General features: G+C 44.9%; 2 protein-coding genes and 1 non-coding gene across 3 annotated transcripts in view; 1 reads left to right on the plus strand and 2 right to left on the minus strand.

The window, feature by feature from the left end:
• The window catches only part of fam83c (family with sequence similarity 83 member C), a 14,870-nt gene extending 7,388 nt beyond the window's left edge, over nucleotides 1–7,482 (minus strand). Inside the window, exons 1-4 of the mRNA XM_076746212.1 lie at nucleotides 7,237–7,482; nucleotides 6,392–7,025; nucleotides 3,272–3,439; nucleotides 1,756–1,880 (exon numbers count right to left, since the gene is read on the minus strand). Coding sequence (XP_076602327.1) covers nucleotides 1,756–1,880; nucleotides 3,272–3,439; nucleotides 6,392–6,895 — 797 coding nt within the window. The 5' untranslated portion in view covers nucleotides 6,896–7,025; nucleotides 7,237–7,482. The remainder of the gene's footprint in view (nucleotides 1–1,755; nucleotides 1,881–3,271; nucleotides 3,440–6,391; nucleotides 7,026–7,236) is intronic.
• Nucleotides 7,483–24,060: 16,578 nt separating this feature from the next.
• uqcc1 (ubiquinol-cytochrome c reductase complex assembly factor 1) lies at nucleotides 24,061–38,588 on the minus strand. Its single transcript, XM_076746237.1, has 9 exons — nucleotides 38,376–38,588; nucleotides 37,226–37,333; nucleotides 35,445–35,552; nucleotides 32,598–32,670; nucleotides 31,857–31,914; nucleotides 31,607–31,715; nucleotides 28,476–28,553; nucleotides 27,801–27,914; nucleotides 24,061–25,036 (listed from the first exon to the last, which is right to left on the minus strand). The coding sequence occupies exons 1-9, from the start codon at nucleotides 38,448–38,450 to the stop codon at nucleotides 24,902–24,904; spliced, it is 858 nt and encodes a 285-aa protein (XP_076602352.1). The 5' UTR covers nucleotides 38,451–38,588; the 3' UTR covers nucleotides 24,061–24,901.
• A 3,085-nt stretch (nucleotides 38,589–41,673) lies between these two features.
• trnat-cgu (transfer RNA threonine (anticodon CGU)) lies at nucleotides 41,674–41,745 on the plus strand. Its single transcript has one exon. It is a non-coding gene; the product is annotated as a tRNA-Thr (tRNA).
• Nucleotides 41,746–72,089: the final 30,344 nt, after the last annotated feature.

A 72,089-nucleotide genomic window follows, 5' to 3' on the forward strand; every position in this document is an offset into this window, starting at 1 on the left:
CGAGTCCATCTGCAGCTGGTCGATGTGCTTCTTTAAAAATGTTGTATTTTACTTGATTTTATGCATCCTATGAACTCTATTTTGAACTTCATTGTATTACTAGTTCAGTGGTTTCATTTTCCATCTCATGTGATGCATTCTTTTTATTTTTACTGTCACTGTTTTTATGTTCATTCTGTGTTTTCTATGTGAAGCGCTGCTTGCGTGTGATATATTATTATTATTATTATTTTTATTCCATGTCTGCATGTGCAGGACAAAGCCTTCAGACGGGGACAGTGTAGTAACTGATGAGAGGAGACGGCGATGCATCCTGATTCTGCCTGAAACTGAGACACAAACGAGCCTCAGAGTGTCAGAGCTCTGAGTGTTTCCCTCACATCCTCACACTTTCCCCGTTCTCTGAAATCACTCAGGACATCGTTCGTTACTCGCCGGTCAGCAGCAGTAACCACAGATGGGCTCCACAAATCTCCACCAGAAGTTCACACATGAGAGAAGAGCTGACCCGAAAGCGTCAACTGGTAAATGTGGTGTGTGAGGAGGAAGTTAAAAAAAACACCAAGAGTCTCCTGTTAAAGAGAATTTAAGGTTTGTTCAGTGAGACGCTGCAGCTCTGTGACACCAAGATGTGAAATCCCACAGTACTATGAGTCTAACAGCTTCACCGGTACATTACGTTCACGCTGACACCCACACACACACACACACACACACACACACACACACACACACACACACACACGTGTACACACTTCTCTCTGTGGGAATAAAGAGGATGAATAACCAACAGTTAACAGCAGAACATCATGTTTTCCTCACATCTTCATCTCACGACTGGATTAAAGGTGCAGCAGTCACCTGATCAGCTGATGGACAAACTCTCTGGATAATCAGAGACACAACGTGAGGACAAAGACGAACCTCGAGGACACGAGAGGCTGCAGGAGAAGTAGGAGCTGAATGAAATGAAGTCATGACGGACTCCCTGCGGTTCAGACAGATCGGTCGTGTGTGTGTGGCTGTAATTGCAGGTATTACTCAGGTAGTTTCCTACAGTCAGAAACAGCAGCTGAGTCACGTCACTGCACATCACGAGCGCCGTCACGCAGCTTTTCCACACACAGACTCCGTGTGGACCCGAGCTCAGCTTCCTCCTGTGACCACTGATAGTCCCTTTTATCAGGGAGGATGCAAAGCAAAGCGTCCGCTGTCCTGAGACGCCTGTCCTCATGCTCGTACACGTTCACTCAGCAGGCTGAGCGGCTCACTCTGAAGAGCCCGCCTGAACTTCGTCCTCCAGCTAACATCAAGATTACTGCAGCACCATGCAAATTACCAAGGCCACGACACGCCATGACACAGCTCCAGTGTGCCCTTTAAAGGGGCGGTCCACAGACTCAGTGGACGTCCATAAAACTGTGGGACTTACAAGAGACAGACTGTGTGGATGGATCAAAGTCTGATCATATCAAGAGTCACTTCAGAGGGCTGCTATGCCAAAGTCCCACAACCCAGCACTGTTCCTGAAGGCCTCACGCAGCGTCCGGAGGGTTAGTGACAAACTAATGTCTGCGCACTCGTCCACCGCCCGATAGCTCCATAACGTGCAGATATCCTTTATGATATTACATCTTCTTTACTCTGTTATGTATTTTTGCGACTGTGTCATAGTACAAAACACTGGATTTATTATCCGTGTGTGTGTGTGTGTGTGTGTGTGTGTGTGTGTGTGTGTGTGTGTGTGTTCCTAACCTGTACGACCCGGCGATGACCTCTTCACAGTCGATGATCATGAACTTCTCGAGGACCTGACCGGTGAACTTCTTGCCGCTCTTGGTGCAGTACGTGTCCCCGCACACACTGCGAATACGCATGTTCTGCACACAAACACACACACGTCAGAAACACAGACACACACGTCAGAAACACAAACACACACACACACACACACACACACACACACACACACACACAGAGGCTCACACAACAGACACAGTGTTTCAGCTGTGACCAACACCAACTCTCATGTGCAGGATTCGAACATTTACAGCCGACAACATCCGAATCATCAGAGTTCACTTTTGTTTTGGTTTCAGTCTCATGTTTGACTCTAAAGTCTGAACTCCTCGGTCGAAGCTGTCTGCACACTGTATGTAGGTCAGGCCAGCATTTACCTCCAAACAGGGAGCTCACAGAGTTTTGAGAAATGAATTGCTAAATGTTATTTTAAAATGCAAATGAGCTCCATGCATAACGAGTTCCACATGATTATTCAACATGGAAGCGACAGCAGAAACAGTAAAATATGGAGGTGGGAAGTGAGAGTGAAGGTCAGCTCAGCAGATGGATTTTAGCTGTTTTCTACTCACTTAAAATGCTAAAATGCTCATTTTCAGCAAAGCTTTCTCTTATGCAACCACGCTGCTTGTTCCCTTGCTTTCAGCTCATTTCGCCGCACAACTAAAACCAACTTAAGACCTGCATGTGACGGATGACTCATCCCCGACAGACACTCCAGAAAATGAATTTCTTGGTGGTGTTTCTCCACAGAGCAGCTTTCATCTCTTACGCCTCACAGCTAGTGTTTGTTCTTCACTACAGTGCAAGAAAAATAAAAAGTAAAGGCTGAAATGAAACCAGCCAAAGTCAACGACGGAGCAGGCAAACGAGGACGCCCACCTTTAACACACATCAGCCTGCGTGCATGTGACAGCCTCAAACTCCTCTGGACTAACACTCCGACGTGACTGAGCATGGAGCCTGACACACTGCTGCTATGCACACACACACACACACACACACACACACACACACACACACACACACACTGAGTTTAACCTCTGTTTACTTAAGCTAACAGGCTATCATGGGCTGAAGTGGGCAATAAAGTATAATGACAACACGAAGAGTCTGCAGCCATGCCAGCGGCTCTGTGAGCGCTTTTGGCTAAATGCTAACATTAGCATGCTAACATGCTAATGTTTATGAGGTATCATGTTCGTCATCTTAGTTTGCTGTTTTAGGATGCTCACAAGTGATATTTAGACTCAAACTGAAGTGTTTTGAATTAAAGAGGAAGCAGAAAACTTTGTTAAACTGATGAAGAACAACATTCTGCTTTGAACGATTTTTCCACAGAAAGAGTTCAGTGAACGTGACATCTGCTCCGGCTCCATCGTTTAAAATTCCAGAATCTGTGAATCTGTTATTGTCTTGTTTCTGTTGGACACCAGATGAGCGTCCGTCTGTCCGTCTGTGCAGTACTTACACTCAGGTGTGAGTTCTGAATGTCGAGCGCTGAGCACATTTCGGTGAAGCAGTTGAGGTTTTTCTCGTCCAGCAGGATGTAGACGGGGATCCGCCGCTTGTTGGACGCCTCCATCAGGTCGCACAGCAGGTCCACGTCCGTGAACACGTCCATCACCAGCGCGATCACCTGGAGAGACGTTAGCAGGCAGCGTGTGATGAAGACTTCTCAGCTAAAACTTCACCTTCTGTCCTTCAGGACTCATCAGCAGTTTTAATCATTTTTTCATCAAAACTGTAGAACATTTTCTGGATTTGCTGCTTTTCTCTGATCAATATCTGCTGTTTTTTTGTGTTTGAGTTCATTCAATAACATTTCAATCAAATGTCTGTAACACCAGACCAGCATTCACGTAACAGTTGGGGTTTTAATTGTGCTCTGTAAAATTTATGTAACCAAGGTTTTACGACTCAATAATTCAGAAACAGAAGATAATTACAGCTTCAGCACACACCACGGCCGGATCAACCTGTTCTGGGGTACGGGGGGAACTTTCTGTTGGCATGCTAACGCCTCCGAGATCCAATAAAACACACACACGACACGCTACAGATGACAGTTCTTGATGCTTTCACCTCACACACAGCAAAGAACGGCATGAAAACATCTGCTGATTTCCAGATGTGACCGAGCAGGTGATGCTTTCCTTTAATGGAACACGTCTGCACGTCCGTCGATCAGAAACACTGAACAGAACTCTTCACATGAAGACAAACGAACCATATGTTAATACACACACCAGGAATGTGTTTGACAGCACAGGGCAGCGTGCAGACACACACACACACACACACACACACACACACACACACACACAGGAGCAGACATTTTCATGTTCAGACACGAACAGGTAACACACACTTACAGTGAGTGAAGGCACTTCAGACACAGATTTCTACCCTCAGTTCCCTTCAAACTGAAGAAAAGCAGCAGAAAACAAACGTTGATCAGAGCACCAATCAGCTGAAGGCAGCTGATGACTCCAGGAACACCCCTGCAGACGTGTCCAGAGGCAGAAATGTGCTTTCACGGGCAACTGGTGATGAACATGAGCATGAAATACACATTTGTTCATCGAGTTAGTGGAGTCCTGCGTCATTTGAGCTACAGGATGATGGTTTCTCCTCTTCTTCAGTTCAGCTGACTGTGCGTCTCCTCTGCCCTTAAAGGCACCGTGAAGTGAATCTAAGATCAGTGGAATCAACCAATGTGAAACTCGTTTTCTCATCTGCATCCACTGACATCTGAGCCGAACCTGCTGACTCTGCACAAACCTGAGAGACAGAGGTCGACGTCGCTGCCGTGCGGACAGAAAAGAGCGTCACGACCTCTTGCACTTCTAGGTTTTTCAGATTATTTCATGCAGGGATCGAACAGGTTCAGATTTCTCTCGCTGCCTGAATTCTTTTTGTTCGCAGCAGACTGACTGATCCTGCATATAAAACGAGTCTATTTACACACAGAGGAGAAGGAAGTGTCTGAGGAGAGGTGACTCATACAGCGTGTGCTGGACTGTCTGCCAATGAGCCGACTGGGCTTCTTATTTAGCTCTTATGTGGTCAGTTCAGTGACGATCACACAACGTGGAAACATTCAGACTTTAAAGTCACAAATCAGGAACCAGCAGCTGCACGACAGAGCCGATAACTGGCAAATAACCTGAAATTTACTAAAGATTTGCTGCTTTCATTTTATTTTTACAGCATCTAAATGTCCGTCGTGCCCTTTGACGGGTGACTGAACGGGCCTGAGGGGTCCAGACCCTGAGGGGTCCGGGCAGGGGGTCCCTGCTGGATCACAGCTTCTGTTTAAAGTATCTGCTGACCTTTAGAGCAGAGCTGTCAATCAAATGACCACAGAGACGCAAAATGACCACAGAGACGCAAAACAACAGCAAAGACACAAACAGACTCAGTAAAGTCATGAAGACACAGAAGAACAGACTCTGAACCCTGATTGGCTCTCCGTGCTGAGGCCTGTGTTGTGAACTGGTTAAATGAATGCTGTCCATCATTTAAGGACCACGAAGACACAAAACAACTCACAGCTGCAAAATGACCACAAAGGTCAAAAAGATCCACACAGACAGACACAGGACACTGTCTCATAATGCGCCCGCGGTCCCGTCGAGCTTCCGGCTGGTGATTAGTGAAACGTTTCCGATCTGAACTGAGGTCAGCTGTTCAATGAGTGACAGAGCAGCCTGGCGCTCAGAGGGAGATAAGAGCTGATCAAACATGACGGCAGCCCGGAGGACGGTTCAGGCCTGCTGAGGCGGGGACGGCTGCAGGGACAAATGGACGCTCTGAGGACTGTCTTCATGCTTTAACCTGCACTGAGGCTGTTTGCACTCATTTCAGGCTTCACGTCTATGACACAACAGTCCCAAACTGTCCTGCGGCTTGTGTTTGTCTTCTCATCAGATCGTCACTCGTGTGTGAAACACTTTGAAAGATGCACAAACACACTGACTCTCTCTGCACATCACACTCCTCTCCGCACTCATACCGGATCACGATTGATGTCATGATGTCACAAAATCATCTGTATGAACATGAGCTGCACTGAGCTCAGAGGAACTTTCCTCCTTCAGCAGATGAACATTGATTGTGCACAAACATCCTGGTGAACACCAACCGTCACAATGAAACACAAATAACTTGTTTGAATGTTCGGGGGCTTTAACTGTGAGGCTTCTGATCAATAGTGTCGCTGTGATTGATAAATATTGGTGAAAGGTTCATTGAGTTTGGATTAAAAACATTTTTTTCCAGCAGATTTCAAAAACAAATCAAGTTTTGGCAAAGTCGCCCACAGGTGGAGGTGAGACAGAAGGTCCATCAGACACATCAGCTGATGGTGTTCAGTCTTCAGGTTAATGACGTGAGTCCATATGCTTGACCTCTTTTCTACCTTTGACTGACTGATTGATCAGCGTGAGGACAGGTGTCATCGATGTGTCTCACTTTAAGCAGGTGAACCTCTAACAGCCAATCAAGGACCCTGAAATCAGTTATTAGAAGTTTCTGGGACCTGGTGAAGACTAAGACCCGCATGAACCACCTCACAGTGTCCTCTTACCTTTTTGGCTTTGTTGATCAGGGACCGGATGAGGTCTTTGACGTTATGAGACTTGTCCCTCTGGAAGTAGATCTGCGTCTCCGACGGTCCGTATCTCGACGGGGAGTCCGGCCAGCCGAGCTCCAGCATCGGCGGCTCCTCGTCGGACATCATCGGGAAGTAAGTCCCGGAGGTGAGCTCGGACACGTCGTCCGCGTCCCCGAAGTCGCTGGTCCCGGTGCCGTTGCTCTCGGAGCTGCACGCCTTGGCCGCATGCTGGGTGATGTAGCGGACCTCCAGCGGGGACAGAAAGTTGAGCTCCCGCTCCTCCACCAGGACCCTGCGGTACTCCTTCTCTCCGTGCTCCAGCAGCGCGTCCGTCGCCAGCCGGGCCGCCTCGTTGTGGCTCAGCTCCAGCGTGGAGACCTGCCGCCACGGGTTCTTCACCTCCTCCAGGCGGGAGGCGAGCTTGCCCAGCGGCTTCCTGCCGGACGTGGCCGGCCGCAGGCCCTCCGAGCTGATCATGGTGCTGGCGTCGTCAGCAGTCCCGGGATTAATCTGGCAAATCCCCGGTTTGATAAAACCCTCCGGCAAAATAATCCCCACAGTCCTCTGCAGCAACTATTTCCTTCTGTTCTGTTTTATAGACACATTTCTGCAAAGAAAGAGAATTTTATAGCAACACAAAGTGTGTTTGATCAGAGTCCACAGAGCCGATTGATCTACAGATCAATACCGTCCAATCAGGTCAAACCTCCGCTGTAAAAACACCTCATGCAGGGACACCGAGGGACACCGAGGGACACCGAGGGACACTTTCAAACCCAAAGACAATGTTCCAAAGCTCCGCAGTCACATAAACTCACACACTCCCCGAAGTCCTCCTCAGACCGAGATCCGAGCCGTGTCTCGGTCCTCCGGGTCTCTGATCGCGATAATAATCCAAATGTCCAGGAGCTGGTTCCCCTCCGAGGCGGTGAAATGGTCTTCGCTTCTCTAATTCCCCGTCATGTCAGACAGGATGTGAGTCCCAGGAGCCGCCACCTCTTCTCTCTGCTGTGTGTGTGTGCGTGCGTGCGTGTGTGTGAGGTGTGTGTTCTCCGCTCACCTGTTGCTACCTGTCCTGTCATTGGTCTCCAACGTGGACAAGCTCCTCCCTCCTCCTCTTCCTCCTCTTGTTGTTTCTCCGTTGTCAAGCCAACCAGTTCACAACACATGCGCTACTTCTGGTTGGAAGTTTCAAAATAAAGTCACAGTCATGGCGTTCACACGGTCATTTCCAAACATTTTATTTGTAAGGTTCATGTAAATTTGTACTAATTACAACGATATAAAAAGTCCCATAATGCTAATTATGTATGGAAATTCATGCCAAGTATAAATATGTAAGAGTGCAAATCTTGGTAACGCGGTTATTAGTTAGTTGTTGTTGTTGTTGTTGTTGTTGTATTTGGGTAAACGATCCAAAGAGACAAGAAATCAGAAAATCTAACAGGGTCAAAGCTGAAGTGACAAAAAGGATAAGAATACATATTTCATGTCAAAGCAGAGGGTTTATCCGCTTAACACAAATAAATACAGAGATCTCAGCACCCATCGAAGACAACAAAATAAATAAAACTGTCACATGTAGAAACAGGCTACTGGGTGTTTTATGATTTATGATATTAGATACAGGTAATGTGGGTATGTGTGTGTATATTTGCTTGTTTGGTGCCATGATAGCGATTCTTTTGTGCTTTTATTTTGAAAGCAGAACTGCCTTGCTGTTGTCTCCGGCTTTAGCAGGTTTGTCTTTTCTCTCTCTAAAATCATAAAATCATAAAATTGACTCAGGTTGGTTTGACTTGAGTTAAACTGAGGCTAAAGTGAATCTGGAATCTAAATGAGCAGAGATGGAACATAAATAAGTCCTTTTTTCCTTCCTTCCTCTCTTATAAACTCAAGCTTCACTGGCTTCATGAGGTGTTTCACCAAATCAGCATGTAGAATAAAATTTGAGATGAGGTCTACATGTCAGCTCTTCTGCAGGAAGGTTTTCCAGCAGTCTGTCTCTTCCTCTCTGCTCACACCATGCATGAAATGGAAAACTCTCCGTCTCCTCCCCCGAGACGCTCCGTCTCTGTGGTACCGAGTTACATGTAGGCTACAACCCCAATTCACCTAAAAGCTCGCCGTTGTCCCAGAGCGTTCCCTCCTACCTCAAGCATGACAAAGATCACGTATAATAATGTGAAGGATGGTCAGAAGCACTTTAAAATACAACACAAGCAGGTTTATTGATTATAGATAAAAACCGTGACGTCAGTGAGATAAGGAGCCATTACAACAGCTTTATTAATGACGTCCAATCAAACGTGTGGGTTGAGCTTTATGTAATAAATCTTATGAAACATTGATTATTCATGTTACAGGCTAATATTCCATGCTGTTGCCAAGTTTTCATCTGGAAACTGATCTCTGCAAATTCTTGGCAGCACGTCCTGTAGTTGTTGTCTGGACTGACAGACTGATGTTATTACGCAAAGACACACTGTTAGCATGATGTTAGCATGGCTAACTGCCAACCACATGGAGCTGACTCGTGTTTTTTGAGGTGAGCGGATAGATTCAGCAGGATACCATCAAAGACTTCCAGAGCTTTGTTTGACATCCTGGTCCAACTGTTGGGTGAAATCATTCCGAGGTGACCTTTACTGAACGATTCAGTCTGAGACGAGGGTCACGGAGGTCAGAGCAGAGGATCTGAACCCACAGCGATGGTGGGAGACGACATGTGATGTACAGTCAGCAGGATGCATTAAACGCTGATATCATGTTAAGGTTTTTTCCTCATGCTGATAACATCAACAGCCACCTGATGAGGGCGATCAGAGGTGTGTGTGCTGACAGATAAAACGGCTGCGCAGACAAAAGCAGGAGTCGGCTGTGTTTAAAGACATTTAATCTGCGACCAGTAATCATTAACGGTCATTATTCTCCTCAAAAATAGGGTGGAACTGCTGCGCTAAGTGGTTGGTAAACAGCATGTGGCCGCTCACGTATGTGTTCATTAAGTCTTTCATCATTTCAGGTTATGGCTTGGTGAAACAAAGCAGGAAGTGAAGTGGCCTGTTTCATTATTAATTCATTTATGAGGGAATGTCCTCTAGCAGTGAGAATCCGCTGAACGAGCTCACAACCTGAAACACTGTCTAGCAAATCAAGACCACGGGCATTTCGGACAAAAGATGTTACACTAAAAATGTCCAGTTCACACCTTCAGCATCCGCTGAGCAGCATTTCACTGCTGTGTATGAACCTGGATGCTATCAGGGCTCACGCTAACGTTAGCAGCTCTCAGGAAGTTTACACTCTCCAGCTAACGTTAGGCCACCTGAGATAGCGTTAGCTTCGGTTCCTCGTCCTCAAAGCTGTTTCCCAATGAAGCACAGATCATTAATGGAACCACAGGCTAGTTCAAGTATTTAAGCTGAGCAGCTAAATGCTATGCTATGTCTTTATTTACTGATTTTACCTGTTAGCTTTAGCCACAGTCATGATACCATGTATGCAGCCATAGATTTAGATGCTTTTACAGGTTTCTTGTTTAAAAAAAAGTTAGCATTTTCAACTCCTGACGCTAACATTAGGTCATATTTTAGCAACAGTTGTCATTTCCAGTGATAAACTCTGTGGGTGCAGCTGGAAATGAGAAGCTGCTTCTGTTTTTTTTCTGAAACCAAAGACCCTCTGTTTCGAAAAGCTGTCTTCTGCGTGAGGATGAAAAGCCTCAAAAAGAAACGAGTTCGGACAACTGAACGCTGTCTCCAGTTTCACCATCATGTGAACCAGAGCAGGAACGTAGCTACAAATCTGTGTCCTCTCTGGAAGACTGTTGGGAAAGTTTGGGGCCAGTTTAATAAAGCGTTAGCGTCTTATGTGCACTTTGAATTTCCTGTATCGCAGAGAAACAGAGAGCATTTGAAGGAGACAGAGACGGATTCATCATCTCTGCCTCTGCTCCCCTGGGCAACAGGACAAATTAATAGATGAACGGAGGACGTTTCTGATCTCGTCTGTCCTAAATGGTTTTCTGTGTTAATGGGGAGGGCCAGGGTCAAACAGTCACAGTATCTGACAAATGACTCAACTTTTCCACAACCGAAACATTCTGGCTAATAAACAGGCTTTCTGTAGGCGTGGCTTCACTTCTCAAGTGGAAGAAGAAGTTTCATGATGTCTGTAATCGCCTGTAAACATCCGCAAGGAGTTAATGCGAACGTGTGACTTCATATTTACCCAACAGGGTGAGGTGTAAGTTACCGAGGCCGAACGCCTGCGATGGAGCAGCTCCTGTTTGACATCATCGCTCTGCGGTATTTGAATAAGTAAATACTGCACGCCGCTTTGTGCAGAGCAACACTCACACTTATTGTAAAGGGATTTCATTTACATACAGTCTACGCAGGTCATGAGATCTGTGGAAGAGCAATGCAGTCACACTGGACGGGCAGGTTAGCATGTGCTAAATAAATGAAGCTTAAGATAAGGCAGTGCTAGTAGCTGTAGCCAAACCTTTCGTTGGCATTCTGCCTGCAAATATAGGCCACTGTTAGATTTAAGTGTCACATAACGAGGCCGTATGAAGCGGCGTCAGCTCTGACGTGCTCCTGCAAACACTGTGTTAAGAGTTGTATTTGTAGGACTATATTTGAGTGTTTTCTTAACATTTTCAGTGCAAACAAACGGTTGCTGTTGTCTGAGCTCCACACTAATCCAAAGTCTGCATGCTTCTGTGTATCGATGTCTCTTCTTTGCTGTGTTTTTGTCCTTGGTAAAGATCATGGAAGCAGTTTAGAAAAACTTCATGATCTGCTAAAATCATGGACGATGCTACTTCCTCAGTTAGCAAAATCTGCCTTCTAAAAATGAACATATGTCCTGCATTTCTTTCCTTATTTCAGGATATACCTGCAGGAAAACTTCTTCCAGAGACTAAAAAAGTGTTGTGTGACAATCCAAAACATCTCTCAGCCTTCATCCCTTTCTGTCTGATTGGGGCGATGCTGAGTTTAAAACTGGAGGAGTGAATGGGGGCTTTTGTACACGAACGCTGAGGAAGACTGTGGAAAACTGGTGGTTTACACAAAGAGAGGAAGCTCACCTGGATGTAGTCATCATGACGTCTCTCAAAGGTTTCTGAAGAGCCACTGTGAAGCTCAGTGAAAATCAAAAATGGACGAAGAGGGCTGAATGATGCCTGGTTAATTAAGCCTCGCAGAGAGCTGTCACTCAAATCCATAACGATGCTTAACGTCAAGTCTTACTACAATTTAAATGAGCGAGTACCAGGCTGTAAACATGTTTATTTCTGCTGTAAAGTTGGACATTTTAATATGGGGGTCTATGGGGACTGACTCACTTTTGGAACCAACCTCAAGCATCCATTCGAGGAACTGCAGATTTTCACACCTCTGAATGTTGTGGGAGAAGCTTGATTTCTTCTGTCTATGATTTCTGGTGCCTGATTGTCCCCAGAGGACGAATTAGAAGCAGGGATGGATCTGAATGAGGAGGATGGGAACGTTTATGAACACGCACAGAAGTGATCTATAAATACACGTCTAATACTATACGCACACACAGCGTTTAACACGAGCAATGTTACACAAGTTTGACAGCAGAACACCAGAAGCGTGACCTGAGTGTAACAGATGTAAAGGAAAACTGTGTCAAGATTAAAGGGGAAGACGAGCTCACAGACGAGCAAACGGCTCAGTGCTCTGGACTGAAAGAGAACAAATGGAGCAAATATTAAAGAATTAAAGAAGAAGATAAGTCACATCTGGAGAACAGATCATCACCTGCTCTGGTCACACTCTGAACTGTGTGTATTGACGTCAGCTGTTTGTACAGAAGCAAAACACAAACTCAGTTATGAACCCAAAGCTAACAGAAAGACAACAAGACGAGCCAGTGTCCTTATTAGGCACGACTTCCTGTTTGCAGGTGTAAAAACTACATTTTCGTGGTCACATGTTTCAGGTTAGTCAGCTGTCATCCTGCTGTGATGAAGCAAGTAATTATCATGTGACCAACTGTTAAGATAATATGCTGGCTGAAACCAGTGAGTCATGCCTCACTGTACAGCTGGGAGAAGCAGTATTCAGATCCCTTAATGAAGTAAAAGTACTAATACATTCATATAAATGTACCACATTACAAGTCCATTCAAAATCCCTCTTCAGTAAAAGTACAGATGTATTTTCACTGCTGTTCAGTCAAAATATCAAAGTGAAAGTACTCATTCTGCTGTGAATTACTTTAGTTAGGTAGTTTAGTCCAGGGGTTCCCAACCTGGGGGTTGGGGGCTCCAAAAGGTTCGTGAGGATTTTTGTTTTATGTAAAGTCTTAATTTTAAAAGTAATTTGTGACTGTAGATGGAATAAAAAGTACAATATTTTCCTCCAAATTGTTGTGGAGTAGAAGTATAAAGTGGCATAAAATGGACATAATCAAAACATTCAAATAGAAAAGACCTCAAACTTACACTTACAAGTACAGAATGAAGTACATTTACTTTAGTAGTTATGTACTTTGTTTTACTTTGCACCAGTGGAGAACGAGCACACAGGATTTCACCACCATGCTGGAAAACAGGCAGAAATGTGAGGGAGAGATATTGAGAACACAGAGTGAGAAATAGAAAACTCCCGAGGCAGAAAAAAGCCAAAAATACTGCGACGCAGGTGACGAACGAGTAAAATGAAAGCAAGTGAGAGCAAGTTTATGCTGAAGGCAGTAATAAAAGCAGCGGCAGAGGAGTGGACGGACTCGTTTCACGCTGGCGGCCTGAAGGGAAGCTTGTGTTCTGCCTCTCTGCACGTCGATGGCTGTAAACACTGTCGTACAGCGGCCGTTCAGTGTTTGTGTGCAGCTGAAAGAGTTCAATACAAACTCAAAGCCTCAAGCTGTGGCTGAAAGCATGTTGGGTGTGTGATATTTGCTCATCACGACGGAGCCTGAGGGTGTAAAGTACACTTTGTAGGCTTTGGTGAAGCTTGTTTTTAGTCTGGAAGAACTTTAAAGCTCCATTAATTCTTTGTTTTCTTCTTTAAGCTTTTTGGCGTCTTTGGGAACAAACGGTCAACACAATGCTGAGATGTTATCACCTTTGCTGTGTTGTTAGCAAACAGCATGTACACGTTTAGCAGACGTACACAAACGTGAGCATGAGTTTGGAGACGTGTTTCTGAGCTGCTGAACGCTCCTTTGCGTCAGCGTCTCAACAGCAGGTTGATCAGTGCAGCTTTAAGCATGATATCGCCACACTGTAGGCCAAAGTATTTGGACACCGAAGACCAAAACCACGGCACTGATCTACTCCTGTTGACAGCTGGAAGCCTCGTCATCAAAATCAATTGCCGCCATTATAAAAGTGACCTGTATGTTATTAAATGATTGCATAAGAAACAGACATTACAAAATAATCACTGCATGTTTCACTGGACAGACTCCAGCTGAAAGCCGGTAAACGATCGTACAGGAAGGAGTTCGTCTCCCTGCTGGTCGCAGTCCTTTGATATTCGTTCTGTCTCCACTTTAAGCAAACACAGGAGCAGCTCTGTGCAGCAAATAAATGATTAGAGTCTGAGTCTAGTGTTTGAGTGGCTCCATCACTGGACCAGATTTACTGCATTGTTCTGTAAACCATCAGAACTGACTGAAGGATTTCCAGTTGTGCAGAAACCTCATTCCAGGCTTTTGGCTGCAGACAGGACTTACTCATAAACACACAGCAGCGTTGTGTAAGTGCAGATCAGTCAGATAAGCTCGGTGATGGACATCTTACGCAAGCCGCTCCATGTTTGTGATGTTGTTGGAACATCTTTTTGTTCTCTGGGCCAGCGGCTGTCACACCTGGCCTGTGTGCTGCAGGTGTACGCAGTCAGCCACCTGCCGATGATTTCTACCAAACTACTGAGACGGAGCTCACAGTCACAGCTTAATGTGCTTTGAACGTCGCGAGGATTAGAAACCATGCTGCTCCTCTTGTTAAACACACAGTGTGTAATCCCTGCTGGGGGTCTCTCAGTCAAATCAATGGAAACAAAGGATGGAGTCTGATGGTGTGGTGGAGCAGCGTGGGATCATGGGAGTTGTCGTCTGCACTGTTCAGCCACCACCACTGCAGGTGACAGTTTACAACCCGACCAAATGTTCACAGACGAGTTAATGCATCAGAGTTTTATTCAGTGATGTTCAGTCACAATCTCTGACTGCCGTCGTCTTCCTCTGACCAATCAGCTGCTGTTTCCTGTGTTTCCCCTGACATCATAATGACGCAACCACATGAAACTTACCTTGAATGAAAATACAGTTTTCTCTGGGTTTGAACATTGTTGGAAACATGTGGGATAATGTCAGTACAACTCCACAGCACAGATCTGGTCATTTTTAGACATTTTAATGCAGAAATGGGACATATTTTACCTTCAAGCTGAGGAAACTCTGCCCTGCTAACACCCACAGCAACACCCACTTTGGGAAATCAATCAAATACTTCAAATGCCGACTGTTAATCTCCACGCCGAACTCTAAAAACAGACCGTGTGCAGTCATCACAGTGGTCTCTGTCTGCTACCCGACCTCGCTCATTCACTGAAAACCTGAATCCATAAACTTTATTTAGTTTAGTTATCGTTCATTTCATGCAAAAGCTTAAGTTATATGAGATTTAAATATATTTTGAGAGTGACTGTCAAACAAGCACCATCTTACATTTCTCTGCTGTGGAGGCGCTCATGTGTTTTCTGCTCAGCTCAACTTTTTCCTTTCGCTTCATGTGAACGTTCATGTCACCTTGTATTAAACTCAGTTCAGGAGCTGCTGCATCAGCAGCTTTCCTCTGTCTGCACAGTCCCAGCAGCTGTGTGTGTGAGTGTGTGCGTGTGTGTGTGCATATAAATGGCAGAAGATGAGAGAAGTGATGTAAAATGGGAGAGGAAAATGGGTTACAGTCGGGTTATTATTAGTGTCAGTTAAGACCTGTTTGTCCTCAGAAGTACAGGAAAATCTTCAGTTACCTCCAGTTTAAGAGTTTAGATCAGGTTTAGCTTTTGGTTCAGAGCTGTGTGAGCTTCAGCTCGACCCCGACACACGCAAAGGAAGAGGAAAGATGCCTCTTTGCTGTCTTATTCATTGGTTATGATGCTGGGAGGGAAGAAACACAGCGTTTGTTTTAAAGGGTTACAAAGAAAGAGGTCTCGATCGCACCAGCCGCCCCCAATTAACTGGTCTTCAATCTGAAATGTGTCCCCGAAAGTAGCCTAAGTGACACCCACCCACCCACTCACACACACGTGCGCGCTCACACACACACACACACACACACACACACACACACACACACACACACACAGACAAACACTTATGCAAAATGCCTGTTTCCCTTTCATGAACACACAAACACAATGTACCCATTTAGCAGCAGAGTAGAGTTACACTGAACAGAAGGCGGAGAGAGTGGGAAGAGAGGCATTATGTGTGTGTGTGCGTGTGTGTGCGTGTGTGTGTGTGTGTGTGTGTGTGTGTGTGTGTATGTGTGTGTCTGTTGTTGGACTGGAGGTATGCAGATCTGTGCACACCTTAGCACAACAACAAACACAAAGACGTCACGGTGAAGTCAGTGGAGTGGGTTACATAAGGAGCGCGGACTCGCTCGTATTGGGCTGAATCAGTGTGAACATGAGACGCCGGCTGCGCTGTGAATGGCTGCATTTCATAAAGGAAACACTGATCTCTGCTCTTTGTTGGCTGGAAACAGGAAACAATTGTGACTGTGAAGGCAGCAGAGAGGAAGAGGCTGCGTTTCTGACTGAAGATGATAGACGTCGATTAAACGAGGCTGATCAATGAGAAGCGTCTGGTGGACACGGGAGGTCATGACAGTCAGTGATGACAGAAACATGGAGGACAAGACAGAAACCAAAGTAAACGTGCAGGGTCGGCCTCAATCCCTCAAACAATAGATGAGACAAAAGCCAAAGGAGAACAGTAATAAGTGTGTGTGGGATTTCAGTCCAAACAGGAACTCTTTCACATAAATAACGAACAGCTGCAGCTCCGTTATTATTGACCCCCAGAGGTTTCCAGTAGGCTGTAATGAATGTTACCAGTCTCTTATTTGTGCACGGAAGTTGCACGAGGAAATATTCTTATTGACAGTAATTGCATGGCAGCGCTGCAGCAGGGGGAGGGAGGACTGCACCAACTGTTGGGAACAGCTATTAACACCCACAGTGTTCATTCACACTGAGCAGCGAGCTTCATGTGTCGCTTTATCCCACAACAGCATCCACAGCCGCTTTCCAGTCTTCATGCTAAGCTAAGCTAAGCTGCTGCTAGCTGTAGCTTCATATCAGCCGAGTTATTATTGTGAGCATTTCCCCAAATGTCAAACTGGTCCCTGTGGGTTTTGGTGGGGTGACAGTACATCACGTGTAAAATGAAATGGTCTGAGTGGAGCCGTTCAGTTTGGAGTTAATATCTTGAGCTCGAGCACAGACTTTCACAGTCGCTCTCCACCCACAGCTCCGACACTCTGACAGAACGGCATTGATGAAGTGGCGCCGGTTAGCAGCGAAAGGTTGCAGCTCAAACCGCAGTGTGAGACTGGCGTATTGTCAAAAGACAGTTTGTTCTCTCTGACAAAAGATACTGCCAAAATAAAAGGTTGAAATTAAAATAACCCTCACAAATGAAGTCTTGTTGGGACAAAGTGTGTTCAGTGTCTCTGAACACAAGAGACCGACGCACCGAAAACTGCAGCGCTCACATTAAACTTCACTGAGCGTAGTTTATATTCAGGACTCTGTGGGCACTGATATAAAGAAACACTGAGCCCTCACAGAAACGCTGAACCAACAATGAATGATTCAAAGCCAGACAACTCGTTTCAACCTGTAGTCATTATTTATTCATTTTAGGCCCCGTTTGGTCCACTTACTGAGGGACCAAGACCTTCACAGAGCTGTGAGGTGAAGGACGTTTCATCCATGTGTGAACAATTATTTCGTCATCACAACACACACGACACCATGGACATGAGTGTTGTCCATGAGCAGTTATTATATCTCCTGGTTAAAATGCTGCCTTCAGGATTATGAATGGCTGATGTTAAACATGTGGTTAATATAAAAAAGCAGGTATTCAGACCAAAAACAGTGTTGTGCTAAAACAATGCAACCATCTTTGCACACAGAGCTAAAGTCAGTCCGCAGCCATGCTGTGAGGCTGAGCTAAATGCTAACTTCATTATGCTAACATGCTCACAATGACAATGCTAACATGCCAATGTTTAGCATGTGTAAGGTTTACCATTCGGACCAGCTTAGTTTAACATGTTAGCATGCAAAAACTGGCTAATTATGACAAAACACGAAATGCAGCAGAGGCTGGTGGGAATTTCATGGTAAAACAAAGGACTGTTGTTGAACTGTTTCAGGACAAAAACAATGGCAGGCTGCTGGTGGCGTGACAAGAAAAGTCAGAGGACCAGCAGTCGTTAGTCTGCATCATGTGGCTGAATGGAGGTCTGAACCGAACTTCATGGTAAACTGTCCAATAGTTGTTGAGTTATTTAAGTGTGGACCAACGAGCTGGACGGACCAACTGACCAACATTTCCGTCCTTAGAGCTGAGAGTGTGACTGAAGAAGCTGCTGTCAGCTGCCGGTGTGAATACAAACCTCCTGCTTTCACACACATAACACTCCCGTCCACGCCCTTACTTTCCACCTCGCTGCAGAGGCGGCAGCATAATTCCTGTAATTCTTAAACTCTGGGTTTTACTGCAGACAGAATCAGTGAAGCGAGCAGAAACTATGAGGCCCGAGCTGTGTGGAAAAAATGATGATGCCTCGACTGAGTCATGAGCTGCTTTATGAAAACACTGTGTGCTAAAAAATGTCCCAGCGGTGTGAATATGATTAGAATATTAAACCAGTTATTACACTGTAAGCAAACACTTCCAGCTCGACAGCTGTCATGTCAAATAAAACCTGTATTTTAGACACAGTCATATAATGTTTTATAATGTCATCGGGCAGATGGCTGATTCAGCCCAGCTTACTTCACATAAGTGTTTCTTACATGTGGATCTCACAGCTGGAAAGCACTCAGGTGTTTTGGGACCCGTCCAGCCTGCAGGACGTGGAGGAGGCCCAGTCTGCTCTGACAGTAGTTGTAGGTTTGTTTGATAATCCCTTACAACGAGCCAAATGGTGCGTAATTCATAGTTCACCTGATCTGCCGAGTCATATTATTCTCCTTGGACCCACCGTCACACTGCTCATTCCCCAGAGCCGGCAGCAGCCAACTGACTGGACTACGAGAAGCAACTGTCGCTGTCGGAGAATCACTGAGTAAACTCAAGCTTCAATAAGTTTGGGTTTAATTTGTTGACCAACTGTTGCATCGAGTCTCAAACATCGACTGTATAAAAGATGCTCGTAGCCTCCGTGACATCATCGTGAAGCTCAGTGACTCAGTCGCCATCTTGGCAGTGCCTGACCCCATGGGTGGAGCTGAGGTGGCTGAATGAAGCCTGGTTGCTGAAAGCCAGCAGCTAGCTGTCACTCAAAGCAGCCATGCTCATAATCATGCTTAACTTTAAGCCTTAATATAATCTAAATCCAACCTTGAACAGTTAAAACTGCTGTTTTACCAGCAGTGTGTACCAGACTGTAAACATGTTTATTTCAGCTGTAAAGTTGGACATTTTAACGTGGGGGTCTATGGGGACTGACCGATATAGACTCATCTTGTAAAAAAGTGAAAATACTATAGGCTAATAATAAATGTATATATTAACAGGTAAGTTTACCCACATTGTGTCTTCTGGTGTGGACAGTTTGTGTATTATTTGTCCAGGATTTGAAGTTGAATGGAAGTTATTGGTTCTCTTTACATTTAAACAACAGCCATGCTAATGACTCTGTGAGGTTTTATTAAGACACAGAGGTGCTTGAGCATAATGCTAACATGCTAGCATGGCAATATGCTCACACCGTCGGCATGCTAACATTAGCTGATTCACCCTGATCACAAAGTCCAGCTGAGGCTGATGGGAACATGATGATGATGGCCTGATGGTGGCACATGAAAACAATGCATCAGATACTTGTAGAGATATGGCGGCCTGACTGACCAGCTGACGTCAGCATCCACAGAGACGGGTGGTTTTTCTGAGGATAATGAAAGTCTGCAGCTCAGAGATCATGAAAGTGGTGCTGATAGACGAGGCTTAGAGAGAAGAAGGAACATGGGAGGATGAATTAAACTGGATAAAATGTAAATAAAGGCAAAGTTTGTGCACAAAGAGACACAAACATGTTGTGTCAGCTGCAGGATTCTTGTTCCAGCAGGTTCAGCGCATGTCAGCCTCCTCCCACATCATCGGCCCAAGAGGACCAACCGCTTTCCACTTTCCCAGAGAGCGATTCCTTCATGCGTGTGTGTGTGTGTGTGTGTGTTTAGGGTGTGAAGCGTCATTTGTCACCTGGAGCAGCAAAATATTGTGATTTATGAACGACTGGAGCATGTGGAGATTCAGGCTGTTCAAACATGTTCCAGCAATTAAATACTCTGATAAAACTCTGCAGAGTTATAATATTATATTTCTTCATTAAACAAATTTAAACAAAAAAAATTAAACAAAAAAGAGGCAAATTCACACTGAATGCAAAGTCTGCAGCACACGCTGCAGAAACGACTGATTTCTCTCTGATGATAGTATAATTTAAGGGTTGAATATCGGACTGAAGGACTCTGCTGTGGAAGCAGCTCCTTCAGTTCTGACTGACGGCCGTGGACTCTCAGGTATTTAACCTCTGTGAGCTCGTCATCATGGTCATTGACGCCACCTGGCTCGTTAGTGTTCAGGTAGTGGTTGGAGTCACCCGGAGCCAAACGAGGAAACAGAGAACAAGAAGAGAAAAGCTGCAGGTTGTTTCTCTTCCATGCACACAAACACACCACCGCGCTCATGCTACATGCTACATGCTAACTTTTTTCCAGCTGCCACTCGCTGCAGGTTTTTAGGGTATTGTTATTATCTGTGCACATTTTATTGATTATGCACCGATTTGAGGACGGGGTGGAGTCATGAAGTGACTCTCAGAATTGATAAAGACTCGAAGCTGAACATCGCTGACCTGCAGCAGTGCAAGAGGTTACAGCTTCTCTGTGACCCAGATGTCAGGATCTGACTGTCACCCTGGGATCCTCCATAATGAACCTGGTTGGTGACCCAGTTTAGGTCCTGACACATTAAAGGAGCATAAATGTCCTACTGGGAAACACACTTTCAGTTCTGAATGCAAGTGAAGTGACTCCTCGGCCACACCAGCAGTGTGAGTCCATCACTTTGGTTCAGACCATGAGATGTTTAGCAGACGTTCGTGGTCCTCAGAGGGTGAGTCATACTGACTTATGGGAATCTTCTTCTTCAGGAAGAAGTCCAACTTCAAGCCTCCTTGGATAACTGTGACCTGAATGGCTGAAAACCTTCCTCTAGCTCTTCTTGACATGAGGTTCAGGTGAAATATCTCAACAGCTTTTTGGACTGGATTGGATTGGAGTTCGACAGGGACGTTCATGATCCCCAGAGGACGTATGAAATCAGACTTCTCTCTCACAGCACCAGCAAAGTTTTCACAGATTCAGTGAAATTTAGTTTTTCTGGTGACATCTTTGGTGATCCTCTGACTTCTCCTCCAGCGCCAACACGAGGGTCACATTCCTGGTCTTGAGTGAATTATCTTGGCAGCTTTGATGGACTGTGATGATATCAGTCAGACATTCGTGTTCCCTGCGGGGTAAATGCTAAATCTGGGGGAACAAACCCGCAAAACTATTGACTTTTCCATCACTGACGAGCAGCTGTTCACTGGCAGCAGAGCAGTGGAACTGTACAGCAACACCCACTGACTAATCATGTATTCCAATGCCTTCAAGGTTTTTTTATACGGCGTGTGGAAACCATGTAGGATTTTAATTTCATACATAGTGATGGAGGGCGTGTGTGGCTGTGATATAAGTTTAAAATGGGTGATGCCTTCGAGTGTTAACACATTCTCCACCCGCAGCCTCTCAGTCTGTCAGTTTGGGACTGAGGTGAATTTAGCGTCACGTCCGTCCAACGTTTTCACTGTTATGAGAGACAAAAGACTGTGTGTGTGCGTGTGTGTGTGTGTGTGCGTGTGTGTGTGTGTGTGTGTGTGCGTGTGTGTGTGTGTGTGTGTGTGTGCGTGTGTGCGTGTGTGTGTGTGTGTGTGCGTGTGTGTGTGTGTGTGTGTGTGTGTGTGTGTGTGTGTGCGTGTGTGTGTGTGTGTGTGTGTGTGTGTGTGTATGCTGATTTGAGGCTTGTATCATACTTTTGTACGAGCGTTTGTGGATATTCTGATGGGATTAAACCTGATCTGTACCTGAGGCAGGCAGGCAGCAGGAAGGACTGGAAAGACTGGGAAGGTTATAAGATCCAAACTCCTGCTCCACATTTAATGCCACAGACCAGACACACACACACATGCACATGCGCGCACACAAACGCACACGCACACACACGCACACACAAGCAGATAATAGCACTGTTGCTTCGTAAAACTGGTTTCTTTATGAATGGATACAACAGTCAGCAGGTTAACCTACAAAAATCCTCTTTTCACAACAGAAGAATACAACAGAACAGAATATAGATGCAGGCCTTGAACGCATCGTCTGGACCTCCTGACACTGATAAGAATGGCACACTAGACTGATCAAAAACCTGGTGTTTGGTTTTTAAACCTTCTGCCTCAGAGGTCTGAAGGACCGTCTGACCGAGTTCATGGGAGTTTACGACTTTCCGCTGACGGCGGAGACACTCGTTTAGTGCAGACGTCCATCTGATAACGTGTCTGCAGAGGCCATAAAAGTGAACTGTGGACAAAGAAGAAGACAATACGCCAACATGCTTCACACGGTTCTCGCTCTGTGGGGAAGCACAGAAAAGCGTGAAGACAGAATATTAAACGATGTTTTTCTCACTGTTTCTCCTGCCTTTAGTCTAAATAACTCATGACTGAAAGAAATTAAATGAGCAGCTTTTAGCATGCTAACACGCTAAACTCAGGTGGTGGATTATACCTTCTAAGCTCCAGCGTGTGTTAGCATTGTCATGTGTCATTGCTCCGCTCACTGAGATCCAACATTAATATTCTCTCATATTATTTGAGGTGAAGCCAGAGGAAACTATTTTCTCCAGTTTGATGAACATCCAATAAAGAAATGACCTGTGAAAACTCAAAATGTCAAATGCCCCATTAATCCTAAACTACGCCGGCTGACATGCAGGAGGGTGGACTTGATTTGGTCTTGAAAGCGTCTCACAGGCTGCAGCTTACTGAGCGAAGAAGGCGAGGAGGAAGAAGAAGAGTGTGAGACCTTGTAGTATTCAGTGTATAAATAACACAGCTCATGCTTTGGTCACCTGACATCTGTAAAAATCCAGGATTTTAATCAGAACAAAGTCAAAACTCATCTCATAACTGATCTCTGCCCTTTGCTGTCATCTCCATCTGTCAGGACAGGAGACGAGAAAGGACGTGAGAGGAAATGGAAGACAAGAGAGACGCTGTGAAGACAAACAAGTGGAAGAAAAATCTGTCAACTTCACTGAGCGTGAAAACAAAGAATCTCCTCTCTGATCTTCGGCAGAGATGACGAAGTCTGACCACTTCCTGTTTCAGCCGCCTGGCTGTGAGTAACGGTCGACAGACGAGCTTTTCAACGTCCAGAGACCGAGATGAAGGTCAGAGGCTTGTAGAGTAGATAAATGTAAAGTAGTTAATAATGTAAAGTGTTCAGCCTGTAAATGAAGCAGAGATCAAAGGAAAACACTTTTCTGTTCATCAGTGCAAAATAAAACTCATTTGATCTACTTTCATTCATGATGGAAAGCAAAAAGAACCCATCTGAGCGTCTCCATCAGAAAGTGGAGTGTGGCGCCCCCTGCAGGCGACAACTCAGCGCTTCAATCGCTTTAACATTTTACACTGGAATCATCAGAAAAGTCATTTTATAGAACAGATGCAGCTCAGTTACAAAGTGAACGATGTCTGACACACACACACACACACACACACACACACTCAAAAACTTGTTGACCCGTTGCTCAAATTGTTTTGCTGCTTGGCTGAAGAGGAAAAAGTTGGTGACTAAATGATGACATACATGAACCATGTGACCTGAACGTCACTTCCTGTGAACGGCTGAAAACAGACACGTGTGGAGGATGAGGAGGCTGCGACCTTCCTCACATGAATGCATGAACAGAAAAGACTTCCATCATGTGACCAGAGCTTTTTTAATGACATCATCTCTTCTTCTTCTTCTTCTTCAGTGGTTTAAAAGCAGGATCAGCTCCACCTGTTCACCTCCATCAGCCTGTGAATCATCTTCACTCTGACGGAGGACGGAAAGAGGCCTTCATCAGGTTTGTTTTTACAATGTCCTGGAAAGTCGATGAATAAGTAATAAATTTTAACATCTGTCTCTGAATAACATGAAACCTTTGAGGACATTCATCGTTTTTCAGTTGGAACGTAGACGTTAGCATGCTAGGCTAACGGGCGTCCACCAAAAACACAAAGACAACGAGGCTCCGAGGATTTTATATATCCAGACATTTTATTTATTCACTTTTTAAAAACTTTCTCATTGTTTTCACCGCAGTGACGGCGTCCGAGTCGCTTCCTGTTCGGGTCTGAGAGCTTCACGGGAAAAGAGGAACATTCAGCAGCAGAGATGATTAAGGACAGACCTCTGAGGAGCAGAGGAGGTCCGTGAGCCCACTGACATCTGACATTTGTTTCCTAGAAGCACTATTTTCATGTGACCTAACATCACCTATTCAAAGTGAACCTTTATTTAAAGCACAGTGAAGGAACAGCGACAGAAGTCTTAGCTAACACCTCTGCGGGAGAAGAGTGTAAACACGGAGGTATTACAAAATACTTTATAAATACAGCGTGGCATTCATGGACAAAACGAGAAAATATAAATACAGAGTGTTTTGTTCTCTTGTGCCAGTTCAACAGTTTGCAGAGAGGAAACATCAGAGGCTCTCAAACCGACAGGACAGTGGAGGAGGAGGATGAGGAGGATGAAGATGGCGGTTCTTGTTTTAGGACTGGCTGGTTGGCTGAAATGAATCCCTGACTGTCTGTCCCGCCTCTACTGCTCCTCCACAAACAGAGGGACAAATCATTAGAGAGGAGGAAGCAAAGGAGGAGAGGTGTTCAAGAGGAGGAAGAAGAGGGATGAGAAAGCTACAGCAACCCTATGTTAAAGTTAAAATCACCTCCTGGTACCACAGAGAGGAGTAACGGGAGGTGGGAGGAGGACATGTTGCATGATGACAGGAAGGATGAAGGAAAAGAGACACAAAGATGGGAAGAGGTCAGAAGAGGACTTTGGATTAGAGGACACTGGAGTCCGTCTCTTCGTCTCACAGTCCGGCGTCGTTGTACGTGGGCGTGGCCACCTTCAGGATGCTCTGTGCGTTCTCCTCCACCAGAGGGCGCCACTTCACCTCCCCTGTCAGCAGCAGGTCCTCCCCGTTCAGAGCGTCGATGTACTGCATCTGCACAGGACAGGACAGGACAGGACGTCCACAGCGACGTTAATGCTTCAGCTGAGGCTCACAGAGGAGGTCAAAGGTCAGAGGTCAAAGGTCAGAGCGGCTGTTCTGCTCTGAAATGCACCTCGTCCTGAAAGACCTCCTCATCCTCACTCTGTTTCAGAGAGATTCAGCAGGAAGACGAAACTTTAAAGTTCAACAGTCAAACCTGCAAAACCAACGACTTTTTTGCCCTTTTTTTGAAAGCCTGTCAAAGGGCATTCTGGGAAATGTAGGAATAAGCACCATCAGTTCCACTGGTTGAACTGGTGCCACCATAGTTTGGTCACATCTCTTCAGACGAACATGTGGCACCAGCTTCTTTTTCCTTTTCTAAAACTTTATTAGCAACACAGAAATATTACAGTTTTATCTACTGAAAATGTCGAAATACACCGTTAAAGGCTGACGACGAGTCCAGCGGTCCTTGATTCAGACGTGATCGGCTCGTGCAGGAGACGCTGAAATCTGACTGTTTCATCCACATGAATGACTCAAATCTTATCTGCTGTATCACTGCTTGGATGAAATTCATGAATTGAAGCGAACCAGCTGCTGCAGGTTCAAGGACAGGCTGACATTATTCACTGAAGGCAGCCATGAACTAAGACTCCTTCATCACACACACATTTACACTGACGTGCATTACGTCACGTGCACGTTTCATTCTGGATTTGGTGCAAAACACCTGGATTCATTAAACTCTGATGCTGATTAAGATCCTATCAAACCGTTCCCCTCTCTCTCTGATCAGCTGATCGCCTCACGTCACGTCTCAAACCCTTTCTGCTTCTCAGACAACAAAAGCCGATTCGGCGTCTTCGAGTTACTTCAGCCTTCAGTTACTTCCACACGTCGGAGGGTAAACGACTCAGATTCAACAGAACAAACTGAAAGCAGAGTAATTAATGCGGGGAGATCATTTATAATCCTCGTTCAGAGCGCAGAAAGCAAACAAACAAACGAGCGGCTGCTCTAAATGAATCCCAGCCAACAAACGAAACGCTGGAGGTGAGTTTAATGTCGTTCTGCCGCCATAACCGGGAAACATGCCCAGAAAAACTGGCTGCTTCTCCGGGTTTTTACTCTTCTAGTGAATAATTGTGACGTGTGTGTGTGCGCGCGCGTGTGTGTGTGTGTGTGTGCGGGCATGTTTCATGTAGTCAGCAGGTTTATGTGTCACGCTCGTGATGGCATTAACCTGACAAACTTATTTACTTTCTTACTTTCCCTGGATGTGTGTGTGTGTGTGTGTGTGTCACAGTGAGGGAGTCAGGAGAGACATTTATAACCAAAAGGCACACATACACACACTTACACATCCAGCAGAGTGTGTCATTTGTTTGTTTTCTGACGTAACACGCGGGACACTTAATTGGCTGATTGAGTTGGACGCTGCCGCCGTGACCTTTGACACACCTGCCTCTTTGAGGGTGTGTGTGTGTGTGTGTGTGTGTGTGTGTGTGTGTTAGAAGATGCAGCAGTAGGTGGACGTGTTTGCGAGACGAGTGAACAGTAAAAAGGAGCAGTGAGGCTAAAGGGGACAGACGAACAGAGAGCTGTGGAGGAGCTGAAGCTAACAGAGAGGAGGTGCTGGAGCACATGACCCCGGCAGCAGATGGAGGCCTGCAGGTGTTTCTGAAAGCAGGAGAGTGTTTTCAATCTCACGGAGGGAAAGAAAATATACAGCGAGGGGAGAGAGGAGGTGAGGGAAAGCACTCATTGAGGGAGGGGGAGGAGGAAATGGGGAGAACAGAGGGAGTCGGGTTGTATCGGCGGGCAAATCCTCCAGATTGTGACAGCTAACATTTGGTTTAATGTTCACCAGGACTGGACTTAATTCATCCAAGCAGGCGCACAGCTGGAACAAGTCAAAGTACCAACAGAACAGAGTAAAAATACGCTTAACGCGTACAAGTCCTGCATTCCAAATCCTCCTTAAACCTGCAGAGCGTTTGTCTCCCCCCTCTGGCAGCGACAGTAATCACACAAACACAGTCGACTGGCTTGTGACGCTCAGCCTCCACCTTCCTCTGAGCCGCTGTGGCTGATCTGATGCTGCAGTTATTTCAGCTCTGGTTAACCAATCACTGCCGGCCAGCGACAGACGCATCACGAGCATCACATCCTAGTGTGACAGGATCAATCAGTATTGTTTGAACTCGTTCGCCGACGTTTTAATGGAGCGTTTGCTCATTTATGTGTAAAAGTCCTGAACTCCAGCTTTAAGTAAAAGTACTACCTGCTGATGATACTTCAAATATCAAAAGTACTACCTGCTGATGATACTTCAAATATCAAAAGTACTTCCTGCTGATGATACTTCACATATCAAAAGTACTACCTGCTGATGATACTTCAAATATCAAAAGTACTACCTGCTGATGATACTTCAAATATCAAAAGTACTTCCTGCTGATGATACTTCACATATCAAAAGTACTTCCTGCTGATGATACTTCAAATATCAAAAGTACTTCCTGCTGATGATATTCCTGCTGATGATACTTCAAATATCAAAAGTACTTCCTGCTGATGATACTTCAAATATCAAAAGTACTCACTCCGTTTCTGACATTACTGATCGATAGCACGGATGCATCAGTGTGTTGGCAGCACTTCTAGTTTTAGTTTAAATGACGTTTCTGGAGGAGAACAGGTGATGCGTATTTGTACACAGCACAGAAGGACAAATGAAGTACAGGTGTGTCCACAGAGTCCAACACACCTGTTTGCGTACGTACTCCACCATGAGCTCGAGCTGCTGGGGGTCTTCACACTCTCGGTTGAACAGGTTCCTCCACAGAGCTGCAGCCAGCACGCAGTCATCAGACAGGATTCCCTGCAGACACACACACACACACACACACACACACACACACACACACACACACACACACACACACACACATTCACTGACCCTGAATCATCATTAACACCCTTCCTGTTCTACATGTATTCACACGTTTGCAGCTCGTTTCCATGATGCTTATGTCGCTGCACTTCAACTCTTAAAATCCCGTCCGACCCCCCGGAAAATGAGGTGAACGCTGGTTGAAGCACCATTTTACACCCTGACAGTAGAAAACTCCACCGTTCGCACACAGCGAGGGCGACCACAGCGGGAGGCTGGACGCGGCTTTAACAGGCTGAAAGCTGACTGGGATGAAGGTTTCTTATTTGTCAGCTGAAAAGAGGACGAAGAGGAAGAGACGCGTCACTCGACACTCGTTACGAGAAAAACTAGTTCTGCTTCATCGACCGACGTGTTGAGACAAAGTCAGGGACAAATTAAATCGGTCATTAGATATTAACTGTAGAGAGACGACACACAGAACAACAAGAGTCAGTGAACAGGTTAGAGGTCAGAGGTCACCTGAGCTGAAGGGGTCGCGTGTCTCACCTCATCATATCCAAACAAGGCTGCGTAGAACGTCTCCGTCATCACTTTCATGGCCTCCTTTCTATGGCTGGCATCAACCTGTCAATCAAAGAGAGGCGCAGCAGGAACACGTTAAATGAATCTCGTCCACGGCGGCGTCAGCCACCTCTCAGGCTGCCATTTCCCTCCATCACCTCCGAGTTTACAGCCACGCCAGCAGCTCTGCGAGCTAAACGCTAACATCAGCCACAAGGTTTACCACGCTCATGATCCTAGTCGAGCGCTTTAGCTTGCTAGCGTTTGCTAATTAGCACTAATGGTGCAGCTGAGGCTGATGGGAATGCCGTTAGTTCTGCAGGTATTTCATCATAAACCAAAGTAGTGAAAACTCTAAATCACGAACTGATGATGAAAGCCACAGTTATTCATGCTGAGGGGAACACGAGCGTCTGGCGGTGAATCATCTCACAGTCGTTATTCTCTCTGATATTTCAGTCTGGATTAACCCACAGGGTCGTCCGTAAGGCTGAACCCGCTGTAATGTCTGTCTTCAGGGTGAAGCGGAGACGCGGCAGCGGCCCAAAAGTCGCTGCAGAGTGTGAGTTTGTTCGTTTCAGGCGGCCGCAGCAGCAATTCTGAATGTTTTTACTGCTTCTTCCCAACAATTAGCACGAAACCTGAGAGCACGTCCAATCACTGGTCCTGACGCCGCGCTGTGAAAATACATGAGCTGCTGCTGATGAAGAGCTGGATGAGGAACGCTGTGCTGGCTGCTACGCTTTGACTCTCACACACACACACACACACACACACACACACACTAAAAGGAGGTCAGAGGTCAGCCTCTTTTTATTAGCTTTACCTTTTTCTCTCGCTCTTATTTATATTTTTCTTCTTTTCCATTTATTCATTTTCATTATTTTCTTTTCCCTCTTTCCCAAGTTTTTTTTAATTCATTTGATTTTTTAGATTTTCTGTCCAACATCCAGCTGTTGACACGTGATCGGTGATTTCTCAGCTTTTGTTCGCACTGCTGATCGCTCTCTGCAGATAGACGGACGGCTGCTTTGTGCTGTCGCCAGGTGTTCAGGTTGAATTTCAGACAGAAATCAGAGTTTGACTTAAAGTTTGCCTTGAGGTCAAACTGATGAAGATTTCTTAATTCGCAGTCACGTGTGAAGCCGTGTGCCAGCTCATGGGGATATACTGTGTAAGAGTACGTACACATGCTGACAAAAGGTCACATATGCAGCTGTGAAAACACACACACACACACACAGCTACACCCAATGCATGCACACACACACACCAGCAGTGACCTCACAAACCACACTGTAATTTCTCATCTCTGACCTCTTTCTGTCAACAAAGCAAAGCGAGTGGAGCTAAAGAGCTCGTATACGTGAAGCCTTCGGCTCCAGCTCAGCCTTCCCGCTCCGTTAGCATCGGGCTACACGGGTTTGACTTGCATTCAGCCGCCGCTGAGCGTCTCGTGGAAGTAAATGTACGTGTACGTAGGTGCCTGAATCTCAGGACTTTGAATGACTCCTGCAAGTCAAACCCAAAGATTAAAACGTACGTCTGTAATTGAAGCGCGCAGCGAATCGACTCTTCATATCTCTAACAGACGCACTTTTCATCAACTCGCCGGCACAAGCAGGAGGACAGGTGTGTTTGACACAGCTCGTTTTAATACTGAGACATTAAAACATGATCATCTTTATGTTTCGCTCTTTCAAAGACAAACTTCTCCATCGCTTGCTGAAAAGGCCACAGTGAGCCAGCCGGCTGCTGTCTGGTTAACGTGACGCTCAGCGAGAGAAAAGACGCTCCGTGACATCACGTCAGCATCACTCACGAGGCCAAAAGGAGGCCGATACGCTGTGTCGAAAGATCGATTCACATTTTGACCCTTATTTCTCTGAATGTACGTCGTCTCTGACGGTGAAGCGCATCCAGTGTTTAGTGACAGTAAAGTCAGACGAGTCCCTGCAGTCTGTTCTCCCACCCGGACTTTAAGAGCCGAGTCCAGCACAAAGCCTTGGAGCTACACGAGCGCCAAGCCGAGGCTGCAGTGCGTGATGTCAATGAGCGACACTTCCTGGAGCTGCTCCACTGACAGAGAATAGAGGAACGACTCTGAGGCCACGGCGGCCGCGGCCAGCCTCGCTCTCCGGGGATCTGGCTTTGCTTTCTGCTTGAGAAGTGTTGGCACAATTATGCTGATGTCAAACTTTAAATAAACAAAACCTGCATCCCATGTCGCATGCAATGGCACGGATAAAACTTAATGCGCTGCTGCAGCGGGCCAAAGCGGAAATGTTTGCGAAATAATGAATATTTATTCAACAGGGTGACTTTTAGTTGTTGTCGGGCAGAGCTGCTGCAGTCACACGTTTACTTCACAGACACCTGTAATCTGTACAAACACAACCAATCACACACAGATCACAGTAAACTGAGTCTCTTTGGGTTTTGGACTGTTGGTCTGAACATCTGAAGACGTCACTTTCATCATTTTTCACCGTTTCCTGATGTTTCAAAGGCAAAACAATCAACCAATCGTGTGAGACAAACATCAGATTAATGAAAGCAAACGTTAGCTGTGGCTTTACTTCGTTCAGCTTGATGTGACTTTCAAGAAAAAACGTTGTGTTACAGACGAACCAGTCACCTTCTGTCACCACGTTATATCTCAAAAGACCCTGAAAAGGATTTACATGTCTGACGTTTGCTTCTGCACTGTCTCTGTGCCGTGTGGCTGCGATATGCAAATCGCCCCCCGCGGGCATAAATAAAGTCTATCCATTGATCTCCCTGCAGACACTGAGGGCTCAGCTGTGCTTCCACGCCGCTGCACGTCACGGAGCTGCTGTCACATGATATCGCTGGTGCACAGGCAGCAGGCTGAGGGGAGTGTATTCAATACCACTGACGCTGTGTGTGATCACAGACACGCTGCGCAGCACGCTTCACACCCGCAGCGTGTGATGTATGTGCAGCATGTGTGGAAACTCTGTTATGTGATACTGTGGCTTTAATCCAGATGGTTAGAAGCTCTACACACACATTAACACACACACACACACACACTCACACTCACACTCACACTCACACACACACACTCACACACACACACACACACTTCTTACCCCCATGATTTTGCTCCTCTGCTCCACATCCTCCCACATGGAGTGGACGATGTAACGGCACATGTACTTTCCTGTTCGACCCTCCTGACGCATCCGGACCAAACACATCCTGACAGAGGACGCCAAGCAAAGAGACGGACAGAGAGAGACAGAGAAAACTGATCAGGAGACGGCAGGGAAGAAAGAAACGATAAGGAAAAACAGCCTGTGTGTGTGTGTGTGTGTGTGTGTGTGTGTGTGTGAGACTCACCACACATGCAGCTGCGCTACCAAGAACCAAGAGTTGAGTGTGTCAGGGAGGGAGCACTCTGGAACAAACACAGCGTTAACACACACTCACTCACATGCACATGTGTATATCTGTATGTGTGTGTGTGTGTGTGTGTGTGGCAGACATATACAGTATCTTTAGAGCTGCAGCTGTCCGTCCATGAACTGATTTGTCCACAGACAGAAAATGAACTGAAAGATATTTCCTGTGAGTAATGTTAGCGGGCTGGTATGTGGACAGTCTGACGGTGTCCCTGAACGCAGCACAACATCTTCATGTTGAGCGTTTGGATCAGGACTCATGTGTGAATGTGTGTGTGTGTGCCTCCCCTCAGCATGCACACAGTACTTTATGTTCATATGTAAAACAGTAACGTATTACGTCTTCAAAGAGACACGACACTGATTTTACGAGACGTTTAAGTCCGTATTAGATCCTGTGTGTGATCTGGCTCTGTCATTGGACAGTATCTGTTTCTCAGGTACCTCACAGTTTTTCATTTATGTGACTTGGCTGCTGTAAACTCTGTGGGAACGATAAAGTTATCAATCAAGCTCTCTGTCTCACTATCTGTCCATTTATCTGTGTCCTCCTCTCGTCCACTCAGCGTGTGGAAACAGCGGCGTCATTTCTTCTTCTCTGTCTGCTTTCTGACTTTTTCTCTGTGCACTGTTGAAGGTTTTCTCCTGATCTGCAGCCTCTGAGCTGCTCCGCACTTACTTTCAAAGAAATCGTCGTAGTTGACTCTCTCTACGCAGCACGTGTACATGCGCAAGGCAGCAATCTTGATTTTCTGTGAAGACAAAAGACAAAAAAAATCAGGACTTTAAGCATCTTTAATAGATGCACTGCAGCTATCAAGCCATATTAATTGTACATTGAATTCAGGGTCCATGATTGAGAAGTAAGTGGATGTGTAGAGGAGGCGGAGCTGCCTCAGATCGCTATTTTAAGTGTCCGACAACATCATGGAGAGGATTCCTACAGATCCCTGTTTCTGTTACACCACAAACAGCCGTTATGTTGCTCTGCTCAAACCACCAGACTCCACTGACAGAAAACAGTTTCACTGTTCCACCAATCAGCAGCTCTGCTTTGGTCACCATAAACACTTGATTCACAGAGTTAGAAGTGAAAATATTCTGCCTCTACACGCCGTTTTCACATATCAGATAAACGGTTGTGATTGGCCCAACGCGGGCCAGGATGTGTGGAAATCCGTCCGAACGGGACGAGTACCAGACTCCTCCAGGCCGCACAGAGCTGAAGCTTGAAATTCATAAGAATATCTTGTTAAACTGTGTTTATGTACTCGAGTACAGCTGCTGCCAGTGAAGAGCAGCGAGCTAAAAATACAACGACATTATTCAAATGAACGAGCCTGTCCTCGTGAAATGAACACAAACCGCTTCACACAGGCGAAGAGATGGAGAACACTTGTTCTTCATGCGATCACGTCTGAAAGGCTGATGGCTGCGAGCTCGTTCAGGCCCGCCACAAACACCCTACACGAAGTACAACTGCACGGAGGAAACGACAGACCCCTGAGGCAGCAGGACGTGAGGTCAGAGGCGTGGAAGCGCTCAGGCCGGCGGTGCCAAGCCGGCATGAAGTCCAACAGAACGACACACATTCCTGCGCACACACGCCACCTCTTTCCCCGTCTGGCCAAAACCTCCCACAGAACCGAACCTCGCTGAGGCCGTAAAGGTCGATGCTTCACTGGTGTGTGAATTCCTGGAAGAAACACTCACTACAAGGCTGTGACGCAAGCGAAGCAACAAAAAGCAGACTGAAATGAATTAAGCTTTTGCTCCTCGACATAAAACCTTCTTCACAGTGATTATGGGATGGTTTACATCTGTATGTGACCGTCGTCACGTAACCCAAGACGAAGTAACGCCTTCACGTCAAACTGCAGAGCTCTGACTTCTGCTGGTGCTCGTCGATGAACGGCATCTCAAAATACTAAACACTGCAAAAGATGCTGCCAAACGTTCAGGCTTCACTGGAGGACGTGAGATGAAACCTGCTGGCAGATCAGAGCTCAGCACACACAGCGCTGCAGCTTCATGGCTGTCAGACGGTAAACACACAGTAAAACCTCACCTCAGTCCCTCAACAACAGACTTCAGTCAAACTGGTTTTACTGTGAGCGCAGCACCATCTGTTTACTCCACCTGAGTCCAGCTAATGAAAACACCTGCGCAGGTGAGCACATGTCCCGAGGACGCTCAAATGCTGTTGTGCTAAATTTACCAGTACAGAGAATCCTTAAACACTGAACTTCAACCAGTAAACTGGATTTCCACCTGAAGGAGGTGAAGTGTGTTTTCAGGCTGTCCTGCTCTGTTAAAGCTGCTAGTCTGACGTTAGCATGAACCATCTCTCAGTGTCACTGAATACTGTGAAGGTCAAACTCACTCTCACACACACACACACACACACACACACACACACACACACACACACACACTAACGTCACCTCAGACAGAGGCATGACCCAGAAACCCAAACCACAGAACATTTTTACACTGCACACCAATCACATTATTGATCCGATAAACAGATTTTTATTGATGCCCGAGTCGCAAACAAGTTGCAAAGCTCTCTGGGATGCAATGGCGTCTTTGATTAGAAATGGGTTTACACACTATTGGTCCATTTTGCATTGGAAAAGGATTCTGAACAGGATGATGATGATCAAATGTTGGAAGGTGGACTTCTCCTCATCACTTCCTGTTCAAACTGTGTCCTGGTTCGTTGTCGCCGTGCCGAAAACGCGACACACACACCTGACTGTTCCATCGCTCTGGATCGACGCATCAATTCCACGATCAATGATCCAATATCGTCGATGCATTGTGGAAAGCGTTTATATTGAAAATCTCGTGGTACGTCTGCGTCACCGTCTCCTTCCTGGACATTGAAACAGTGCTACCGGCGGGCAGATAATGGCAGGCGGCCAAGACAAACAATAACATCAGAGGATAAAACACTCCAGAAACGCGATGAAGGCACCGACAGAAGACACACGGCAGTGACCCCTGTGCTAATGCTAATGTTCCACATGTCGCCCGCCAACCATGTGAAAACAGAAGCGCAGCTCTCAAAGAGCGACGCGTCTCACAGCTGCTGCGTCCATTTGCGAGGACGTGCGGCCTGACGACGGTTTTCATGAGCAGCTGAAAGCGAAATATGCAACGCCATCGAGACAGCGTGTCAGAGAGACACTGAGCCTGAGCCAACCTCGAATAGCGTGAGTCCGATTTATACTTCAGCCATATATATGTCACATTAACGAGGGTGGCGAACGAACACCAGACATCTGCTGCTGGGAATCACTGAAGAACTTATAAATAACCACTATCACACCTTCCTGACGCACCTTTATCTCCGTCTCTCTGCTGCTTCTCGGATCAAACACTCACTGTCTTTCATATTGTGTTTATTAAGAAGTTTTCTGAGGCTGATTTTTCATTTGCTGCCTTTAATCCCACAGTCACCTCTTCTTCAGCCTCCATACTTGTCCTCCACGTTAGCCTCCCCCTCCCCACCATCACTCACCCATTTGTTGTACTTGAGAGGTCCAGTGAAGCCCATGGCCTCAATGAGCTTCGTGAAGGCCCCGACTTCCTCCTCCGTGTGCTGGGGCGTCTCCTTCACGCTGCACAGCTGACGGACGAGACACAGAAAAACGGTGAGGGGAGCGTGAAAGAGGAGGTGAAAGAGGAGGTGACAGGGGGTTAAGAGGGAAAAGCCGAGTGTGAGAGTAGAAGAGAGAGTGAAAGAGTGGAAGAGAAGAGCGTGGAAAAGTCAAAGATGAGTGATGACACAGCAGAAGGAGAAACTCCTTAAAGTGGCTTAATACTCCCTGTGTATTCACTGCATAACCCTCATTAAATCAGCAGCACACACGGCCTCAGTGTGACGGCACACACCTGGGGAACATGGCCTTTACTGGGCGAGTGCAGCTGTTGAGTAAATTAATATACTGACCTATTCTAAGCTGCTTGTTGTTTTCATCCCTGACAGCTTTATTAGAACCACCACGACCCCGGTTACCCTTCAGCACCGCCTCACCAGGTTTTACTTTAAAATGCCTGCAGCTGCGTTTTCCAGCTGAAGTTGTGCCATTACATGTTTTCTTAGTTGGCGATGATGCTAACTGCTGAAGAAATGGAGACAGTCAGACACTTTAGACTAAATGACAGTTCAAGTCTCACCAGAGTGACTCCTCATGTAAGATCCACTCCAAACTGCCAAGTATTCGTGATTCAAGAGGATTTGTGGCATTCACCAATTTTCAATTAGAAATTCTTCAGTATTAAGATTTTCTAAATGTTCTGAGTTCTCAAATACCACGAATGACTTTGCTAAACTTGTTTTATTTTGTATTTGTACTCGTGTCGGAAAACAGAACTCGAAATTAAACGTCTCCAATAGGTTGTTTGCAGTCACATGGCGTTAAATTTAGATGGAGGGCAGAAAGTGTTTTTCCAGCTTTTTTTGGGCCAATTTCTTCATTTTTCATCCTTATGAACAACAACTTTTGGTACTTGATAAAAACTCCTCGTGGTGTCTCGATTTGATCGATCTGAGCGACCGCAAGCGACGCAACACATCAGCATTTTGAGAGTGTGTTCCTTCCTATGCAGGAAATGACTTCATATCACAACAAAAGAGTGACATCATATGCAAACAACCTACTGGAGCAGCACGCCCACATGGACAGGTGACACCCCCCCCCCAACCAAAGCCGTGTCTGATAACACATGCGTGACTGTGCTTTTATCATCTGTCGCTGAACCTCTGTGGCCAGACAACAGCCTGATTTCACTATGACCACATCTTATTCACAAACCAAACAGTTCCTGCTTTTGCTGCTTCACATGAACAGTTTTCCAGTCGTCAGCTGGGAGCTTTTATTGTGAAGCTGCCACTGGAATACGCAACGTAGGGATAACAAAAACAGAGAGAGCTGCAGAGGATGCATTCAATGGCCTGAATGGTTGTGGGAAATGGAGGTATATTTAGAACAAGGACTCCATTTAATAACATGAACATCCTCAAACACCTTTAAACCTGAAACCTTCAAACGAATACTCAGCTCTTCATTTCACATGAGGGGAGCCGAAGAATGAGACGACACAAAACGACCGTCCTCACGCTGTAAAGGTTTGGTTATGGTCATACACGTACACTCGTCAACACACACTTACATGTGTGGAGAATAAAGGTATCACACATTCAATTAAACCACTACTGAAGACCCACATCCATGTTTTTAAAATCTGTGTGTGTGCGTGTGTGTGTGTGTGTGTGCGTGCGTGTGCGTGTCATGTTACCTGTGAGCTCACGTGCACTGTTCGACATGGCGTTAAACTGGGAGAGGACACTCTGGCCAGTTGGCAAGCTGCTAAAGCTCTGGCAAAACAGGCTTCTTGATCCAAAACCTGGATGGAGACCGAGAGATGAGGCGTTTAGAGAATGAGGCGCTCAGGAGGACATGAGGAGATAAAGACACTGAAATCACAACGAAGGCAAGCGAGCGAGCAGATATCTGTGTGGCTCTGACGCCGTCCTGTCTCGATAAATACTGTTTCATACGGTATCAGACTGGTTTGAGGGTTAAAGGCAGTCTTAAACTGTGGGGCTGTTGGAGGGTACGGCCTAAAGTCAAAGGAGATCAGTCACATTCAGTATTTACTCCCACGTGTAAAAAACATAATTTACATACAACAGTTTGTGTTTCAAGACTAATACACTGTAATCAGGGTTTGGCAACAGAGCTGCAACAATTAGAGGATTAATCAATAAGCTGATGGACAGAAAATCAGTCAGTAACTGCTGATACATCATGAAGTAAATTCAGGCTAAAATGGCACATAGCTCATGTTTGAACATGAAGACGAACACTGACCGTAAAACAAACATCCAGAGTCTGTTTTCATTTGAATCACTGGGTCAGTTTTCACTGAGCTGCATGTGAGGACTTTCTCCTTTTCTCGGCTTTATGGTTGTGGATTGAATGTCTTTGGGTTTCTACTGAAAGTTATTTAATCCTTTAACAGAGAAGAAAAGGCCCAAAAACACCTGGTTTCTGTGTCTCATTGTGAATTCTGGTCAACGCTGTGAGTTCAAACTGTTTTGGACCATGTTTCCAGGTTTTTGGTTGAGGCTGGAGGAGAACTCGTTCAGCGGATTCGTGAGTCTTTGTGTGTCGTTAACGGTTCACCTGCACGGAGCAGCTGACAGCCCACTTAAGTAACTCACAGCGCGGTGAGCGGATGCTGTTGTGATTTGATGATATCCTAAACACACTCACTCTTCACAAACGTAGTCTTTAAATCTGTCGTACTTTGGTTTGTGTTATCATCTCCACACGCTGTGTGTTCATGACCACCGTTAGCTCTTGTGTGTGTAATGTGGCGTGTTAGTCAACTTAGCTTAAATCCTATTAGCCGGCTAAGCTAACGTTAGCTGTGATGTTGTTACCTTCGCGCGGGCGCCTCTGGACGCTGTCGCGTTAAAAACGTTTCTGACGGCGGACTGCAGCGGCCGCCGGTACATGACTCCCCCGTGTCCCGATGTTACGGCCGAGAAGCGGGCTGCCACCGAACTGAGGCTCCCTTCAATAAAACCTTCAGGTTGGGTAACACCAGTCCTGTCCCCACCTCCTCCTCCTCAGCAATGTCAACGGAATCTGTCCGACAGGGAATCCTGTCCGGTCACAAAAGAAGGTTCCGCAAACCAAAGGTCCGCGCGTACACAGAGAAATTATGAATTATTAGTAATTAAAATTTGTTTTGTTTTTCTTCTGTGTTGAATTGTGGACAAAACGTATTTTTAACAGAGTGTTAAAACCTTTTTAAACCAAGAACCAAAATCTTAAGTATTGTGCTTGAATACATTTTTTGAGGTACTTTAATTGAGTCATTCCATATTATGTTACTTTTAAATTTATTTGATAAAATCAGTTACTAGTTATTTAGAATCAGAATATCAAAATATGATGATGGATTAAGATATATAACAGGATATAAACTAAATTAAATTAGCTCTTCACCTAACAGCTGCAAGCTTACTATGATATACACATTCATCTACCAATGATCATAATCCAGGTAATATTTATGTATTTTTCTGATATGGGCTGTTCTGCCAAATGAATAGTTTTTGTACTTTAAGTATATTTTCATCCTGAGTAAGATTTTTAATTAAGCAAGAAAGTAGAAGTGAGTGAGATGGTGGCAGTACAAAAAGAACCAGAGAGGAAGCAGAACAGAGCAGATCAGAAAATCTGATGGAAAACACTTCCTGCCATAGTTATTAATTATGCTGTTGAATTACACTGCTTCACCTGGACGTCGCCAGGAGATTCCTGGATGTGGTGGAAATATCTGGAGGAGGTCTTGATAGAAAAACTGAGGGAAGGATTTCACCAACTCAGACCACTGGGTCTGGTGTGTGGACTGGACAATGTCTTTGGATCACGGACCATCGGCCATTGTCTCCAGAAGCCAAATCGCTGACAGACGGCAGACTTCCAAACAGTAAATGTTCTGGCCACTAAACCAGAAACAGTGAGTCAAAACAGGCTGAAAGTCTCTGCAGACCTGCAGAGCTGGCTGATAACTCTCTGTGCAGTCATCACTGCCAGTGAGCCTTTCATGTAATTACACGGATATTTGAGTAATCACTGTTTGTTGTCTTGATTATAATTAATTATAAAACACTCTCTCGTCTCTTCCCTCCTATCAAAGGGACAGAATCCATCATAAATATTAACATTACAAAGCTTCAGTTATGGCTCCAGGTGATGGAATGACTCCAGGGCCACAGAGTAAGCAGGGCCATGCATGGCTGCCTCCACAGATTGCTCAAAGCCGTCCAGCTATTCATCTGCTTCCTGCTAAAGCCCCCAGACCAACAGTCGCAGTCCAAAGGCCTAATACACTTCTGCATGAAAGATTTCAGAAAATAATGTGTTGGTCCCGTCATGTACAACGCTGGCAAAAATGTACTGTGGCACCCAAACTGAACAAGAATTGAATATTTTCCGTCATATTTCATTAAAATGTTCACTGCTGTAAACAGTGTTCGGTGGCTTTAGTTGTTCAGGGCAGTTAGTCACCCACGAGTCTAACAGTGGTCTCAACATTCAGGTCCACATGTGGAACCGAAGCTGCAGCTTTAGTCTTCTATGCACATGGATAACATCCATCAGATGACGTGGCAGCATGCCTTGATGCCATCATGGCTGTTACTGACAGCAGTTTTTGACCATGTGGATCTATTCATTAAGGAATAGATCGTTAGTGAGATCATTAGATCATTCATTAAGATTTGAAGACCTTAAATTCAAGGGTATCTGCTCTGCAAAGTGACAGTCAACCGTGTTTAATGTCATTCCATCAGCCCGAGCTGCTCTTCATATTTACTGCTAATTAGCACATGTTAGCATGTCGACATGCTAAACTCAGATGATGTACATTAAACATGCTAAACATCATGTTAGCGTTTCCTTTACGAGCATGTTAGCATGCTGATGTTAGCATTGTCAGCGTTTTTTTCATGTTACGGTTACGGAGGTCACAATCATGAAAGGTAACAACGTATTGGTGTCACTCTCAACCCACACACACACACACACACACACACACACACACACACAACTAGAATGAGGCCATATACTGATTGGGACTCATTGTCCAAAACTTGTTAATGGCAGAAAGTGGATGTGTGGTTTCACAGCACTCTGTTGTTCTTACACTCACTGGCGTCCAGAGGGCAGCTAATATATTCTGATTTACTCTAATTCACCTGGTTTCCCTCATTTTCAAATTATGTCAAAATGAACTTTCCTGGCATGCATGAAAGAGGACCCAGTGCAGGCCGCAGCAAATGTTCCTGTTATTATTTTCTGTTCTTCTAATTTGGCCTGTGTAGCCCTTTGAGTCCCGAGTCACAGCTTGTGGACACAATCAATCACTGCTGATTAAAGGATGATGATTGATGGAGAAATCTGTGTGTGAGGGAGAGAGAGGCACAGTGACAGCCAGCGAGAGAGGACCGAAAGAGGTAAACAGAAAAAATGTGTGAGAGAGAAACTAAATGAAAGTGTGTGAAAGGGAAAACTGAAAGGTCAAGTGGAGTTTTCTGGACCAGCAGGCTGGTGGAGACCTGAACGTCTGTGAGGAAATGAAATCAGCGGCTTCAGATTGATGCTGAACGCGAACACTTACAATAATACTTCAGCGGTGAGTTATGAGACGCGGCTGAGTGGGGTAACGTCAGGTCTAGCCACTGCTATTTCCTCAGCAGTCAGTCAGATGCTGCGTTCACAGCAGTGACACACACACTCACACACACATGCACACCATTTCCCATCTGTGACCTTGATCTGGATAACCCTCCCAGGAAGGGTTTGTTCCATATTCAAATCACATTTCATGTGTTTTAGAGGTCAGTTTTTAAGCCACCGTGCCAAAATTTAACCAACCGACTGGCCTTAAAACCGTCGTCCTGGAGATAGAAGATTGGTGCATTTGAGGAGCTACCAAGTGATCAAGGACACGGCATTCAGTAGGAAGAAACATCATTTCTTTATCAACCCACAGGGGTAAACAGGCTGAAATACAGGCATGCAGGTGGAGGTGCTTCACAGTGGTGACGTAGCTTTTCACTGAGTCACTGTTTCCAGATCTGTCAGTCTCTCCATCCATGCGTGGCACATATGGACAAAGGATAAGAAATATGCAGCTGGGCAGGAACTGAAACATCACAATGCAAGGGCGTGGTGGCCAAGTGGTAAGGCGTTGGTCTCGTAAACCAAAGATCATGGGTTCGACCCCCATCCATGCCTTGAAATATGAGTACCTTGGAGCTTTAAGTTAATTGTGGTTCCTGAGGTGGTGAGTTCAAATGCAACTCATTTAGCCTCTGCTGGGCTGCATGCAGTAAGCCACAGATAAATTAGGATTTCCCAAATTTCCCCTATGAGGGATTAATAAAGTGTTATTTTATCAATGTTAAACCACAAAAGTGAAAAGTGAAAAGTGAAACCACTTATGCTCACAGGAATGTTTGCTATATTCAGCTTTTAGTAGACCTGAACTCCAGCACTTCAATATAACTTTATTTATCCATGTAAGGACATTGTCAGTCATTACTGTTTGAACATTTTTAAACTCTTCATCTTTTTTATTATGTGAAAGTGCTGCAGAAAAATAAATGTTTCTTAGAACCTTTTCAACTTTAATAATTTATCCTCCAAACATCACATCCACAAAATGAATAGACGAAGGTGAATAAATGCCACGTTTCCTTCACCGGACTGTTTTCTGATGCATTCTCCTTTGGCACGTTCGTACAGCTGTAAATGACTCGTATGAGAAAGGAGTTGCTCACCGTGATGAGCCTGACGGAGAATCATCACCTGACTCCGCAGGTACCCTCAGCTCAGTGTTTCGGTTTGCCCACATCTTCACTGCTCACTCTCACGGCTTCACCTGCGCTGAAAAACTCCACGGTGAGAAGAGAGTGAATGTTGGCTTTATATTTGTCAGGTTACCAGAAACACGACTCCATGTGACTGATGATGTCAAACAGCTGTTTGCTAACAGGTCTGCCGCAGCTGAAAAGGTGATGATATGTCGGTGTTGGTTCTGCTGCCCCCAAGTGTCCAAAAAAAAAAAAAAAAATCAGTCTATGCTGGGTTAGGCTAACCCTTACCCTTACTGCAAACACTTCCATCTGCTGCTTCACATAAAAAACAAATAACTGGAGAGCTTTTATTACCAAACAATTACAGGTCCTTTTTATTTTGTAACTTTATTACAAAGCATTACTTTTATGTCCTCATTCTGTGATTGTGAAGGAAAACATAGCTCTGCATTGTAACGAGATACATTTAATGGACTGAAATCCAGCCCAGCCTCCTGTGTAATAAGGTCTCTGCAGTGCAATTTCTGTCCAATCTCTAGACATTGTTCAGTGCCAGGGCTGGTAGGAGTGTATCTACAGAGTCCACCACGTTTCTACAGTGTCCCAGAAAGGACAAACTAAACACTGGTTCTGGAGGTGAGTGAGCTGAGTGTTCAGTTTGTTGCAGTCTGCAACCTCATCACTAGATGCCACTAACCCCTTCCTATGACCTGTGTGTGTGTGTGTGTGTGTGTGTGTGTGTGTGTGTGTGTGTTTGTATTAATAAAGAGTGATAAATGGCAGACTCAGAGGAAGCGATGGATTCCTGCTCGGCTCCTGTTCCTGTGAGAAACCTCGCTAAAGAAAGCAGACATAAATAATGGCTGCCACCCCCCCATCCTGCCTGCAATACTGCACTGTGTGTGCGTGAAGATATGTGTGTGTGTGTGTGTGTGTGTGTGTGTGTGTGTGTGAGAGTGTGTGTGTGTGTGTGTTAGCCCACTTTTAACAGTATCCCATAGAAGAAAAAGTGCAAAGAAAACAAAGGTCAAGGATGTATTTATACTCACCCATGCACACACACACACACACACACACACACACACACACACACACACACAGACATATGAACGCACACACACGCAAAAAGCAAGTGAGTGATGGCCCTGCCTCTCCTCAAAGGCACGTAGTAAAGTGTGTATGCGTTTATGTGGTGTGTGTCTGTTCCATCATCTGCTCCCAGGGCAAAGAGTCAGTGAACGTCTCACCGGAGTGTGTGAGCACCTTGTTTCCACATGGCCTCTGGTTTGAACCAGTTGTTTCTTGTGGGACGGGGCCATTAAGAGGCAATGTTATTAGCACTAAAGTACAGGAGCCATTAAATGGACCTGTAACACATGATCGCAGTTTCAGATTAGATTCAGAGGCAATTTACTTTACGTACCACATGCTGCTCGTGTGCTAATGGCATCCTGAATACAAATAAAACCGCACGCAGATTAGATTCAAAAGTTCATAAATGGAGACAGATGGGGGTCGTCCCGGTGGGTCGGTGGGCCGTGCGCTGAGGCCGGGCCCGGGCAGGTCGTGTGAACACATGACCTGTCTCACTGCTGCCTTCACACTGTCTTTCTCTTTTGTCTGTTCTCCACGCTCGATGTTATCGATGCTCATTTGAGTGCAGGGGCTTAAGTTAAACTGAAAGGAAACATGGAGGAACACGTCCTCCTGTGAAGACTTTGATTTACTCACCAAAATCTACATGAAGGATTTTGGCAGTGGACTTTTTTTACATTCACTTTCTCAACATAGTTAGTTAGTGAGTGAGTTTTGACCTTTGTCGTCCATGTTGTGGCGTTGGCTTCATGACACACCGTTAAAAACACACAGGACACAAACACACAGTAGAAATGAAAATAAAATGCAATGAAGTGGGAAAGGATTGAAATTTTTAAATGAAATGTGAAGTTTAGGCTTTTTGTTCCGTATCTTAATTGCATTCAGCTCAAAGTAGTGGCTTCATGTGGTTTTTACTCGATAGCGCCTCCCTGAGGGTAAAAGACCAAAGTGTGAGTACAAATGGTGAGAAGGACCACGAATAATCTGGGAATCTCAAATCCCTTGATTGCATCTGTGATTTAGATGTATTAATTAGAAATATTTCCTTATCATGTTGATAAGAAACTTAATCCATTTGGCATCATTCTCAGTTTATAACAAATTAGCTGTTGAAAATTAGTATATGATTATAATTTATAGGAGGTGAGAAAATGATGGAGTGATGTGAAAGTTAGAAGATGAAGGTGCAGACATGTGATGTGGAGGAACATGAGTGCAGCAAAATGAACTGATTCCAAGAAAGTTGGGACGAAAACATCAATAAACCAGAATGAGAACGTCAAACTGTGTTCACTGACATTTCCTGAAGTGTCTCTGAGTCCATGTGTTCATCTCCTTCATCCTTCATGTGTTCACAAAGTGGTGAACTCGCTCCATCCTCTCCTTTCATACCCAATCATGATCCTCTCACCGGTTATCAATCAGCCTGTTTACCTGTGGAATCTTCCAAACAGGTGTTTTTGGAGCGTTCCACATCTTTCAGTCTGTGAAACATGTTGCTGCATCAGATTCACAACACGACACATTCATATACATATATTCATATATGTACTCTGTGTATATGCAGTAGCTGTGAGTAACAGCGCTGAGAAGTGTCACCAGCACAGGTATCTCCCAGTGGTGATCATGGCTGCCAAACCTGCTGTAACAGGATTAAAATGCAGCATGTCAGAGTAAAAAATACCAAACCGAGGCTCCTTCCAGAAACATACATTACTCACCTTCAGACCGAGTCGAGATGGACGGCAAATAAAACCACTAATGATGATGTCTGCTGTGGCCGACGCTGTCTGCGTCCTGTCGTGTCACCGGGTGTCATCCAAGCCGTCTTCACGGCGTCACTCTCGTTTCAGCTCACGTCTGAGGCAAAGTGAGACAAACGGAGTCCAACGGGAACGATAAGACGAAGACGTGAGACGACACAGTGGAGGGTGAGAGGATGACAGGATGAATCAGAGCTGAAAAGAGAGAAAAAAAAAAGTGGAAATGTAAGAGGAGAGGAAAGGGTGTCTGAGGGCGTGATGACAGAGCGGCTCTCCTGCTAAGACAGCCTGATTTCCTGAGTGTTTAAATGGTGGGGCTAAACCAACAGCACAAATGACACGTTGAAGCCTGAGGTTATGCTAACACTCCACCTCACGCTCTCTTTCTGTTTCTCTTTCGCTCTCTCCATCATCCTCCTCCTCTTTCACTCCCTGGCTCTTCCTTCCTTCACCCCCCTGGCTAATGTTACCACTAACACCTACTGACGCAGGACAGGGTACCAGCCTGCTGTACAAACTGATGATCTAACCGACAGCTGCTCTGTGTGTGTGTGTGTGTGTGTGTGTGTGTGTGTGTGTGTGTGTGTGTGTGTGAGTGTGTGTGTGTGTGAGTCCAACCGGGCCTGCTTGTGTTTGAGTGTCAGACAGAGAGGTGTGTTTGTGTGTCTCTGTATCCACACATGCTGTATGTGAGGGTGTGTGCGTACATGAAACATAATATGTCTTAGTGTAGTGGAATGTAACTAAGTACATTTACTCAAGTACTGTACTTTAGTACATATTTGAAGTACTTGAACTTCACTTGTACCTCAAATATGTATATGTATTTGAAAGCATCTTCATACTTCATCTTCACTACGTCTTACAGTACTTTTTACGACATTTATCTGACAGCTTTAGTTACAGGTTACTTTTCGGATTACACTTTCTGTCCAGTGAAAACCACGTATCTCCAAATGTATTGATTTTGAATTTGAATGTTTTCAATTGACTGAAGGATTAAAGGTGCAATATGCAATACTTTTACTTTAAAACATTCAAAGATGATCTAAAATGATCAAAGAGGTCTTTGTACTGTGTTGCAGAGATATCTACTGACGTTAGCATGCTAACCAGCTAGCCTCCTGTCTTGTAATAGCACTTTGTACCTCAGCAGTCGACGTGCTGTTAGTATAGTCTCATAAATAAACCAAATAAACCCACAAAAATGTCGAGACAGGAAATGGTCTTACACCAACAGGAAAATGAACTTCAGCTTTCTCTCTAAAATAAAAGCGTGTTGGTTTGTCTTCCCACTGCTCCACCAATCACCAGCTCTTTTTTTTTACATGTTGAAATATTCTGCCTCTGAACGCTGCTTTCCCCCGCTGCCTCTCTGATGCTCGACCTTCCTCTCGCTCCTCTCCTGCTTCACCATTTTAGTCGGACGTGTTAGCATGATAACGTTAAACACTAGCTGTAGCACCAGCAAGCAGGAGAGCTGCCATTTCTTCTGCTGATGCCCCACCACCCTGACTACACGCCATCACGCCTTCCCGGCCGAGTCGGGGTTAGAATCAACTCTTTATATCACGCATATGAAACCCCCCACGACCCGACCAAGACACTTTATCCTCTGTGAGCTTTTACTCTGGAAAACATTGGCCAGAGGGACGGAGAGCAGCAGACAGGTAGAGACGGATATGTGCTGTCTCATCTGTAGGATGAGAGACAGAGAGACAGAGAGAGAGAGAGAGAGAGAGACGGACAGACAGAGAGACGGACAGACAGAGAGACGTGGCCTTGAGGTAAAGGAATGACTGAGAGGAGTGAAAAAGCAGCTGAGTTCTAAGTTTCACTAAAGTGTTTCCTGGCAATGCAGTTTGTGTGTGTGTGTGTGTGTGTGTGTGTGTGTGTGTGTGTGTGTGTGTGTGTGTGTGTGAGACCTCCCCTCAACATTAAGACTACAGTATTTCTACTGTATTCCTCTGAGCGTGCATGTTCCAGCTTACACGTGTAAGAATGTGATATATTTGCATGCACTCCTGATGTTCGTATGTCAAGTCAACTTTATTTATACAGCTCGATATCACAAATCACAAATTTGCCTCAAGGGGTTTTCCAATCTGTGCAGCCATTGACGGTGAGGACAGATTAGGACGTATTAGTCCTCAGTGGTTCAAAGGGCTGTTCAGGTGAAGTTGAAGAGAGGAGGGCGGAGCTCAGCAAAGGTAAAATAATGATGAAAGTCTGAAAACAATTTGTTAAAAAGAGGTTTCAGTGGTGGGAGAGTAAAACAACGAATTCCAGCGTCTCCTCGTCAGTATGTTGCTTCATGGTTAAAGTTAGCCGTGTGTGTGTTTCAGGTCTGCTGCAGGCTCTACAAACATGCACGCACCCACAAACCTCCACAATTCTGAACCATAATAGCGGCAAACGCGCTTTTTGAAGTTTTAAACATCATTGATGATTGGCTCATTGGTCTGTGGTACGGCTGTCACTTCCTCTTTTGTCTCCTTCCAGAACAATCAGACAATCAGACAACTGGCACATTTATAAGGACCAGAAGAAGAAGGAAGCAAATAGAAGCCTACACGCGAGCTGCACAACGGCGACACGCAGCCACTGTCGAAGTTTTAACAAAGAAACGTCACATTTCTTGTTTTCTTCTTCTGCAGAAGCTTTCCTGCAGCTTTTCCACGGCGCCCACTGCAGTGTCAGAGAGCAGTGGCACCTGCAGAGGAGACAGCGTCCCTGCTGGGAGTTTCGGTCCCACACGTTGCTGTTATGTGAATTTTAGGAGTCGGTTCATGGAGGTAAACAGCTGGTGGAGCTAACGCTAAACTCCACAGAAGAAGAACGATGGAAAACATGATGGGAGTCGGACATTTCTGTTGGTTTCGTGTGTGAATGTGAGGAAGAGTGACGTTGAAGTCACATGTTTCATGGACGTCATTTAAGTCTGTTTCCATTGCACTTTGTTTTCATCCATAAACCAACTTTTCCGCTTCAGCTGACATGAAAACGTTTTGCCCGTAAAGACAGGTGGACGTTTAATGAGGGTCCTCACAAATACGGCAGCACAGACGTCTGAGTGTGCGAACCATATGTTACATCAGATGCCTCTGGCTCGGACATACCTGAACGTTGGCCAACACACACTTTCATTTTCATCACAAATGAAGTTTGGAAGGTCGACCTGGATTTCATATTCACAACTTCATAACACCACGCCAACGCAACGCTTCTCACGTCTCGTAAAGGTCAATCGTGCAGCAGAGAGAACAAGAGTCAGATTTTATCGTCCGCTTGTTTTCTCCCTACGAGCCTCCAGTGAACGTTTCTTACATTAGAATTCATTTTCAGGAGTTTGTCTTGGCCGTAGGTTTGTTATAATATTTTATATGTGTGAGAGACAATGCCAGCCGTTGATTACAGTAAAATAACAGACATGGTCAACGCAGAGTCGGGAGCCGGCTGGACTTCCTGCCGGGCTGAGTTGAAAGTCATGCACCGAACTCGGCTTGTCGTCACTTGAGACGGCCGTCGCTCATGTGCAAAAACAAAAAAGCGCTGAATATCCTCTGGGACTTCAGCACGTTTGATTTATTTAAGACATGTTTTCTCACTTCATGATGTTTCACCGCTTCGTTAAAGTTTACATCATGGAACTCGTGGCTCACGTTGTTGTTTATTGGTTTATTTCTCGACTGTTGACCTCACACTCAGATACTTCCAGCATCGACAAGCTTAAATCAAAAACAGGAAATATCGAGGACATCTTTCTACACTGTAAAAAATTAAGATACAGTAAAAGCATGACGCTTTTACTGACAGTAAACACAAAGTAGAGCTGAGGCTGATGGGAAATCCATGAGTTTCTGTATGGTAGAAGAAACGAGCCTCGCAACCTCCAACACAACATATAAATACACACTTTACATCAATACGGTGATATTTAAAATGCTTTTCTTCACTTCCTTCAGGATTAAAATGAGCTTGTATCTCAGCTGCACAAGGACAAACAAACAAACAAACCAAAAAAAGATTGCAGGCATTTTAATGGGACACGTGAGACGGCTGTTTAAGCAGGTCTGACTCCACCGACAGCCGGCTTCCTGTCTGTCTTCATGCAGGGATGATCCAGATCACACATAGTATCTGATACTGAGACGGACAACAGTGAAATCTGTCTTCCACGAGCAGCCAAAGCTTGTCTGTTGAGCTGTTAGTCAAGAAGAGTTCAGTCTGATTTCAGTGTCTCTGCGGGGTTCAGGCTCAGTCCTGTCAGACTGCGCTGAGGGATGACGTGCATCGATTACTGAATCAGAATCAGAATCAGAATCAGAAAAAGCTTTATTGCCAAGTACGCTTTTACACATACGAGGAATTTGTTCTGGTGAAATTGGTGCATGACACATCTACTAAAATAAGAGCATAAAATATAACAATTTAAATATATATACACAAGTCTGTTTTTTGTTGTTTGCTATTTTCCGGAAACACAGTCTGTGACTGTGTCATATATAATGTTGTTTTTATCCTCCTTTTGTGTATCATGTACATAAAGAGTTGATTTTTACTTTGCATCCCTTTTACAGTCTGTTTGTTCTTTTCTACGTCTCCTTTTCATTCTGCTATTATTGCTGTCTGTCTGTGGGATAAATAAAGTAATATCTTATCTTATCTTATCTTATCTCTCTCTTATCTTTGCATGCTTTGTTCTGTCTCCTGAGCTGCACATTAAAGTTTTTAATTCAGTGATTTTGCCTTTTATAGCCTCTTTCTTCTGTTTTCATATGACTAAAAAAAACGGAACATAAAACACACTTAATGCTACATGACTAAGAATAAATGATGTGATGGATGTAGCAGCAGCCTCTGTCCATCTGTAAGACGTCCCCGGGGGCCGCGGCGCCCCCTGTGGGGTCACTCATACAGTCAGTCATTGTTTCCTGGTGGACGTCACCACGTAAACAATTCAATCTGTGCTGCTACACGAGAACATGACTCACTCTGAAGCCCCAGTGCATGTATGTACATGAACACATGCACACATAATGTTTTCACACACCCTCCACAGAAAAACACACACACACACACACACACACACACACACACACACACACACGTAGAGGCAGGTCTGGCACAGTTGGTTTGTTCAGTGTTTCCTGGCTGAGGGCAGGTCATGCCTAGGTGGGGAAACTGTGACATGTCAAAGACGCCCCTGATTATAGCCCTGACGGGAGCACAGCCAAGACTAACACACACACACACACACACACACACACACACACACACACACATACAGTATATGTACCACCACTCGACCTCTGGTGTGTGTGTCAGAGGTAAAGACTCATGGGAACTAAAAGCTGTAGTTTGGGGTTCGGTAACAAAGGGATCAGAGAGCGCCAACACGCTTCCAGTGAAGAAGGAAAACACAATCTGTGATGACCTCCGCAAGAAACTCCACAAATGGAAAACTTCAGTTTCACTTGGTGAACAAGCCAACGTGTGTTTTGTCGCGGTCACCCTGACGACCCGGATGCTAATGAGGGTTGATTTAATGAATGTGTGTGCTGTGAAACGTGGTGGACGTGAGCGAAAGGTTAGAGAAAATGAAGAATTTGGCTTTTAGTGGAATATCTTCACAGGCTTTGGATGGATAGAGATGACATTCGTATTGCAGAATATACTATTTCTATAATACCACTTCAAGTGTTGCAGAAACAGTATATTTATTTTTACAGTTATTTTTAAAGTATATGTAAAACATACTTTAAATGAAGCACAAAAGTCAAGTGTACTCGTACACTTAAGTTTACGACCTGCACTGTAATAACTGTTGGTTCTCTGACTTCTTGTCTTGCGCCACCATCAGGTCAAATCTGTAGAATTATTTGTTTTATCAGCAGCAAAACTAAAGTCCCGTCATCCTCAGCTACACTTAGTATTTTTTTTTTTGCTAATTATCAAAACATAGTGCGCCAACATACTGACTGCTGATCATGATCAACATTATACACGCTAGCATGTTAGCATGTTAGCATACTGATGCTAGCTCAGATGCACCGCCGTGCAGAGGTTCAGCTTCACGGTGAGGTTTAGACTGACGATGCAGCAGCTCCTCATTGATGATTCATGTCCCAAAGATGTGTTTAGAAATCTGGAGCTGATGTCACGACATTTATTAGATGTTTGACAGAAGAACTGAAGATATGAATATGAAAAGGAAACCATTCAGCTAGAACTTGGAAAAAAATAAGAATAAAAGCAGAGGATTAGGATCAGAGACCGAGTGCTGAGCCATCGTACGGATGACATGTTCACCTTTGATGAACCATCGTCTACCTCTGCTGTCCATGCCAGCAGCGTTCCAGGGCCGGTTTGGAGGTCAAACACCAGCTCTTTCTTAAGAGAAGAAAAGAAATCAGAAAAGTCCTCCTGGAAAAACAAATGAAAGAAAAGAATCCAGCAAACAGAAGAACAGTAAAACAACATGTGAAACAGTTTACAGAGCAGCCGTGCAATCGGCCACGACATCATCCAAATAATCCGACTGAAGATCATTTAAATTTACTGACGTTAGTTATTTCCTCACAGCGCACCAACATCCAGCCAGAACAGTGGCGCGCGTGGAGTTCAAGCTCCTCGCGGTTTTGGACGCATCGTGAGCAGAAACTCATTCTACTTTTTTTATTGTTCAATAAATTTGAAGGATCACCTGGAGCTTTACGACTTCCCAAACTCCAACGACTGCGTGCTAAAGAGAAACAGCAGGTCTGGAGGTAAATCAGAGCTGCTCTTTAAATGTCTGCTGACGTAATGTCACTGCTGGACGGAGTATTCACACCATTTACTTCAGCAAGAGTGTAAAAGTACTCCATTACAAGTAAAAGTCCCAAAGTTTTATCAGCTGAATGTGCTTCAGATATCAAAAGTAAAATGACTAAATGCTAACAAACCAGCTCCTGTGAGAGAGAACTATTAGAACGATGTGTGTCAAGTACAAAAGTGTAAAATGTTTATTTCTGTTTATTAAAATTACTTATTTCTAAGTTTTTATCCATGAAAGAAAAAATCCCTCCGTGCTTTAAAATGTCTCAGGTAACGCTGCACCTTCGTCTTTCCTGTGCAGATCTGTGCTTCTGTCTACCTGCAGCTGCAGCGTACCTGCTCACCTTCTGAAATCACTGAAGTTGGAGCTAATTTAGAAACACTTTATTTATTTAACGCTGTTATTTTCCTAGAAAGGAACTAATGTGAGACTGTAAATTCATCGCAGGTTTCCTGAAGGAACGATGTCATTTGGGACAAACTGAAAGGAAAACTGGCAATCGTTACGCTTCTAATGAGTTATTTCCAGTGATTTGCTGTATTGATTTAGGCTGTTTCTTCATGGAAATTCTTCTGCAAATCAATAATTCCTCACAAACTAAACACACTAAGTAAACACAGACAACAGCCTCAGAACGTTGTCTTTATGTTTCCTGTAATTCATAATAAATGACACAGATGTTTCCAGGAAGTTAGTAAGAAGTTATATATTTCTCTCTGAATTGTGGAGGGTAGAAGAATTTATCACGTCATGTTCAGATACCTCAAATTTGTACTTAAGTTTAGTGTTTCTGCTAACAATCCCACAATGCAATGCTTCTTGTTTTATGCAGAAATGTTGTAAGACTGTCCGTTTGTCAGCGATGATGAAGCCAAATGACGATGATGATGAATAAGAGTCTGAAGTCTGAATTTATGGATCAGTGCAGCGCTGAGTGAACTCTGACACGAGGAGGAAGGAGAGCATGGATAACTGCAGCGTGACCAGTGAGGAACGAAAGGTAAAAGAGTCAGAAATGAAGGGAGCGAGTGAAGAAAGGAGGGGAGGAAGGAAGGGAGGAAGACAAGGAAGGAGGGAGGAGGGAGGGAAGTAGGGAGGAGGGAGGGAGGGAGGCCAGTGACAAGCCAACAGGTTGACCAGTCCAGCAGCCCAGTGTTGGTGTTGGCAACATGTTTTTGTAGCCTGTCACACCCACACACACGTACACACACACACACACACACACACACACACACACACACACACACACACACACACACACACACACATCCAGTAGAGGTGACCTCACTTCTGTAAAGTTTGTGCTAACATATAATCACCCACTGAATGGCCAGAATTTGCTTTATAGACTCCCAGAGCTCAGGAATTGAACACACACACACACACACACACACACACACACACATACACACACACACACACACACACACGCACACAGCTCACTCTGAATGCCCACTTAAAGCCTAAAACCACAAAACAAGCCAAACCACAGTATTAACCGCAGAAGAAGAATCAAAAAGCTGAAAATGTTTCTGTGGCGATGAAGTTTGCTTTGACCAATCAGCAGCTTCCTTTTAGAGACACGGAGATAAAATGAAACCAGCTTCATGATGCAGCTACAAATAGTCGTGGAAGACGTCATGAAGACGCACATTTGCCAAACCAGCGACCGCGTCACCGTCCAGAACCAAAGCTGCTGGAAAAGTTTGAAAGAGCGTCTGAAAACATTTCCAGAGAGCCGTAAATCTCACCTTGACCACACAGACGGCGGCTTCCCACCGCCATTAAAGGGCAGGACAGAGGGAGCGTCCTGACTGAGGGACACGTGTCCATATGAGACTGTCTGGTCCTCCATACGCAGTATAACACCGTGCTTTTACTTTGAAATATCAGGATTTTCTTCTTCAGTATTAAGACTTTTATCTTGAAACTTTGTGACTTTATTCTCAAACACTTTTCATGCAGAATCAGGACTTTTTCTAGAAATTTTAGCACTTTTTCCCTGAAATACTCTTGTCATCTTTTCAGTATCACACAACATTAAAAAAAAATATCACAACTTTTTCTCATAAAGAAATCTTTTTTTTTTTTTTTTTTTTTTTTTTTTTTACATTTTCTCATTAAACTGCAACTTTACTCTTTGAAGAATTCTCGTGGAAAAACGTTTCTTGTTCACGTTTTAACCTTGTTACCTTGTAAACACGTCCCTGATGGTGAGTCTGATTCAGTGAAGTCAACACATCTGTTCTGATCGTCGTTCGACAGTAAAACGTTGAACTCGTTTGACGTGTGTGCGTCTCTGTTGGCTGAGAGCGGTGAGGGGAGCTGTTTCCTCTTTTCCTTCCTGCTCTGTCCTGATTGGCTCACATGCGTTCTTTTTCTTCTTCTCTTGTTATTCAGCTGTCACTCTCTCGCTCTGCCTTTATCTTCTCGCTTGTCAAAGTTTGACTAATCGTCTTCGCTCTAAGACAATCCGTCTGGTCTTTCTATTGTTAACGCTGCTGCCTGAAGACAAAAGAAGCTGCGCTGAACACACACACTCAGCATGAAGACAATGGTGTTGTTTTAGTTTTTATTGTTTGCCTGGGAGGTGTGTTACCACCGCAGGCTCTACCGGAGAGTGTGTGTGCATGCAGGGGGTCATGGCTGTGCTGAGTGGCCCGTTGTTTGCTTGCTTTTTAATTGCTGCAGCCTGGTTTTCATTGACAGTCCCATCAGACTCTTTACACTTAGCAGCTCTCCAGTTTTATGTTGGTGCACATGCGGGTCCAGCTGCTGCGAGTTTAGAGAGGATTAACACTCGCAGGAGCACCGGCTCGGACGAAAGCTGCAGCCAGCGGCAGCCTCTCCAGCAGGAGGAGGGATGAACTGCCGAGTGTTCACGAGCAGACGAGCGCTCACATCTCAAGCGGTAATCCTGCCGTTTACAGCAGCGCTAACTGTCGCTGCGCCTGTGAAAGTTCCTGTTCTTGAACGACACTTGACAGTTTGGAACGATATCAGTGGAGATTTATCTTCGAAAGTCTTCTAATCAGGCGAAAGTAGAGAAAACTTTTTTTGACTCTTTTTGGTTGAAATGACAGCTGTCAAACTGACCCTCATCCTCGCTGTTTTCGACCAATCGCTTTTCAGAAGAAGGCTTTCAGAGCTGCTTACTTCTCATCACCCGTCGTGACAAAGTTTTGTTCCATCAGGAGCTTCTTTTTCTCATAGCTTCTGTTGATTTTTAAGATTTTTAAGCTGCTCTGGCAAAACATCTGCTATGAAAAAGACTGAATTTGACCTTGAAAATGTCACATAAAAATCAAAAAAACTAGAAAAAAAACAAAACGTCCTGATACTGAATATGACACCAAACAGCGTGTCCATCACTGAGTCCATCATTTTTATCAAACACTCTGGTCCTGAAATCTCTCAACAACTATTGGATGGATTGTCATGAATCAGACATTCATGGTTCTCAGAGGGTGAATCCTAATGACTTCACCTGTAGCGCCACCACGAGGTTCAAGTTTGCCTCAATGACTTTTGGATTTGTCCAGTGTGTCGCTCTGTGGGTGAATCGTAATAACTTCTGTGATCCCTTCATCGAGCATCATCTTCAGATCGGCTTAATGACGACACAACGTTCAGTTAAAGACTTTCAAAATAAATTGTGAAACATTTCATGTGACAGGAACCAAAACTACCTGCTCAGTTTGAGGAGTTCAGGTTAAAATAACGACTTCCTTCAAACAACCAAAGACGACTTCCGACAGGAAACAAAGCTCGGCCGTGTGTGAAGGTCCTTTGTCTTACTTTGGAACTCTGTATGTGAAGTTTGTCCTTAGTACTCCTGGTACTGCACCTTCATGTGTGCTTCTGACACTTCAGTGAAGGAAAACGTCTCATGAGAGGCTTTGCTGTGAGACTGGGCTGACTGACTGATTAATCAATAATGAAAATAATTATTTCGAGCCTTTTAGGAGACCTGCTAACCTACAGGCCTCTGAGGTTTCTCGGGCTCTGATTGGTTGTGCAGCAGAACCACTGTGGAGGAATGTGCACAGAGGACCGTCTTTAGACCCACACAGCAACAAAATCCTGCAGGAATAATTCCACCAATGAGCTTTTAGCATGTTGAGCAAACAGTAAACTCTGGTAGCGCCGTCAGGCTCTGTAGCAGAAACTATGATGAGATGATATCTCGCTCCGCTCGGCCCTGGAGCTGCGCTCATGATGAATGTTGACTGGCCCAGTTTGGACCGACTTATGACAAATTAGTAAGTGAGTGAGCCTTGGCTCGCCTTGTTTAGCCCTGTAGTGGAAAATATGAACAGGGATTGGTCATAGCGTGTGAATAATCTATGTTCAGCAAAACACGAGCAGAGTGTAAAACTCCTGTATGTGTGTGTTTATTTGTGTGTGTGTGTGTGTGTGTGTGTGTGCGCGCGCTCTTCATACATTGTCAGTCATCTGCATGGTTCATATTTTCCACTGGTTGCAGTTGTGGAGCAAATAACCTGTTAAAACACATGAGTGCACACACACACACACACACACACACACACACACATTGCATGAGCGCCCCCCCCCCCCCCCAAACACACACGCAGACGCACAGAGTTGATTTACAGGTGGTGTTAAGTATGACTAATGGCGTCGTTTGTTTTGCTGTCATGTTATTTCCCTGCAGTGCTGTGGAAATAACTGGCACGTCACCTATTAGAGCTGATAATGACTTCATCCCTCACTGCCTCTGTGTGTGTGTGTGTGTGTGTGTGTGTGTGTGTGTGTGTGTGTGTCGTGGGAGAGGACGACAGGGGGAGCAAGAGAGTTTGTTTGTGTGAGAGAAAACACTGAGGTGTGAGGGAGGAAGAGGGCGAGATGGAGAGAGAATCAAAGAGGGAAGGAAAATGAGGTGGAGCAATGGATGATTTATCGTTTACTCACCATGAAAAGTGTCCATAGATGATGGTGTGAATTCAGTTTATGCTCAATGGAAGTCCAGATGTTAAAATGACGCATGAGCCACCGCCCACACACGTGTTCATAAAGGAAGAAGACGCAGAATGTGTGCAGCTCACACACTTCAGACCAGAGCGATCTGAGGATGATGAGACGAAGAGAAGAAGAAGAGTTAAGGCAGCTCATTAAATCTGATGAAATAAAGGCGTTTGCATGATTCTGTTTTGTGCGTTCACACACTTTTAGCCATGACTGTTATTCATCTCGCTCCAGTCTATCAGATATCTCAGCGTGTGGTCGATGGCAGCGTCGTGTCTTCAGCACTGAGGACATTCAGTTCTACAGACGTCTCAACCGCATTTCATGGCATCCGTCCAGTCGTTGCTGAGATATTTCGGTTTGGACCAAAGCGACTCCACGGAGGAGTCATGCTGCCAGTGTGGCTCCAAGGATCCCATTTTTTGCATCTTAAGAGTTAAAACACATCAGGCAAACACACTTCCAGTAAACTGCGCCGCTCCAGTCGCAGCTGCAGTGAAAGACTCCTCAGACCGCTGCAGTCACACTGACTGATGGGTCACGTCTCAGCCAAAAGTTGGGTCACTTTGCAAACAGCTGGAGCGTCACGGCAGAGCCTGATTGGACGATTCAGGTGATCTGAAGGCGCATTAATAATCCATATTAGGGATCGCTGGCTGGCTGCACACAGTAGGACTCAGTCCTGGTCTGGTGATTATTGTCCACTTTGGCTGTGAATAGAAGAGACCAGCGTTCAAATCCCATTCAGTCAATAAATATTACACATTCCTCCATTTGTCCTCCAGCTCGGAGCAACTTCTGTGTGTGTGTGTGTGTGTGTGTGTGTGTGTGTGTGTGTGTAAATGGCAAATGTGCATAGGCTCTCGACAACGGTATGAGTGTTTGTGGGAGATTTTTCATGGGTGTGAGCAGGCAAGTGCAAATATAAATGCTCCTGCATGTGGACATAAAGTCAATGTGCTGATGTGTGTGTGTGTGTGTGTGTGTGTTCCCCCTGTCCAGAAGTTGAGGAAACAGTAGGTGGCAGGTATAATATGTAGTGGAGCACAGAGGTTAGGCCGGCCGCCGAGGGAAGGAGTGTGTGAGTGAGAGAAAAGAGAAACCTCATCCAGGTTATTGTAGAGAGCTTGTCAGGATTTATTAGGCTAGGTAAGCACACTGAGCCCCTGGCCTGTCGTAAAGCACACACACACACACACACACACACACACACACACAAACATCATCTCTCCACGGCACACACGCACACACTCTCTGCAGAAGCACACACACAGTGGAGTCATAAAGCGGCTCCAGATAACTTAAGCTGAGTAGAGGGACTCGATGACATCATGACAGCTACAGGGCAGCGCTGCCTTTTCCATGTTTTCCTTCGCTGGAGTGAAAGTTTACCTTCGCCACGATGAAGGAGGAAGAGGAGGATAAAGGAGGAGGGGGTGCGGCAGGGTGATCAGAGGGAAGAAGAGGAAGATAGAAAAAGAAAAGAGGCAGTCAGCAGAAGAAGGAGGGAAAACCTGCTGGAAACAGAGCTGGACCTGGTCTGTGTGACCGAATCTGTCATGACTGACGCTGGCTCTGTCCTCACAGGAGGAGCAGCGCTCCTCGCTCTGTTCTCGTGCCATTAAAGGCATGGTTTGACATTATGGGACATTCACTCAGATATGAAGCCACAGCCAGCAGCTCGCTGCTGAGACGGCCTCGCTCTGCCCAGAACTGAGAATCCACCAGCCTCTGCAGAGCAGACTGTGGAGGCTGTGCTGTGATTTCTGATTCTGGACTGTATGAATAAAAAGGAGTTGACTTGATTGACCAGCACCTCTAAACCTGACCTGTTAATCAATAAGCTTTAGTGGACAGAACCAGGCTAACTCTTTCCCCTTGTTTTCAGTCTTTGTGCTAAGCTAAGCTACTGAGCTGCTGGCTGTAGCTTCATATTTAACACATGAGCATCTGAGTGGAATCAATCTTCCCCTTTTACGCCATAAAGTGAATAAGCACATTTCCCACGAAGTCGTATCATATTGTTTGTGCTGTGACGTCTGCTGGCAGAGGACGAAAGTCTTCTCGTCTCGCCTGATTGCAGCAACGTCTCAAACACGCTGAAGCTCTAAAAGAAGGCGTGCGAGAGAGAAACGTGCAAGAGAGAGACGGACGGCCTGTCTCACCTCGTGTGATTTATTAAAGGAGAAACAGAGGCTGAACGACAGAGAAGTGGAAGTGAGACAGACAGAACGAGCTCATATCGTTTTATTGAAGCTGGACACAAACCCCCACAGTTTGTCCTCACGTAACGAGCCTGTGCGACCCCCTCAAGCTGTCAACACTCGGCTCATATTAACACGCTCACCTCTGCCCGGCTTCCCAAAGGCTTCTTCCATTAGCGCAGCGCTTTCGTACGCAGGTCAGAGGGGGTAAGTGAATATTGTAGTTGTGCATTTGGGAAATTGCGCTGCAGGTTAGTGAGTTTGGCTTATTGTGGGATATAAAGGCCATTTTATGACCAATAGTCCACTCCTGGGAAAGTGTTGACATTACCGGCGCCCTGACAAGGCGACACGAGAGGCGTCACGCTGACTGTATTTTCAAATTCAAGATTATTTTTTGGCGTTTTGTGGATTTTATTTGACAGCAGAGAGAGACAGGAGCACAGGTCACGGCAGCAAAGCGGCACCACGACCGACTGAGGCGAAACTAAACACTTTGTCTCTATTCAAAACACACAACCGGCAAATAGTATTTTAATCACATTACAAGTCATGTATCATAGAAACCATGCAGACATCCTCCACAAGCACTGACACAGAGGAATAATGTTGAAGGAACCAAAACTTTCACAACAACAATAAAGTCCAGAGCTGAACGTCCTTTTCTGGAGACGACAGAAGCTTTTTTCCCCGCAGGATTAATGGTGACTCTGAAAAGTTGCTTCTTGGCAGAGGCCAAAATCTGTGGAAGATGGATTCACGTAATGACCAAAAGTCACAACAAAAAACACAACAGAACATCTGGAGAAGCTTCTCCTGCAGCACAAAGACACTGTTGATCCAAACAATCTTCACCAAGTTAATTTCTGCAAACAAGATTTCTGCTTTGGAGCTGATGCACAAGTGTGTTTAAACCAAACTGAACTTACACATCAACAGTGCAATCAATAACACGGGCTCTTACCCAGTCAACAACCGCAGTTAGGAAGAAAACTCACATTTAACCACTGTGACATCTGCTGGACTGTGGTCTGTTTGCATCATCTGTGCAGCTGAGAAACTGGTACAGACGGTAGCTGTTAGCTAGCTAGCTACCTAAGCTAACCGACCATATGGTTGTGTGCTCAGTGCGTTTGTGACTGAACTGAAATTTACCAGAAGCTCTGGTTCTTTCTCTTATTTCAGTCTTTATGAAGCAGGTTTATAAAACCTCGGGGTACACACACGTTTTTAGCTCCAACCTGCATCCAATCGAATCCACTCCGGTCTTTCTGTTGACTGACTCCTGTTCGAGCTGAACTCTTGCAAGTCCACAGTATTCACAGCACAGACATCCAGTCAGTGACGGAGGAGGCGGCGTCCCCTCCAGCCTGTAATCCTCCTCTGACTGAATCTCTTTGTTCAATGCTCAACAGGACCAGGAAGACTTTTGCAGCGAAGAGCAAAAACAACGAACCAGTCGTAGATCACGATGCAGCTGAATGTGCAGCTTCATCACTTCACAGCTGGATTAACGATCGTCTTATCATGCAGCTGCAGAAACCTGCCTGTGACGACGGCTGCACACGTCTGTCCACGGTTTGTTTCTGTGTGAGAAAAGGACAGAAGTGTCGAGTCCTGAACTGATTACAGCAGAAGTTTGATTCCTCTCATCTCTCCGTCCGGCTCTGAACTGAGTTTGATACAAACAACTCGTGCACGCTCGTGCACATCAGATTCGTTCCTCACAACACCGTTTCTGGGAAGAGTGGAAATGGCTCTGAGTCAGCATAACGAACGTTTGGCTGCCCAACACCGAAATCAATAACAGTCCAGAACATATGAGTCTTCAGCAGGGTGGTCACCTGTCATCACCAGACACCACACACACACACACACACTCTCTCTCACACACACACACACACACACACTCACACACACACACTCACACACTCACACACTCGCACTCACACTCACACACACACACACACTCACACACACACACACACACACTCACATACACACACACACACACACACTCACACACACACTCACACACACACACACTCACACACACTCACACTCACACACTCACACACACACACACACACACTCACACACACACTCACACACACACACTCACACACACACACACTCACACACTCACACTCACACACTCACACACACACACACTCACACACTCACACTCACACACTCACACACACACACACACACTCTCACACACACACACTCACTCACACACACACACACACACACACACACACACCGTGTAGTTTACCTCTCATTGTCCAGGTTTTCATTGTGTTTGACAGGAGGGCCGGATTACACTACTATTGTCTTTCTTGGCGTCTCCATCCCATAATAATATTATGACACTTTTATCAAAACACTGGAGCACACACACGCACGTGCAGGCAAACACACAGTGAACACACACAAGCTGAGCCTGAAGGTCATTTCATCTCATTCATTCCAAACGTTTGGCTCGATTCACGTCAACTGGACCCGATGATTTCTTCTGAAATGAGACGAGTGTGGACCTGCTGCCTTCACCTGCATCACCACGAGGCGGAGAGGACGTTATAACCACGACCACCAATGAGGAAGCAGGACCGGCTCGGTCACAAATAAACCCACCTGTCCAAGCATCCGAGTAATTAGCAATCATCCACAGAAGGCTGAACACGGTGAGGCGGAACAAAGTGAAAAGAGATGAAACTGAAATAAAATCACGTTGTGGATAATAACAATAATAAATCACATTCCTCTGAGGTTTGATTTCAGCCAGGAAGGAACACAATGAGGCTCATGTTATGAAATGTTACTGTGCGGGAAAAGGCCTTAATAAGTTTGAAATAGAGTCGCAGGAGAAACAGAGACGTGTTGTGAAATCTTCAGTCCAAACATTAAAACAGGTCCGCGCTGACCCATCGACTCCCATTCATTTAGCATTAGTCACAGTTAAAGTCTGCTCAAGCTTGAATGGGGTTTCGCCACAGAAGGCCAAATTACTCATTCCTGTTTCACATGTCATTCATGCCAAAGAACCATCACAGTCAGATGCAGAGAAAACAGCAGGACACGTTCATGACCGAGTGGAAAACCCAGTGATCATGTGTGCTCTGCCAACTGAAACCTCATCATCATCTTCATCACAGCACACGCGACACGCATCCCAAATCCAAGTCACAGCACAAAAAGCCGACCTGCTTCAAAAATAGCACAAAAGACGTTTCTCCAAACGGCTCCTGCAGCTTAATCAAAGAGTTAAATATTCACCTCGTTAGCCTTCGTGCTCACCAGCTTCCATGCAGCAGTCATCACAGCTACAGTCAAACATAAAGACTTATTTTAAATTCACTGTCCATCGTTTTTTAATATTAAAAGAAAAAAAAGTCTGCAGTAAACTTACTGACGCTTTCTTGTCCTGATTGGCTGAAATCATTTTTATTCGTCTTTTTTTAGAATCTTAATCCAGAAGCTTTCTGTCATCTTCATGTGAGCCTGAAGCACTTTGTTATCCCACTGCTGTATAAATAAAGTTTTACTGACATTCTAACTTTACGTGTCACATAGAGAAATGGAGGATATCCCAGTTTTGCTAAACGCTAAAGAATCATTGATACCAGTTATTTATGACTAGTTCAGCACATTTCTGTATTTATTTGTTTCATTTCGTTTCACAAACGTAGGAAAGCCAATGTTTAAATCAGGCCTGACGTCGGCTGATCGATCAGACGCTGGTATCTGATCGGCACTCGGTGAAAACTCAGGTATTGTTGCGGGACTGAAAAGGAAGGATCATTCCTGCTGATCACACACTAATGAAAACAGTGCAGTTAAAGCTGCCCTGAGGAGTTTTCTTGTAAACAAGCTGAAGTTTGCTTACGTTCAGCGTTCCTCAGCAAATCTCATCGCGTGAATCCTCGAGGTCAAACAAATGTGTTGAATATATTTCCTTCCTCATGAAACATCTGCAAAGCCAATTTTTGGGCCATTTTGAATCCAGCATTGTTTGTATCCATGTTTACTAGCCTGCAATCTTCTTCTTCTCTGCCTTTGTCGGCAGTTTGCTGCCACCTACAGACCAGTGGAATAACACCAAACCAGCGGACAGACTGCATTAATCTGAGTTATATCATATGAGAGAGAAGTTAAAAAAAACTGAATTCAGAGCTCAGACGTTCAGAGCTGCTGAGAAACAGAAGAGAAACAGAGACATTTCTGTGGCAACCGATGGAGCACAAACTCATTTCATCTTCCTCTTAAAACCAAAGAATGCTGGTGTGAGTCTCTGTTTCGAATTGTTCCGCTTGTGCTTTCATTGGAAACAAATGCTTGTGTTTTGTTTGGGTAAAAGTCAAAGGGTCATATTCAGTAGGAATCAACAACAGAATGTTCTGAAAGCAGGAAGAGGCGAGCCAGCGTTACCGAGAGGACGAGAGGCGGTCGGCATTTTCAGACGTGTTCCTGGACGCGTAGCGATGAACGCATGTGACCGTGGATGATCAGCGTGTGAACAACATCAGCTCATTCTGCCTTTAACTCCTGCTGAATATTCAGAAAGTTTGACTGTGACAACACGCCGAGTTAAAATTCATTCAAATCATTTCTTTAGAAATGACTCAACATTTTCTACGGACGTTCATGCTCTCCAGAGGATGGAGGGTGAATTTCCTGTAGCGCCACCATGAGGCTGACATTCATGGTTCAGAGTGTCCTCCTCAGGATGAACTGTAATAACTTTATTGATCCTCTGACTCCTCATAGCGCCATCATCAGGTTCATTTTGATTTATGACCAAACACCTGCAAAACTAATGAACATTCCCATCAGCCTCAGCGGCACTTTGTGCTTATTGCTAGTTAGCAAATGTTAGCACACTATGACGAAGATGATGCTCATTATACCTGTTCCACAGCAGCGTATTGTCATTGTCATTGTTAGCATTAGCATTTAGCCGGCCAAACTACTGCGGGGCTGCTAGCATGGCTGCAGTCTGTCAGTCTTGTTGGAACAAACTGAGCAGTTTGAGAAGTTTTAATTGAAGTTTCGCACCATTAAAACTGTGAATCTGAGCTGGAGGAGCAAATTACAAACTCTCCTTCTAATATCTTTTCCTTTCTTATTAGCTCTTTTTTCTCCCTCATCATGACTTTCTCTTCCCTCTTATCTCTCTGTCTCACCTTTCTATCTGTCATACCCTCATCCTCCTGCACCCCTCACCCTCTCTCAGGGAGGGGGAGGGACTCCCGGCCTCAGGTGAAAGAGCTCCTTTCTTCGGGCATCTTCGTGCAGCTGCTGCCTCCAGTAAACACCTCGGGGTGCTAGGGGCTCTTGTGGCTCCAGCACCTCCAAACAAAGACAGCGGTTATGTGTTGGCCTGGCTTTTATGTAACCTGGCAGCAGGTTAGAGAGTCTGACCCATAATCAAAACATCGCAGGTTCAATCCCTGCGGCAGCGAGTGTGTTTACGTGAGAATGTCGACATGCTCGCAGGCCGTTCCACTCTACGCCACAACTTCTGTTCAAGGTGCTACATGTAGTATTTTAATTACTCATTACCACCTTTAATTTGGCACATTAATGTCATTCCCTAAAGCAAAGAGGCTGAACAGACAGGCAACCACCACCACCTGCAACACACTGTGTGTCTGTCATTATTTTACATCTCTTTGAGGTAGTTTTGCATCTCTTTGTGGTCATTTTGCATCTGTAGTCATTTGTACCTTTTTATAGCTCTTTCGTTGACACTGCTGTGCACAGATATTTTAGCAAACTATCAAAGAAGCACATTGGATTATATTGTGTCAAAGCAGAGATCTTCTGCTATCAAACTCCTTTAAATGCTTTACTAATTAACTATATTTTCATCAAATGTTACTGTGGCCTAGGTGTGCTGTGTAGCTCGAAGGTAAAGAAAGATGTATGTATTGGACTGGCCTGATCAGGACATCACCATCAGGATGTCTTGGCTCCTTTGTTGCCATGGCGAGGGCAAAGGGTGGCTGGTGATGATTGATGACCAGGAAGTCAACCTGACTGTATTCACAGCAGGTGCAAGGCATCATGGAAGTCCCCTGGGAATGGTACAGCAAACCCAAACCTGAACATCTGTCTGCGGGAATGGTGTGTGTGTGTGTGTGTGTGTGTGTGTGTGTGTGTGTGTGTGTGTGTGTGTGTGTGCAAGTGTTTGGCAGGACGGCCCGTGATGTGATGGTGGTGTGTGTTTGGCAGGGTGGCTTAGCAACAATCAGGTAAAATGCCCCATTATGAGCATTCTTTACTTCTTAGATCTTAGAAGTTGTTTATCCAGTCACAGACATTATTCCACTGTGGTCCAGCATGGATAAATTTAGCCGAAGACTCAACAACCATTTTGGACCTCTTGTTATTGGAAAGTCTGTAGTGTGATTCCAAATTGATGCATCCACTATGGAAAACAAATTGCTGGCATTAAAGCAAAGCACATTGTGGCTTACAGTTAATTCAGCTAGTTATCCTAAGACTTATACTTCAGTGGATAAAATTGCTTTTACGTGCTTAAATGCTCTCAGGGTCATGTGGGCTGGAACCAATCAGAGCCTAAATTAGACAGAAGATGGACCGCGCTGGACAGGTTGCAGGTCCATCAAAGGATAAGACAGATAGGAAATCTGTGCTGCAGAGTCTCCAGCCCACCTGGAACTCACATAAACAAACTGTTTATAGTGGTGCAACTGTGCTAACCATTAGCCTGTTGTGCTTTACTGTGGGAAAACAAGATCCTGGAAAGAGCCCAAACCCTCGTTTATGCCCTTCCTCGGTCCATGGCCAACTGGCAACACAAAAAAATCAGTGTTGCCCTGCAGCACCACGATGCGACGTATAGCTGGAGATGACATGGGGTTGGGGGATTGCCAAAAGCTGGGCTTCATGAACTTCATGAACATTTGTGGTTCTTTAAAAGAAGCAGCTAGAACCGTCGAGTCTGACAGCGTGGATGTATTTTCTACCCAGACCAATCATAGTGACCTCTTTCTCTCCTTAGTTTTCACACCTGTGGTTTGGTTCATTTTGTGTGCACCACTGAATAAGAGTCTACAGTCATGTTAGCGACACTGTGAGACTGCTAACATGCTAGTAATGACAAAGCTAAGATGCTGACTTTTAGTAGGAATAATGTACAAAGTTATAATTACCTGTGCCAGGTGTGAAGGTGGGCTTTCAAAAAGCTCAACTGTACAAACTCAACATCATTCTTCTAGTTAGGCATGTTAGCATGCTACCATTTGCAACATTTACAGCTGAGCCTGATGTGAATCTCACCAGGTTATAAACAAAATTACTGATCAATCATCAATCATTGATTAATCCTCTGAGCAACATCGATATCTGAAACAAATATCTAACCCTGAAATCGTTGTTGAAATATTTCACTAAAAGACAAAAAAGCAACTTCACGGCGGCATTACAAGAAAAGTCAGGAGATCACCAAAGTCGGCCGGATTCTTCCTCAGGAGATCATGAAGTGAAAACAGTTCATGGCAATCCGTCAAACCATTACTGGATTGACGAAATCAGACATTTTTAGTTGCGGTTTGGTTCGTGTTCGCAACAATTTTCCATAAATGAACAAAGAGGTTGAAAAGAGCTTTCTCTGAGTGAGTCTGAGATGCTTTATAAATACAGACCACATGGTGTCTGATCATCATTTCCTTCAAGAACTCAAAAGGGTCACAGTCTCATCTTTGACTTATCAAGTCTATTTAAAACCAAGTCCTCTTTCCCATCATGCGTAGATACACACAAACAGAAAGGCACAAACAAATAAGAGCTCAAACACGAATACATCTGCAGCCTGTTAGGCGCAAACAAACAGGCTGTCAAAGTAAGACGCCATTTTCACTGTCAGCCCTTCTCTCACCTGATGTCTCTCTGCACCAACAAATAACAACCGTCAATCAAACTCCCCCTCACCATAAATCATTTTAGAAAAGCTTCTTTCTCTCTTTCTTTCTCACCGTTCGCAGAACACGAGGGCGAGGCGAGCGAGGCTCGGGCTTCAGAGCCAAACATTCGAGGAAAACTCCGCTGAAGGGAACTGCCTTGGAGAGAACCGATATTTTCTTATTTGGCGGCGGCTGTGTTTGCCCAGCACCTTGCAGAGAGAGGAACACTGTTTTCTTAATGACGAACCAAATGTCAGTGGGCTCGGGATCGCCAGGAGGCCCCTCCACTCCCTCCAAAGGTAGTCACAGAAGAAGAAAGAGGAAGTGAGAGATTCTGGGTGTATTTGAGAAGAGAAGAGAAGAGAGAGATCGGAAAGCCAGAGGAGAAACAAGAAAGGGAAGAACAAGAAACATAAAAAGTCAGAGAGACAAAAAGACTGAGAAAGAAGAAGAAAGAGAAAGAATGAAAGGAAAGAGAGAACAGACAGAGGTGATGACAACTGAGAGATAAGAACAGATGAAAGATGAGGTGGAGAAAGGTGAGTCCATCCATCCATCCATCCATCCATCCATCCATTCCTCCATTCCTCCATCCATCCATCCATTCCTCCACCCACCCATCCATCCATCCATCCATCCATCCATTCCTCCATTCCTCCATCCATCCATCCATCCATCCATCCATCCATCCATTCCTCCATTCCTCCATCCATCCATCCATTCCTCCACCCACCCATCCATCCATCCATCCATTCCTCCATTCCTCCATCCATCCATCCATCCATCCATCCATCCATCCATTCCTCCATCCATCCATCCATCCATCCATCCATTCCTCCATTCCTCCATCCATCCATCCATCCATCCATCCATCCATTCCTCCATTCCTCCATCCATCCATCCATCCATCCATTCCTCCATCCATCCATCCATCCATCCATTCCTCCATTCCTCCATCCATCCATCCATCCATTCATCCATTCCTCCATTCCTCCATCCATCCATCCATCCATCCATCCATCTATCCATCATCCATCCACCCATTAATCCATCCATTGGAAGAGCAAGATTTGAAGGAGTTTCCTCTCCATCCATACAGGCTTCATTCAAGTGCTTAAATAAATCAGTTCACTTGTCAGAATCTGTGAATGTAAAACAGTAAGTGAGAGCAGGTGTAATATATTTCATTTTTACATAGAACTTATTACTTATCTCTAAAGCTGATCTTCATGTCGGAGGTCTGAGTTCAACAATACAGCGCTGTGTTACAGAAGAGGCGTAACAAAGACGAAAGGTTGTCGACAGGACGGATAAAGGCGGCTTTGTTGGGGTAAATCTCTGAGGAACGGCAGCCGAGGTTCAGATGAACAGATAAAAACACACTTAGCCTGCACTTTAGCAGTTAGCCTCCGATGGGTGGGCTGAGGGCCGTTACGCCGGGGTCTCTGCTTCACAACAGCCATTTCGCTTCACTGTTTGAGGTGCAGGGTCGCTGCAGCGCACTCTGAAAAGTTAAGGGTTCATTGCAGGTTCTCCAAATGCAGCCAATGAAAGACTGAAGGCTTCTGCATGTGTGTGTGAGACCATGAAATTATAGTAATTTAATTGTTCTGGTTTCTCTTGCACCCAAAGAGTGAACTACCGTGAAATCCTACAAACATGTTTGAGGCCTGAATCTGCACATCACCAAAATGACAAAAGATGGAAGCAGGTTCGAGGTGAACTTCAGAGGAAACACAGAAACATTTACAAGAAGCACAAATTCAGAGTTGATGGAAAGATGCTTTAGGAAGAGAATACCAAAGAAGAGCAAACAGTGTGTGTGTTCATGAGCTCCAGTACGAAAGGAAAGAGTGCAGTGGAAACACACACACACACACACACACACACACACACACACACACACACGTACTTCTCTCTTTGTGAGGACTCTCACTGATATAATGCATTCTCTCACCCCTGAACCATCACAGCTAAATGCCTAACCCTGACCTAAACCTAAGCCTAAACCTAAACCTAATTTGACTCTTAGCCCTCAAACAGCCTTTGAAGTTGTGAGGTCCAAAAATGTCCTCATGTTGTCCAGGTCCTCACTATGTAGCAAGAACAAGAATAAGAAAAAACACACACATGCACACACTTAAATGAACACACACACACGTGCACACACACATGCACTGTGTATGTATATGCTGTGTACAGTGACACAAACTCTTTTATACTTTTGATATCAGTCAAAACTTTGACAAAAACATGTGTGTGTGTGTGTGTGTGTGTGTGTGAGTGTGAGTGTGTGTGTGTGCAGTTGCGTTTGTTTGCTCACGCCATTTCTGCCTTTTCCTCTCTATGTTTTCCAAAACTTCTGAGCCCATAAATCACATAATCTCGCCGTACATAACAGACACGTTTGTCTTGGTTCACTTGAGACAAGTCGGTGGATTTATACTCACACAAAGTCATTCATAACTACCAGGAAAAGGTTTTTTTCCCCTCTGGTTTTAAAAAGCTTTTCCCACAATCCTCCATCTTTCCTGGTGTTTCCTTAAGCCAGATTTCCTCCAGTTTAAACATCATTCACTCAAACCTGAGTTATTGTAGCTCGCTGGGTTCTGCTTTGCACGTAGATGCACGCAGTATATTCAGTCGCTGCTACAGATGGAGTCTGTTTGGGCGCCGATGTCGCCGCTGCAGACCTTCACTCGCTCTTACTTGTTCCTTCACAGCCTGCTCGTGTTGAACTTTTAGCCTTTAGCTCCTTCATGACATTCTGGGACTTTTAAAGCACCAGAAAAAAGATCTGCTGCCACTGTACCAAACGGTGAAGTCGAGGACGTTCATCAATATTTCGTTGACTGAGTTGAACTGTGAGGCTCGGGGGCACGCAGGCACATTTTATGCAGGAAGTGACATAATTGTGTACATGGACTTGGTAACGGCAGGGCATTGTTGAAAATGGCACAACTCTGTATTTACCCACTGGGCTTGGGTTTCACGCAAGGGCCACATGTCATAAAATTTAACAAAACATACCTGTATTCTGTTCAAGTCCCAATATGAGTGACCCTGGAGTTCATTTGACAGTTGATACCTCCGCAAACGCTCCCAGAGGAAGCGATTTTGTTTCTTTCTCTCCTGAAATTGAAATACAGGAAGTTATGGTGTTGGTGCCACAGTGGTCTCATGTTTAATATGGCTCCCTGTGCTGGCACTAAGGCTGATCCCCAGTGACATATTATAGGGTGAAAGGAGAATTTCGCCCCATTAAAATGATATTAATGAAAAATCTGCTGCCAGTCTGTCCAGAATGTAACATTAATGATATTCCACGCTCTGCAGAGAGCGATGCGTGTTGTGCGCTGAAGATGTCTTTCTTTACGTACGACTCTTAAATCTTCAGCCATCGTTGGTTGCACTGCTCACCTCGTCAGATGTCCTCTGCTGTGTCCTCATCAGGCGGGGACAGACAGCATGAGGGTGGGGTCCATTGAGGGATCTTTCCTTAACTAACAAGTGCAGGAGAAAAGGCCGTCCTGGACTCCAGAGCAGTCTACTGAACAACCCTGTTTGAGTAACAGATGCATGAGTTTTCTAATGTTTTGATGAGGACTTTAATGCTCTGGAAGTTTATCATAGAAGTAGTCTTTTCTGTCATTGCAGTGATTGGCATGTCATCAAACCATTATTGATGTGTAGCTTTTAAACACTGAAGACCTGTGACACCTTCGTCCTCACTGAGCCAGTCTACTGACGCACCTGGATTTGATCAGCTGACTCTGACACCTCTTCCTGCTGCTGGAGGCAGTTTTAACATCAACCTGGGAAATTAAAACAGCACCAATGCGTCTGTCTCTTCAGTTATCAGTTGTGTTAGTTGTAAGAAGTTTCATCCATCAGTTTTTCTTCCTCCTTTGTCGCTGCATTTTTTCCCTTTTTCTCCCTTTATAGTCTTTAATTCCCTTCTGTCACAAAGATGCTGCTGTGATCCCACATACAGTGAAAGCATTCAGACTCCACACGATGCATTTAAATGACTTCATATGTGCTCTGCTGTTTGCAGACACATCTTTTCATGTTGACACTCACTGTTGAGTTGCACGTCTTGCTGGTGGGTGTTTTGGGGAAATGAAGGGTTATAAAAATGTAGGAATGAGTAAAAAAGATGCACACAATATGATTGAAGATAAAAGCTGGGAAACATCATCATGAAATTATACTATCAGGAAATGGTCTCATTTCAGCTGACAGAGACAAAGAGCTGCGGTCCAGTTACACAAAGCAGAGATGGAAACCTTAATGAGGTTAAAGGTTGGCTAATGAAGAGTGTGGGCAGATGTAACCAGAAGGCTGCGTTTCATTTCTTAATCAGTGTTTTATGTTACATAATGGGAGAAGAAGTACCATCCAGATGCTTCTGTGTGTTTCTGTCAAATCTGATTTCTTCTGAGAAACCAAATCACAGGAACAGATTCAGTCTCTGTCATGTACAAGTAAGTGATGGAAGACAACATGTTGCATTCATTCAAATATTCCTGTACTCAGAGTTTTTTCCTACAAACAAATTAAATTCAGAAGTTCACCATTCATACGAGTCATGAACTGTAAAATCTCCAGCAAATGTGATCAGATGTGAATGAAGACAAAGATTCACTCCAGACATGAAAATAATGCTTCAACTAATACTTTGATTTGTTTATTTTTTTTCCTCAAAAAATAAATAAATAAATAAATAAATATATAAATTACATTTACTCCTTCCTCATTAAAGAATCCAGACTTCATCAGTATGTAAAAATTGTTCATTTGAAAAGTGTGATGAAGTGTGATGAACTGATGAAGGAGACGATTCCCACTTCACTGAAAAGCCTGTTTTCATTATATCTGCACGTCTCACTGGTGAAAGTTGCACATTAAAGCACGACTGACTTCAAACTACGTCACAAATTCATCTTACATGTGCACAT

Source organism: Chaetodon auriga, chromosome 2 (assembly GCF_051107435.1).
Source record: "Chaetodon auriga isolate fChaAug3 chromosome 2, fChaAug3.hap1, whole genome shotgun sequence".
Taxonomy (NCBI): domain Eukaryota; kingdom Metazoa; phylum Chordata; class Actinopteri; order Chaetodontiformes; family Chaetodontidae; genus Chaetodon; species Chaetodon auriga.

Bases quoted from the DNA above. Each gene is read 5' to 3' on its own strand.
- uqcc1 (XM_076746237.1), bottom strand. From the start codon at position 38,450: ATGTACCGGCGGCCGCTGCAGTCCGCCGTCAGAAACGTTTTTAACGCG. The intron at 37,334-38,375 runs GTAACAACATCA...GTCTCCATCCAG, and splicing joins CCAGAGGCGCCCGCGCGAAG to GTTTTGGATCAAGAAGCCTG. The intron at 35,553-37,225 runs GTAACATGACAC...CTCGTCCGTCAG, and splicing joins CAGTGCACGTGAGCTCACAG to CTGTGCAGCGTGAAGGAGAC.